Source organism: Adiantum capillus-veneris, chromosome 15 (assembly GCF_014529385.1).
Source record: "Adiantum capillus-veneris isolate H3 chromosome 15, ASM1452938v2, whole genome shotgun sequence".
Taxonomy (NCBI): domain Eukaryota; kingdom Viridiplantae; phylum Streptophyta; class Polypodiopsida; order Polypodiales; family Pteridaceae; genus Adiantum; species Adiantum capillus-veneris.
In genome coordinates, this window is record NC_140945.1 from 158076311 (window position 1) to 158148399 (window position 72089).

At 43.8% G+C, this 72089-nt stretch overlaps 1 protein-coding gene across 1 annotated transcript; it reads left to right on the top strand.

The window, feature by feature from the left end:
* The first annotated feature begins 6948 nt into the window (after positions 1 to 6948).
* Positions 6949 to 58719, top strand: MENG (S-adenosyl-L-methionine-dependent methyltransferases superfamily protein). Its single transcript, XM_086483792.1, has 9 exons — positions 6949 to 7112; positions 7222 to 7328; positions 57008 to 57072; positions 57551 to 57641; positions 57712 to 57800; positions 57897 to 58030; positions 58117 to 58178; positions 58310 to 58409; positions 58485 to 58719. The coding sequence occupies exons 1-9, from the start codon at positions 7028 to 7030 to the stop codon at positions 58583 to 58585; spliced, it is 834 nt and encodes a 277-aa protein (XP_086339918.1). The 5' UTR covers positions 6949 to 7027; the 3' UTR covers positions 58586 to 58719.
* Positions 58720 to 72089: the final 13370 nt, after the last annotated feature.

Genomic DNA, 72089 nt, shown 5'->3' on the forward strand with positions numbered 1-72089 from the left:
CAAGTCATTCAACCCCAATTAGTGCTTCTCCACAAGTCAATCTCGGACAGATGGTCAACCTACTGATGTTTTGTACCCTTCTTCACCACCACTGTGAAATTAAACTCAAGCAATATAATGAAACATCTAACAATACGTCCTGTATTATAGGGTTTGTTCACCATATATAATAGTGCTTGATGATCCAAAAAAAAGAAAAACTTGTCTGTGAGAAGGTAGTGTCTGAACTTCTTCACCACATAGACCATTCCTAGCCCTTCCTTCTTTGTGGTTGTGTAACACTATTCAATTGTCAGTTGGAGTAACTTATAGAAAAATCCATGTTCTTCTCTCTAGGCTGTGCTAAAATGCATCCTATAGCATAAGTTGATGCGTCAATGGTAGACATGGAAGATCTTCGTCTAATTAGGAGCTTTTAATCTCTGCTTCAATGATTGGAATGCTTATTCACATTTTTCCGTCCACTCAAATTTTGTGATAAGTGAGTAGAGAGGTTTGGCAATGATTGTGCACATATAGATAAATCTTCTATAGTATCTGTAATGGCCCATGAAAGCTCGTACCTCCCTACCTTTTGTGGGTCTTTGTAGAGCTACAATCACTATTCTCAAGATCCATGAAAATGCCATTCTTGGGCAGTATGTGCCTGATAATTTTTCCTTGTCTGACCATGCAGACATGTTTCTTTGGATTTAAGTAGATACGATAGGTTTTTCACTTCTCAAATATCTTTTCCAAGCTTGCTCAAGCACTTGGCTATGGATGCAAATCCAAGCAAGTAGATACATGAAACCTCAACTTCTTCTTCTCTATTATTCTAACTATTCTAAAAGCTTGCTCATAGAGTAAGCATACTAGAAAAGATTACTTCTTCGCAAAAAAGATTCTTCTCTTCACCCTCATCTACCTTCATCCATGTAGTTCTTTGTCCTTGGTGGGGTGTTTAGGGATTGGGAATGAGGATTACACCATGTGTGGTTAATTGAATCATAAATCTTACGATCTTTATTGGTTCAAGGAAGTTTCGCAAGAGCACAAGCTTGAACTTTAATCAGAGCTCTCATTGAGAGAATTATAATACAAAAGTCTTTTTGGAGGGGGGACTGGCTCCAAGCAAATCCGATCCTCAACAAGTTGTCGATCTTAATGTGTTTTTCTCTTCATATTTGAAGATTTGATGTTTTAATGTGTAAATGATGCTATGAAGTCAGCCTTGCACAACATATGGTTCTCCTCTAAAGAATCCTCTTAATGGAAAACTCTCTTTTCATTAACTAATTCCACTATGATTGCATAAAAGTAGTAGATCCTCTGGCACCAATTGAAAACCTCTTCAACTCGAGCATGCCATGCGCAGAGAGTCCTGCACCATGAAGTTTCTAATTGAGGTTCCACTCTCCTTTTTCTGACATGGGATCTTCCCAAGGATGATTCAGATACTTTGGGATGAAATCAAGCATGGTCCTTTGTTGTGGCTCTTGCAACTCTCTCCTATGTAGCTCTCTAAATTGAATCATCTAGATTTCTTATGATTTTTCATAAAAGAAACATTGATCTTCCCTCTTAAGAAGGCTCGTTCATTCTCATTGAGCTCAATTTCCATTTCTTCATCAACACCTTTGTCTTGATAGAAAAGCCCATATCCATCAACATCATAATTGGGCTAATCCCCCATGATGTTATTAGCTACTTAGCTTACCATCTCTAAGGTGAACTCATTCTCTTTACTGGTCTTTTAGAAGAGTCATTTTCATCTCCATCCTCACCTTTGATGATAATCCTAGAAAGGGCATTCCTAGAATCTTGTCAGGTTCTCATGCACTACTCTAACCAGCTCATTTGTTAAATTGTAAATAAGGAGACGTTGTCTTCGCTTTTGTGTTGATAGTTTTGATTGCTAGCCAAATGTGGATGCCTTACCAATTGCATCCTTCTTTCACTTTGGTATGTCAATGCAGGCTACCCTGCACCACACATGATGATTCAAATCCCTTTGGGATGGAATCAAGCACGGTCCTTTGTTGTTGGTCTCGCAACTCTCTCCTCTTTTTGGCTAAAGAAAATTGTGCCATTGTAGCCCCTAAAGTGACCCACCTATATCTTTTACGATCTCATTACTAGGGTAATCCCTCACGTTGAAAATGCCTAACACTATTAGCTACTCATCTTCTTATCTCTCAATTGAACTCATTCTCTGTAGTGGCTGCCTATAAGAGCCATTTTTATCCTGATGCTCCTCTTGATAATAATGCGAGAAAGCCCTTTCTTGGACTCTTACCTGGTCTTTGAAGTGAACCGTCTGGATTTCTACAATTTCCACATGTATGTGACACATCAATGGAGTGTTTCTCTTTATACAAAAGTTCTATAAGAAATGTAGAACAATTAAAATCTCGTTCAAAGAGAGAAGAGAGAGATGCAATGCAAAGTAGATTAGTGGAAAATCAAAAATTTAGGTTAGCATTATTACAAAGTGATGGCATCAACCATCCATGGGCTCTTAAGATAGAGCTTAAATGGTGATATAGACAACTAAAGCTAGTAGGAAAAAATGCAAGGGATTATCCTTCAACATACGATGCCATGGTTCATGGAGTTTGGCTCCTTATATAATGCTACGGGTGGGTGGTAGATAGGTGTGTTGTTGGGTTGCAAACAATGTAGCACCTCACACTAATGGAAAAACCCCCTATAGCCTAGTAGTCATGTGGAATGAGTGTGTGCCATTAATAAAGGCAAGATGTGTATGTGTGAAGCATGTGTAGAAGGCAAGGGCCATGTGACAAGTTTGTATAAAGCAACCCTTTGTATTCACAACTAAATCAAGAATGCAGTCATATTATCTCTTTTAACATGAATGGTTCTCTTGTCTATCCACCATAACCTTTTAACTATTACCAGAGCCATAATGGTAATTAGCACTACCTAATCACTAGATCCCGATTCGCTCTACTTAGTCCTCTTATTAGCTTAGCCACACACTAATCTATTCCTTACCTCATGATTAGTAGGGATATGTTCGTGGTCCTCCCATCGAGCCGCTACCCCTATTTTGAGACTAATTAAGGGAAATATCATTGTGTGAATAAACTCCTCTAATAAAATTCTTTGCTTAGAGCATTTGTTTAGTGTTTTTTGCATTACTTTGTGTATGAAGCCTTTGCAATCGCATTCATGATTACTTTTTCTCTAAGCTCTTTGCTTAGAGCATTGTTTACTGCTCTTTCCATTAGTTTGTGTATGAAGCCTTTGCAATTTCATTCATAATTATGTTTGTTCGAACACATAATCTATTGCATGACAAGCTACACAGCATGCAGGCTACCTTACAACTCTTGACCTTGCCATTGAGCCCGCTGCTTCACCGCTATGCCAACCACCCATTGAAGCCCTTTAAATTTCCCACCATCCATGCATGTTGTGCTAGCCTACTTGTTATAGCTTGTCTTTGTAGTTGCCATACCTCCACTTGCTTCATTTGCAGCAAGCATCTTCACGACCCATAGCTTGGCCCATCGTAAATCATGCCATTGAGATCACTCATCTTCATTAGAGGCTACCTTCAACACTCTCAACTAGCTCCACCATCTGAATGGGGGAGCCTGCACCCCTACTCCATCGATTGCCTAGCCACTCCTGCCATTGTGCGCTGAAATAGCCTTGCTCTTGAAAGCCAAACCCACCTCTTCGGCCTCGTCTATCCATACTTCCCACGTCACATGCACTAATTGTACGTGGTGCTACCACATCTCTCCCGAGTGGAGCTCACTTGCACCTATCTCACAAAACTTGGAAGTTGTTCCCACCAAGCTCAAGCACTTGACGGGCTAGTTCCCATAGAAGAGTTGCACGGGCTCCGTCTCTTGATAAGAGTCATTGCACATCAACCACGATCATCTTTTGAACTATTAGCCAAAAGAAGACTCACAAAAGCTTCAGACATTGATAAGACACCAAAAACTAAAGAGAAGCAAATAACACAATTCACCAAGGTTGATTTATTTTTATAAAGGGAGCTACATCGTCACATTCTTGCACCATTTAAACTTTGCCAATGGAAATGGATGTCTACATCTATGACTTAGAACTTATGCCCATTTTTTGTGAGAGGACTAAACATTGCCATGTCAAACATGGTAAGATCTTCCTCAAGGGCCACAACCATGTGATATGTGGTGATCATTTGTTGCATCTTAAGGAGTCTCGACTTCTTCCATAGAGTTAGTATTAGAGTGCCACATGGCGACCGTGAGCAGAGAATGGCAACATTCAGGGCTCTGGTTTACCGCATATTGCCAAAACACTTGATGGGACAAACATCTGTCTACAAAGAAAGCTAGTCAGAGAGTTCTATCCAACACAATACATCGATAAACATGATTTTTTGAGCATCCTCCTATAGGGTGTTGTTGACTCCGATTTTTTTTTGGAGTGCAGTATGCAGGGTTGCAGGAGAGTTGTACAATTCTTCTCACTTCAAAGAATGTGACTTGTATGAGGAGAAGCACCCAATCGGCCACTATTGCACATTCAAAAGGAGACAATACTTCCTTTTTTAATTGCAAGCTTAGCCTACAAAGAGAGGACATTCTTGATAAAGCCAAATCGTTGAAGACATGGCAATTTTTACGTGAGAAGCAAGAGTTTGACAGGAAAATCTCGAGGGAAAGAATGAAAGTGGAAAATGTCTTTGATCTCTTGAAGAATATGTGGCGGATTTTACAAAATCTCAACGTAGATCTTGCTTTTCGGTCCACTATAGTAGGAGCCTGTTGTTTCCTACACAACTTTGTATAGATTTGGGGTGAGGTGGAGCCTCATGATCAACGAGATCCACATCCCAACTCCCAAGAGCCGCTTCCCAAAGATGGTTGTAATCCTCCTCATCACCAGATGGTCTTGCGGATAAGGGTAGCTCCATAGCAGCTTGAGGGTTCAAAACGCAGCAGATCCAGATGTAGCTGGCAATGAATTAATTAATTACTCTTATTTTGCTAATTGATCGTGTCTTTTGTTTTAACGAACGAAAGGCGTTTTTTCCTATGTAGCTTGTTTTATGGCTGCCACACCTCTGTTGTTTTTAGTATGGTTCTTAGACATTTTCGTTTATGGCTGTCAATGAGCAGCAATTTTGATGCTTTTGTACTATTGTCAATGTTCTATTTATATGTACTTGCAACAACTTATTTTATGGCTGCTAATGAGCGTTTTTGTGGTTGTAAGACATAAAGATCTTCTTTTATGATGTGTTTTCTTGTATCCATTCTCCTTAGTGTTATTCAATGTTTTTAGGTTGGGAAGGCCTATTTTTGTGTTGTCAATAATTAGTGTAAATCCTATTTTTATGTTGTCAATAATTAGTGGTTTGCTTATGTGCTATTGTTTTGCACGACAACTCCTTTGCAAATCGACGTGATCGAATGGCCACATGTGTGCATAGAAAGCGGTCGAATAGAACATGTTGTTTTTTAAATCAAACGGATGCATGTGCACAAAATGGTGAAAAAGATCGCATCCACTTTTATGCGAGCTAATGGCCAAAACAAATGACGTCATGTGCAATTTACATCTCTCTGTAGATAACTTGTTTGAACTGAGATCGCACTCAAGCATGGTCTGCTAGCCTTGCCACTAAGTAACACCTAGCATTTAATGAGGGGGAGTGATAAGATCTACGGTCTGGGTTCACGAGCGGGATCTCGAGACACACTAAACATGGCCAACGCAAAAAACGAAGTGGTACATGAACTCCGCCACCCCCCTGCAACCCCGGTTTGAACCCGCAACCTCGCACCCTAGGATTTGTGTCACATGGGCTAACCATCTCACCCGCACGCACATCGTGTACTCCAACTCGTTTTTATGAGGCTATATTGTGAGCTAACACACGTTGCCCAGGTTTTGAGGTTTAATTCGTATCCGGGTTTAGTTTCTAAATGACCTGTGCGACTGCGATCACCCGAGCTTTCGTGCGTGGACTTCTCACCTGTGGATCCCTTCACCCTCCTTTAATAAATACAATGTCACTAAGTGCCGAGGGTTTGCTAGCCTCATCACTAAGTAACACATAGCATTAAAGAGGGGGGGGGGGGGGGGGCTAATGGGATCAAGGGTCGTGCAGTCCACGCAAGAGATTGCATGACTATTAAAACTAAACCTGAACAAAAGTTAAACCCCTTAAACTTGGCGAGTACATTTGTGCTTCCAATAGGATTATAGAAATGGGAAGTTGTTCAACATGCGTGCTCGGGTGAGATGGATAGTCCATGTGTCTCATAACCTTAGCTACGAGGTTTTGGGTTCAAGTCTAGATGACGAGCGCCCATTTTGTGCTACCCCTCTTTAATGCCCTGTGCTACTTAGTGTCGTGGGCCTACTAGCCTCGTGACTAATTGACACCTCCTCTGTCAGATGGGATCTACGGTCCCCATTGATTGGGGACGGCGCGATCGGTTTTGCACCGTCCGATGGCGGTTTAATCTCCAAGTGATCACAATTAAAGTGAACCCCAAGTAAATTTAATGTGAACATCAAGTGATCCCCAAGCGAATCCCAATCAACATGTGATCACCTTGTGATCCCACCCATTACCAAGTGATTACAATGTGACCCGGACTATGCCAAAGTGATTGCAGCGTGACTCCGTCCATCCCAAAGTGATCTCCAAGTGAACACCATGTGATCCCCACCCTATCATTTTTGCTATATGATTCTATGTTCACACCTCCATTTCAAGTGGCGCGCGATAGCTTAATGGGAGAGTTATGGCATAGGTAGTGGGTTTGAGTCGCATGGGTTCAACCGATCGGAATTTTTTTATTTCTGAGAATAAATAAAAAACGACTGAGTCGTTTTTATTCTTGAGAATAAATAAAAAACGGTTGAAATCTTTTTATTCTTGAGAATAAATGGACGGTCCGCATTGTTCGAAGATGGTGGACCATAGATCCCACGTGACAAGGGAGGTGCCGAATAGTCATGAGGGTCTGCTAGCGTGGTCTCTCTCTCTCTCTCTCTCTCTCTCTCTATGACCGCTGTGACTCAGACGTCGCTCGACTTAATCAGTTCTGTATCTCCACCATTGATAAGGAATGGAAAGTTGCGTTCTTCAGGTCTCTCTCTCTCTCTCTCTCTCTCTCTCTCACTCACACACACACACACACACACACACACACACACACACACACTTACACTTTATTTTTTTGTTTGGACTGTTCACAGCATGTCCCAGGCGTTGGCAGCTGCCTTGCATTCTCTCAGCGGCTTCATTTAAGACAGCAGAGGAACGTCAACAGCTATTCAATCGCATTGCACCAGCTTATGATAATGTAAGTATTGCACGTGTCTCTCTCTCTCTCTCTCTCTCTCCTTCCTTCGGGGATGCTCAGTGGGTCTATCTCACAAACTGGAAGAGTACAGAGTGAGTGTCAGCTATACACCACGGTGGCATATAGGAAGAGTGTAGTTTAAACCACAAATGCCATGTAATGTGTCCTTGATCCAGACTGAAAAATACTTTTTGGTACTGAATACTGTGCCCAGAGCCGAATGAAAGAGTGTCTATGTCTATCCATTGCCCTACAGGAGCTTGGTGATGTATATCACTGCATACGAAGAGTATGCATTAACACCAACCAGATAGTAGTCAATGTAGTAGATGTTGGAGAAGGCTATGAGCCGAGGATGTGAGCACAATCTTCCATGTAATCCATAAGATAATTCATCAAATTTTAGTAAAAACGGTATCTAGCGAATGTAGATCAAATTGTGCACAATGGATGGAAGCATATCAAGAGTGTCTAATTTGTAGCCCAAAGATGCGAACATGATGATCCGATCCAAAGAGAATCCTTGAACAGAGTCTATAACCCTAGAAATGACAATAGTCATGCAACCACCCCCACATCACAGCCTCGGTCTAGGCTTTGCGAACTCAAGGGAAGAATCAAGAATCCAAGAAGAACCAAGATCCCAAGGAACTTCTTCTAGATTCTTGTTCTCTCTAATCAAAGAAGTTTCGTGCTCGTACCCCGAACTAGTACTTGTTGCCTACAGATATTAGCCACTCCCACCACTTAGTCCATCGCGCATCGCGCGCGCTCCCGGCTTCATCGCTATGTCTTTGAACGAAGATCGGCATCAGATACGCGAAGATCCATGTCAGGTGCAACGGAATTGAAATGGTGAAGATCTAGGTTTTACACTTTCACAAATCCTTTACTTCCACGAAGATCCATGTTAAGTGCAATGGAATTGAAATGGTGAAGATCTAGGTTTTACACTTCCACAAATCTTTTACATCGTCTCCTAGCGTTAGTGATTCCTTTTTGCTTGAATGATGGTTCCTTTTACTTTTCCTTGAAGAGAGGGAATGGGAGACTGGAGAGAGAGAGAGAGAGAGAGAGAGAGAGAGAGAGAGAGAGAGAGAGAGAGAGAGAGAGAGAGAGAGAATGACACCCAATGGGGTCCCAACCAACCCTCTCAAGGGTCCCCCCACACTGTTGCCGATGTGGTATTTGCTTTTGATTGCGTAAATGGAATGTACACAAATGCAATACCTCAAGTGTGGCGTGTACATCTAACCCTATCTGTACGTGGACAAGCTACTTCATCATTCATGGCATGGGTTGGGTTCGGTTCAATTCAGTTCAATTAGCTTTGGAAGTGTTCTGGCACTTTTGTTAGTATGTTTGAAGACCGTGCATGTCCAGGCACTTAGAGTAGATGCATATCCTCTGGTTGCACACAGCATGATCATCATATTTCAAGTCAGAACCCATCAGGAGCATTTTTATAGTACATATACCTATTTTCCCTATTTTAGCCAATTCACACTTATTATTTTTAAGTGACTTTTGTTGGGAACTAGGTAGGGCAATTTTAGCAAGCAAGTACTTAAGAAACCTAGCGCTAGCACTTTGTGGCAGAAGAGGCAGCTTGAACATCCTTGTTCAACAGACACCTTCTCAGCAAGACCACCTTCCCGCAACAGACCTACGTTTTCAGCCCATATAAAAGCCTAGCGTTTTTGCATGACAGATCAGCCCTGGCGTTTGCATTGCAGATCAGCCCCGGCGATAGCAAGATAGCAGATCAGCCCTAGCGTTAGCAGATTCCACAGCAACACAGCAGATCGGCCCTAGCGTCAGTAGATTTCTCTAGCAGGACAGAACCAGTCCTAGCATTTTTGGTTTGCAGATCAGCCTTGGCGTTTGCAGATTCATCACGACGGAACCTCAGTAAGCACCAGCCTTTTTAGTTTTCAGCAGTTAGACATCGCAGTTGAAGTCCGAAACCTTGCAGATCTCACCATTCCGCAGCAGATCCTCGCCGCACGATCAGATCCATCAAAGTTTGCAGTTTCAGCCCGGAAAACACAGATTTCAGCATATGCGTTTTCAGCGCGTCGTCTTAGCATCGTTGCCATCGACATCGTCACCGACGTAAAGTGTTAGGTGCAGCGGAATGAATGTTTGAACTTTGCTCAAGATGAGTGCTCCGAACTGTGCTCAAGGTTCCTTTTTGTTCTTATGGAAGGCAGAGCCTTCCATTCTTAATGAGAGAGTGCAATGATCACAAACAAGTGAATGGACACTGTGCGTGAAAGTGTATGAGACTGAGAGATAGAGAGAGAAGAGAATACGACTGTTAGGTGCAGCGGAATGAATGTTTGCGCTTTGCTCAAGATGAGTGCTCCGAACTGTGCTCAAGGTTGGTAGAGCCTTCCGTTCTTAATGAGAGAGTGCTATGATCACAAACAAAGTGAATGGACACTGTGCGTGCAAGTGAATGAGACTGAGAGATAGAGAGAGAAGAGAGATACGACACCAGAGACGTAAAACCCTCCTCCGAAGGCCCCACTCTCGTCGGCGAGAGTGGTCTACTTATGATTGCACAATCTGGTACAAACTGAATGCATGGGACTGATGCAAGTCTAGGCTATGTCGGCGATGATGACAGTGATGACGACACCCGTCTAAAGGCTGAAATCTGCAATCTGGTATCTACTGTCCAAAAACGCTATGGGCTGAAATCTGCTACAGTCAAAAAACGCTGATTTTGGGGGTTGTTTCTGTGGGTCTTTGTCGCTGAAAATCTGCAGGTTTAGGGCTGAAAACTGAGGTTTCTTTAGGCTGAAAACTGAGGCTCTTACCGGGTTGAATCTGCTACTCTTTAGGGCTGAATCTTGCTATGACCAAAAATGCTAGGCATGGGGGTTCTGGGGCGATGGCAATGGCTGAAAACGTTGATGTGTTGCAGCGGTGCTGAAATTGTTGCAAAAATGCTAGCTGAGGGAAGGTCCTTGCTTGGCGATGATGCCTTGTTGCAGAAACGCTAGGTTGGATGCTGATGAAGAAAATGCTAATGCTGAGTCTTGCTTGGAGGGGAGAACCGCCAAGGTCTTGCTTGAGAAGTTGCCCGTTGAGCTTGGCTCCTGTTGCCTCTTCTGCCATTTAGTGCTAGCTCTAGTTTGCTTATATACAAACTTAACAAAATTTTCCTACCTACTTTCCAACAAAAGTCACTTAAAAATAATAAGTGAAAAATGGGGAAAATAGGCTAAATGCATTGGAAAATTCCCCTGAAGGATTCTGATGGGAATGCTTATGATCATGCTGTGTGCAACCAGAGGATATGCATCTACACTAAGTGACCTGGCATGCACGGTCTACGAATAGACTCACAAAAGTGCCAGATAACTTCTAAATCTAGACTGACTGGACTGATTGAACCCTTGTCGTGCTGTAGCTTGTCCACGGACACATAGGGTTGGATGTGTCACGTGACATCCCCTCCTTTTCAAAGTGAGGTACTGGTACCGAACTGTATGGCGTCGAGGGAGATCGCCAATAGCATCTGGAATCCTGGAAGGGACTCTTCGTCGGTTCACTCTGATGTTTGGGTCATGCGGTACTTGAACTTCATAAAGGTCTGCAACGCTTGCTTCTTTGGGCCGCGCCGAAAGCGACACAAAGTCTTGTGTGTCTCCTTTGATGCTTCAACTTCGTCGAGTGTCATGCTTCTTTCTTCTTCAAGAATCTCCATGGCTGAAAATTCCTGAAACCATTTCCAACACAAAACCATGAACATACCCATTCCATGTAAAGCGAGTGGAAAAAATCTTGTCGTCCTAATAGACTGTGTATGCAATGTAGATGAACAAATAGACGGAGTGGTAAACTGTTCACGACACATGCAAACAATGAGATCGAATCTTTCTCTTCTGGTCTAAAGCAATCTTTCTCTTCTGATCTACAGCAATCAACTGTGGCAATTCACAATGGAAATGCGTATGCTTGGTGCTCATACTTTCATGTGGCTCTTTCTACAAATGTGTCATGCCAAGGAAGAGACATTGAATGTGACGTCCTTGAATGCATACTTTTCAGCTTTTCATGAACAATCCGCATACATTCGTGCTCATCCATGAGTGAAACGTGCTCAACGTACAATATGTCATGCCTAGTAAAAGGGATCACATAAAGACGCTGACTAAAATACGAGAAACTATCACGAATGAAACACTCGAACAATGCGTGCGTATCAATCATGCAAACACATAATACTTCCTGTGAAGGTTCTTTGGACCTAGGCTCGAGAGCCAAGATCGATTCTTCCTGAATGATCGAATCGTCCTGTGGAGGTTCTTTGGACCTCGACTCGAAAGCCAAGATCGGTTCTTCGTGATTGATCGAATCTACAACGAGTATAGCTTCGCTAGAAAAAGAATCCACTAACACATCATCCCTGTGAACAATCACATCATCTTCGTGCAACTCATCATGCTTGTGAGAAATCACATCTTGATCATGCAAATCATCATGCTCATGAGAAATCATATCTTGATCATTCAAATCATCATGCTCATGAGAAATCATATCTTGATCATGCAAATCATCATGCTTGTCTTTATCATCCAAATCATCATGCTGATCATTGTCAATCAAATCATCATCGTGCAAATCATTGTCATTCAAATCATCATGCTGCTCACAATCATGCACATCCTGTGTGTCATGCTTTGGAGAAGAAGAGACTCAGAGAGTCTATGTCTCCTGAATCTCTTGCATCTGTGCCGACACTTGAGAAAAGAGTCGCAAGAACTCTTGCATGTGTCGGTCGCTCTGTGCTTGTCTTGCCTTTCTTGCTGCTTATCTTTCTGCTTTGTCTTCTGCGTGTCTGCGTTTCATTTCTGCCATTCTTGCTGCATTTCTTGCGTCGCGTTCTAAATTCCTTTCCATAAACATCAGCTCCAAAGCCTCCATAGGAGTTAGTGCAATCCTTGATGTAGATGGGGAAGGGGGAGGGTCGGAAAAACCTCTTGGTGGGGAAAATTCTTCTTCGCCTCTCTCATGCTCATCACCTTTAAGCGAAGTATCCATTCCGCTTCGAGTGATGACCATTCTGAAGTCGTGGGTTCTTGTTGTCTTGGGTTCTTAAGTTCACGAGGAACTTGGGTTCTTGAGGGTCTTGGGTTCTTGGGGTCTTGAGGTTCTTGAGGTTTTCTTTCGCTTGCAAACCATGTTTGAGAAGGATCTTCTCTTCACCCGAGTTCTACTCCTTTCCGCGGGGGCACCCCTTGGCGGCCTTGCGCTCACACCAAGGTTGCTTTTTCCCACCTCACCTCGATTGGCCGGCCGCTAAGTGCACGGTTGTCACAAAACAGGAGCGTATACGAGCACTTAGAAATGTGAACAATATAATACTTTGCAAACATGAGAGAAGGGAGAAGATCGACACAGTATTGGGAACCAGAAGATGGGCTGGTCCCCCCCCCCGTTAAGAGTATTCTTTTATTCAGGGAGAATTCTTATACAAGCACGAGAACCCGAGGAAACCCCTCCGTTCTGTAATCTTAGACCCGAAGGTCGTGCTTTCCCGTAAAGGGCTTGGGCACAAGGTCGTTCCTTCCCGTAAGGGACTTAGGCGCGAAGCCGTACTTTCCCGTAAGGGACTTAGGCGTAAAGCCGTACTTTCCCGTAAGACGGGAGATTCCTGCAAAACAAACCACACAAAGCAACAATTCTCAATGCGTATCAACACCGCATACCTGTTGCTCCTTGCTCGGAAAAGCGACCTCTGTACTTAGTCGTCACACGAACACTTGCAATTTCCGTCGCAAACACGTGCTCCAGAATCCCAGCGCTAGCATTCTCTGCTGCTTCCGGCGTGCCAACAACTGAACGCTTGCTGCCCTTTTATAGGCCCTTGCACCCGGCGGGAATAGCAGCCGAAAAAGCAGAGCCATGGCGCCCTAGAGAGAGGAGAGAGAGAGATCGCAGATTTCAGCCCCCTGCGTAGCTTTTAGAGCTGGATTTTTTTTAATAAGAGCCTTGCTTTATTTTATTAATAATAGGGTTGGTCACTTAAAAGTGACCGGCCACTTTATAAAATAAAGTGTGAACCTGTTCAAACTTTAAAAACTCACTCAGTTAGTGAAAACAATGCTACACGAACACATTCCAGGTGTCCCCGGGTGCAGGACACGACACAGATGCAATGCAGACAGAGACTCCTCGCGAGAAAACATCTGCCCTCTCGCGACTGTTCCTGCTTTTCGTAAAAAGCTTCATTGAACCCATCTTTATTCTTGTGCTTGCGTTCTTACGCGTATTTTCTTACTCTGTTCGGATTTCCTCCTTAGCCTACGGAATGCCCCTTTATTGATGCACTCGTCACCCATCATGTGACGCATCAGGGGCACTCGTAACCCGGCCCTTTCCACCGAACTTACGGAAACTCCTTCGCGATGTTTACCGTCACCCATCAAATGACACATCAGAGTTGTCCGTTCTTGATGGCAGTTCCTGTAGTTACAATCTTTTAACAATTCTTAGTGCACATAATAAAATATCGTAAAAAAGAGATTAATCATTAAAATAAGAAAATAGTCCAATTAGCAACAACGGTCTGCTCTCAATGAGTGAAAAGAGACACAAGGGGAGTCTGGACATGCCCTTCTTTCCTGGGGTTCCTGTCACTCTTCAAAAACACGATTAGGAATCGACATGCCCAAGCAAACTTGGGTTCGTGCGACCGGAACAAGCAAAAAAAATAAATTCTTGTGATTCTTGTGGTTCTTTCCTTGAGTGATTCAGAACACTGCCAAAGCTCTGATACCAATGTTAGGTGCAGCGGAATGAATGTTTGCGCTTTGCTCAAGATGAGTGCTCCGAACTGTGCTCAAGGTTCCTTTTGTTCTTATGGAAGGTAGAGCCTTTTGTTCTTAATGAGAGAGTGCTATGATCACAAACAAAGTGAATGGACACTCTGCGTGCAAGTGAATGAGACTGAGAGATAGAGAGAGAAGAGAGATACGACACCAGAGACGTAAAACCCTCCTCCGGAGGTCCCACTCTCGTCAGCGAGAGTTGTCTACTTATGATTGCACAATTTGGTACAAACTGAATGCATGGGACTGATGTAAGTCTAGGCTATGTCGGCGATGACGACAGTGATGACGATACCGGTCTAAAGGCTGAAATCTGCAATCTGGTATCTGCTGTCCAAAAACGCTATGGGCTGAAATTTGCTACAGTAAAAAACGCTGATTTTGGGGGTTGTTTCTGTGGGTCTTTGTCGCTGAAAATCTGCAGGTTTAGGGCTGAAAACTGAGGTTCTTACCGGGTTGAATCTGCTACTCTTTAGGGCTGAATCTTGCTATGACCAAAAACGCTAGGCATGGGGGTTCTGGGGCGATGGCAATGGCTGAAAACGCTGATGTGTTGCAGCGGTGCTGAAATTGTTGCAAAAGTGCTAGCTGAGGGAAGGTCCTTGCTTGGCGATGATGCCTTGTTGTAGAAACGCTAGGTTGGATGCTGATGAAGAAAACGCTAATGCTGAGTCTTGCTTGGAGGGGAGAACCGCCAAGGTCTTGCTTGAGAAGTTGCCTGTTGAGCTTGGCTCCTGTTGCCTCTCTGCCATTTAGTGCTAGCTCTAGTTTGCTTATATACAAACTTAGCAAAATTGCCCTACCTACTTTCCAACAAAAGTCACTTAAAAATAATAAGTGAAAAATGTCAAAAATAGGGAAAATAGGCTAAATGCACTGGAAAATTCCCTGAGGGATTCTGATGGGAATGCTTATGATCATGCTGTGTGCAACCAGAGGATATGCATCTACACTAAGTGACTGGGCATGCACGGTCTACGAATAGACTCACAAAAGTGCCAGATCACCTCTAAATCTAGACTGACTGGACTGACTGAACCCTTGTCGTGCTGTAGCTTGTCCACGGACACATAGGGTTGGATGTGTCACGTGACAACGACACGAGAGACGTTGTAAAACCCTCCTCGGAAGGCCCCAATCTCGTCGGCGAGAGTGGTCTACTATTGATTGCACAAATCTCTACAATGCTTGGACTTGCCGACGATGTCGACGACGATGAGGACGACGACGAGACGGGCTGAAAACTGAAACTGCTAAGGGTTGAAATATGCAAATTCTTTATCTGTTGAATTCTGACTCTATGTTGATGATGACGATGCAATGACGACGCACTGAAAACGCAGATGCTGAAATCTGCGTTTGCCGGGCTGAAATTGTAAATCTTGCGGAAACTGACCGTGCGGCGAGGAATTGTTGCGGAAAGGTGAGATCTGCGAGGTTCGGGACTTGATCTGCGGTGTCTGAAGGCTGAAAACTGAAAACGCTAGTGGTTCTTGATATTCCGTCGCGATGATTTGCAAAAACGCTGAGGTTGTGATGCAAACCAAAAACGCTAGGGCTGCAATTGTCTTCTGCTGTCGCCGGTTGTTCTGCAAATGCAAAAGGCTAGGCTGATCTGCTGTGTCTTGACGACGCCGGGTCTCATACTCTCACGTGCTTATTTTATGAATGTGTCATGCCAAGGAAGAGACATGGAATGTGACTTCCTTACATACATACTTTTCAGCTTTTCATGAACAATCCGCATACATTCGTGCCCATTCATGAGTGAAACGTGCTCAACGTACAATATGTCATGCCTAGGTAAAGGGATCACATAGAGACACTGACTAAAATACGGAAAAGGATCATGAATGAAACACTCGAACAATGCGTGCTGACTAATCTTGTGAACACATAGTACTTCCTGTGAAGGTTCTTTGGACCGAGGCTCGAGAGCCAAGATCTGTTCTTCGTGTTTGATTGAATCTTCCTGTGGGGGTTCTGTGGACCTTGACTCAAGAGCCAAGATCGGTTCTTCGTTATTGATCGAATCTGCAATGAGGTTAGCTTCACTAGAGAAAGTATCAACTAACACATCATCCTTGTGAACAATCACATCATCTTCATGCAAATCATCATGCTTGTGAGAAATCACATCTTGATCATGTAAATCATCATGCTTGTCAGTAATCACATCTTGATCATGCAAATCATCATGCTTGTCATTGTCATCCAAAGCATCATGCTTATCATTATCATTCAAATCATCATGTAAAGCATTGTCATTTAAATCATCATGCAAATCATGTGTGTCTTGCTTTGGAGAAGTAGAGACTGAGAGAGCCTCCTTTTCCTGATTCTGTGCAAAGTGCACCTGCACTTGAGAAAAAAGTCGCCACAACTCTTTCATGTGTTGATCGCTCTTCTCTTGTCTTGCTTTGTTCTCGCGGTCACATTCTGCTTGTCTTTCATTGTTCTCGCGATCAAATTTGGCTTGTCTTTCTTTGGCTTCCGAGCGTGCTTGCTCGCTCTCACGCGCTATGGCTGCCATTCTTTCTTGGTATTTGCGCTCCATGGCTGCTATTCTTTCTTCGCTTTCTAACTTCCTGTCCATCCTCCTCTTGGCGAAAGCCTCCATAGGAGTTAGTGCAATCCTTGGCGTAGACGGGGAAGGGTCGGAAAAACCTCCTGGTGGGGAAAATTCTTCTTCGTCTCTCTCATGCTCATCACCTCCAAGCGAAGTATCCATTCCGCTTCGAGTGATGACCATTATGAAATCATGGGTTCTTGTGGTCTTTGGTTCTTAAGTTCACGAGGAACTTGGGTTGTCATGTGACACATCCAACCCTATGTGTCCGTGGACAAGCTACAGCATGATCAGGATTCAATCAATCCAGTCAGTCTAGATTAGAAGTGATCTGACACTTTTGCGAGTCTATTCGTAGACCGTGCATGCCCAGTCACTTAGTGTAGATGCATATCCTCTGGTTGCACATAGCATGATCATAAGCATTCCCATCAGAATCCATCAGAATCCTTCAAGGGAATTTTTCAGTGCATTTAGCTTATCTTACCTATTTTTAACATTTTTCACATATTATTTTTAAGTGACTTTTGTTGGAAAGTAGGTAGGGAAAATTGAGTAAGTTTGTATACAAGCAAACCTAGACTAGCACTAAATGGAAGAAGAGGCAGCAGGAGCACCCTCAACAGGCAACTTCTCAGCAGAACCCATCAGAAGGCCTAGTGTTTTGCAGATTGCAGGACCTAGCGTTTTAACTTTTTCCCCATCAAGATCAGCCAGCGATTTGCTTTGCAGATTCCGGCGACAGCAAGACCACAAGCCTAGCTTTTGGATCCCAGATCTTCACCGCAAGTATACCCCAACACCTAGCGTTTTTGGAGATCCTGAACCAGCGTTTTCAGCCATCTATAGCAGCGATTTTCAGTCCTTAAGAACCCCAATTTTCAGCCCTAAAACCTGCAGATTTTCAGCGACAAGATCATCAAAAAGCAGCCCCAAAACCAGCGTTTTTGGATTGTAGTAGATTTCAGCCCATAGCGTTTTTGGACAGCAGATAAAAGATTGCAGATTTCAGCCCTTAGGTCGGTCTTGCCATCACCGTCGTCATCGCCGACATAGCCTAGACTTGCATCAGTCACATGCATTCAGTTTGTACCAGTTTGTGCAATCATAAGTAGACCACTCTCGCCGACGAGAGTTGGGCCTTCGGAGGAGGGTTTTACAACGTCTCTGGTGTCGTATCTCTCTTCTCTCTCTATCTCTCAGTCTCATACACTTGCACTCACAGTGTCCATTCACTTTGTTTGTGATCATAGCTCTCTCTCATTAAGAACGGAAGGCTCTTCCTGCCACAAGAACAAAAAGGAACCTTGAGCACAGTTCGGAGCACTCATCTTGAGCAAAGCGCAAACAATCATTCCGCTGCACATAACATGGGTTCTTGAGGTTCTTGAGGTTCTTGGGTTCTTGAGGTTCTTCTTTCGCTTGCAATCTGTGTTAGAGAAGGATCTTCTCTTCACCCGAGTTCTTCTCTCTCCTGCGGGCGCACCCCTTAGCGGCCTTGCGCTCACACCAAGGTTGGTTTTTCCCACCTCACGTTGATTGGCCGGCCGCTAAGTGCACGGTCCGCTCTCAATGATTGAAAAGAGGCACAAGGGGAGGCTGGACAAGCCCTTCTTTCCTGGGATTCCTGTCACTCTTCAAAAACACGATTAGCAATCGACACGCCCAAGCGAACTTGGATTCGGCGACCGCAACAAGCAAAAGAAAAATCTTGTGATTCTTGTGGTTCTTTCCTTGAGTGATACAGAACACTGCCAAAGCTCTGATACCAATGTAAGGTGCAGCGGAATGAATGTTTGAACTTTGCTCAAGATGAGTGCTCCGAACTGTGCTCAAGGTTCCTTTTTGTTCTTATGGAAGGGAGAGCCTTCCGTTCTTAATGAGAGAGTGCAATGATCACAAACAAGTGAATGGACACTGTGCGTGAAAGTGTATGAGACTGAGAGATAGAGACAGAAGAGAATACAACATCAGAGACGACGTAAAAACCTCTTCCGAAGGCCCCACTCATCGGTGAGAGTGGTCTACTATTGATTGCACAAATCTCTACAATGTTTGGACTTGCCGACGATGTCGACGATGAGACGGGCTGAAAACCGAAACTGCTAAGGGCTGAAATCTGCAAATTCTTTATCTGTTGAATTCTTACTCTATGTCAATGACGATGGCGATGACGACGATGCAACCAAGGTTGTAAGGTACGTAGTATTCGGTACGTGTTCGATATGTACTGTACGTTGTACCGTTTGGATTGGGCCATAAGGTACGTAAAATTCGTAGTATATTTTTTAAAAGCTAAAAATACAAAGAATTTCAAATTTATATACAACCTATCTATTTTAAAAACACTGCACAATACTTAAACATAGCCACAACTTTCAAAAAACACTTAAAATCACCCCAAAAGTTAAGTAACCGCTAGAATCGAGTCCAGACCACATGGCATAGTGTAAGTCAAGACTCAAAAGTACATAACTGAATGTTGAATCCTGATACAAAAATAACATAGTCACTCAATAAAGAGTCTGGGTGGCTCAAGCAACAAAATAAAAAGCATAAATGAGTCATGACAAATGTCCAAGTCCCAACTTCCAAGACCCAAAGCACTAGGCAATCACTACTACTCAAAATCATCATCAGAGGCTGATGAAGATTCGGAGAGCATGTCTCTATCTGTCAAGACATTGCCCTCATCATCATAATTGGGCTCTCTCTCCTCTGGCACAGATGCTAGGGGTGCATCACCCTCATCTCGATCATCAGCCTCTGAACTCTGGGTGTGGATGAGTTGAACAGCCTCATTGGCTCGTCTACGAGCAGGCCGAACGGGTAACTTTCCTCTGCGAATGCTCTCTTTGTGTGCAACCTCTGGATCTGCAGCAGCAATTCGGTAGATGAATATTGTAAGCTCGAGAGCGAGATCTAGTGACCCGGCGATCCACGCTCTCTAGATCCCTGTGCAACTCTTGAAGGATCTCCTCCTGCTTATCTCTAATCCGTGCATCGACCTCCTCCGCAGTAGGATCTGCCACCATCTTCAACTCTGTGGGATCCACCTACAATGACAAGACAAAAGTTAAAACAGAGTCCATGATTCAACACTGTCTTCTGATCATTGACTTGTTTTTATAAATGTGCATGTAAATCTCACTTGCTTGGGTGTCCCCAAGGCATGAAAGCTGCGCACAAGCCGCATGCTAGCACGGCAATGAACTAGTCTCTCTAACTGCTAAACTAGTCTCTCTAATTGCTTGGTGCTAAGACGATTGCGGATCTTCGTGTGAATAAGAGAGTATGCACTCCAGTTGCGCTCGCATGCCCCAACTGAGCAATCCTTTAGCAATTCAAATAGCGAACACTCATGGGTCACAAGTGTCACGGGTGACAATATAGATTCATTATTCAATAAGTATAAATTATAATTCAGACTTCAGTATTCACCTGAGAAAGGATGCGCAATGCAAGGTGGCACAACTTGGGAAGGCCCTGGTGTCCATAGTTCTGCCACCATGTTAAAGGAAGCTTGGTAGCTTCCTTTCTCAATGCTACGGACCGCACAAAGGTGGGTCCTAAACTGTTCATGTAGCTACTCATCTCTGAATCCAGAATCAATTGCTCATCCTCATCATATATAATGTTCAGATATTCAGAGCGTAGTGTGAGCAATGAAGCCTCCTCAAACAATTCTTGGCTCTTGTAGAGAGGATGGAGAATTGCAGCCATCCCATGGATGGGATGACGCATGAATTGCCATCGAGTCTCTACAATAGCCAAAATATCATCACGACTGCAAACAAAATAGTCACAGTAAGTATGTGTTTTGAAAAATTATAAATAGACATTACACCAACCCAAGTGTAGAGCCCTCCATGTCTGTGACCTGTAGTAGTACATACAATGGCTGTAGAGCCACTGCCAAGGACTGCACCTGTGTCCAGAAGGTCTCATCAAGAACCTTTCTTTGAATGTACTTGGTCGCCTCTGACTGAGCGTGGTGCATCAATCTCCACTTTGGATCCACAACTGTCTGCAACAGTGGATCTCTCAATCTGAACAGCCTTTGAAGCACCAGATACATGTATGCAAATCTGGTCTTCGAGGGACGCACCATGTCTACCGTGCTGTGGCTCCTGAAGATTGCCAAGGCCTGGTGTTTTTTGCGGAAAAAGGTGGTAAGCTTGGACGCATCAGACACTGTAGGATGCACCCAGGGAAGTTTGCCTATGTCCTCCATGAGAAGGTCTAGGCAATGTGCAGCGCATGGTGTCCACACAATGTGCTTGAACTCAGCCTCCACCATATCCCCCATGGCCTTGCAATTGGAGGCATTATCAGTGACCACCTACAATGAGTCATGACAAGATATTAAATGAAGTGTGGACATTATTACGTTGGACAATGTATGCAAAATTCATGTGCATGCCACATGGTCAGGAATCAGTATCTACCTGCACGACGTTCTTCTCCCCAACCTCCTTGATGGCCTGGCGAATATGTTTGAAGATGAACGCTGCAGAAATGCGTTCTCCAGCTTTCCCTACATCCACGGCTCGTAAGAAGTATGTGCCCAAGCAGGAGGAAACAAGGATATTGATAATGTGGCGCCTCCGCGTGTCACTCCACCCATCAGAAAGAATAGTGCATCCAAATTGTTGCCACCCAACCTTCACCGGAGTCAATGCTCGGTCTATGATCTCTTTTTGGTCGTCAAGCATGGTAGTGCGCATCTTTTGGTAGTCAAGATTATTCCAAGAATCTGTAGCACCAACTTGTGAAATAGCTCTCACCATCCTCTTCCATTGATTAGTCCTCAACACATTGAATGCAATGTTGCACTCTACGAGAGTCCGCGCAATCTCCATCTCTGCAACTTTCTGTCGCTCTTTTACCCATGAGTGTACACGTGATGGCAATGTGGTTTGCCTTGGGCCACGTACACCCTCAACCCCACCTGCACTTGCTGCTGAAGCACTAGCACCCTCATCCTCAGCCTGTGAAACACGAGCTCTCTTTCTACTAGTGCCTGCAAATGATGGCGCTGCAGACGTAGAGCCGCCAATATCTCCAAGTAATGCATCCTGCAAGGCATCCTCTGCTGCTGCTGTCACAAAGTGATGACGTGGCGGACAACAGAAACTCTAATTTTTGGCTGAAACCCTAAAATTCCTGCAAACCCTAAAATCTGCCAGAAACCCTAATTTGCAGCAAACCCTAATTTCAGGCTGAAACCCTAATTCAGAAGCCCTAAAAACTGCCGGGGGTGCCACGTGGCAGGGCCGTACAGATTTCCGGATTTTGCGCCGCAAAACGCGCTGACAGCTTTTGGGCGTTGCTTTTTGCATGAAAGAGAGAGAACTTGCTTTTTTTTTTATAAAAGAAAGAGACTCTCTTTAAGAGAGAGAACTGATGCTTTTGATTTTGAAAGCTTTTGGGGCTCTGCTTTTGGGCATCCCTTGTACCTTTAAATATGTGGAGAGGGCTTCACTTCTCAGAGCATCTAGACGCAGAGTCTGAGAGTGAAACCCTAGCCACACTCTTGTACTTTGATTTGATTAATATAAAAAGAAATACCGAAAGGGGCGCCAGTCTTTGGGGCCAATATCTCTAGGCATGGAACTCCGCCGGGCCAGTGTAAATCTATTGTGATCTATGACTTGTTTTGAAGTGGTTATTTGGTGCTGTCGCGGTTGATTCTTGACTTGGAGAGTCCAAGTTTGTTGCAGTGGTATCAGAGCACGGCCGATTTCTCTTATCCGATCCCCGAATTTTTTTTTCCCGCGGCACCTATGGCTTCACGCAATGATCAGTCGACTCCCTCTACATTTGGAGATGCGGGCAGGGATCACAACGAAGATTCTGGCAGAGTATGGCCCGCCTTGGCCTACTTAGGCGGAGCGGCGAGAGATGGAGCGTCGCCAGTTGATCGGCGATGCAACAAAGATGATGCTCAATTTTGCCAAGGACCCGAAGATGGCAAAATATATGAACCAGACCTCTTTGGAAGAGGTACAGATGGAGTGGCAGAGAACCACAACACCACTCCCGAAACCCGCTCTCAAGAAACCTTCTGCCTCTAAGAAAATATAGGGAGAAGGAACTGGAGAACGTGGTTGATGCACGGATTGCTCAGCTTTTTGACGCGCAAAAGAAAGCCAAAAAGCATGGCAAAAAGCAGAAGAAAAGCACTGACTTTCCAGGTTATTTGGGTCGTCAGTCGACTTTTGACAAGGCAAAGAAACAGAAGAAGCGTGTTCGATTTGAAGGAGTACCCACTTCTTCTTCTTCTTCTTCTTCTTCTGATAGTTCTTCTAGCTCCTTGGATTCGAGCGAAGAAGACAGAAAAGGTAAAAAGCAAAGCAAGAAACAAAGCTTCGGAAAGGGCAAGAAATAGGCAAAGAAGGCTACATCTCGCCCAGAGACTGACAGTTCTACTCAGGACTCGTCTACAGACAAGCTCAGATTCTGATGACGGAAAGTTTTATGCGAACAAGAAGAATTTTTACAAAGCCAACCAGTATGACTTTCTCGAAGATAAAAGCAAGAAAGTCCGAGAGTTTAAGGAAGGTGGCACGATCAAGTTTGATACTTTTCAGGATACTCAGATGCTTCGAAGGCTTTGTCTTTTTACAGCAGTTTGACATTGCTTTCGCGGGAGGAAGCTATTCAGAGCACTCCAAGATTCGGAGAGCTGCCTCTTACTTTAGGAGGAATTCTCGTACTTGGTGGTCCACGCTTCTTTTAAACAAGACTGCGTCGGTTAAATGGCTGAAATTTTAAAAAGCTTTTTATTTCTTCTTGGTTGACGCAAGAATATGAACGAGATGTACGAGCTGCTTGGAACCATCTTCGGAAGACTAAGAAAGATACAATCAATGCTTATTGTGAAAGATTCTGGAGCTCTTTTCTACCCGCCTCTTCATTCAAGAAGATCTCGTTCAGAGAACAGAATGATTAAGACGACGACAGGTCTGAGAGTTCGAGAGCAGCTGAGGAATGTGGCAGAAAAGGCAGACAGAAAAGCAGAACTGGTACCACATGGCGTGGGACCTGCACCGAATCTAATGAATGAAAGTACAAACTTTGCCGCTTTTGGGGCAAAGTGAAGGATCAGGAAGCTCTTTTGAAGGAGCCAAGGCCAACTTCTTTTCACTTGGAATTGGCGGCTCGATTTGGAATTACGCCCGACAGACTGACGCCATAGGTGGAGGTAGTTCGACTGGCACCCGGATGGGATGTTGCCATTACACCGAGCATTGGCAAACTTTGTTTGCAATGACGGGGGTGTTTAGGGCACGCGAGTGATGTTCTACTCAGGATCCCTTGGTACCACAAGAACTACGCCATGGTCAACTACCGGGCCGAGAAAGCGAGATAAATGAAGGGCTTAGACATTGTACTTGATGAACTTCAGTTTCTTACTCATTCTTTTGGAAGAGAAGTGAACGATGGATAAAGGTTGAATATGTTTTGACCTGATCAAAAGAGCGCCAAGATTTTTCTCCACACTCATGCCGATTGCTTTTAAGAGGGCCTGAAGATCAAACCATTGATCTGATACCTGGAAGCACGCCACCGAATCGGCCACCTTACCGTGTGAGCGGAGTACAGAATGAAAAGATTTTGAACCCAGTGAAAGACCTCTTGGAAAAGGGTCTTGTCCAGCCTAGTACTTCACCGTATTGCTCTCCAGTGTTGTTGGTTTTGAAGAAAGACGGATCTTGGAGAATGTTCATCGATTATAGCACTCAACGAAATCACCATCAAGAATAGATTTCCGATTCCTAGGATCGATGATATACTCGACAGGTTACAGGGATCCTCGTGCTTTAGTAGGATTGACTTGAAGAGTGGATATCATCAGATCAGGATAGCGCAAGGAGATGTCTACAAGACAACTATTCGGACGACTTTTGGGTTGTTTGAGTTTTTGGTGATGCCTTTTGGCTTAACCAATGCTCTTGCGACATTTAACCGGATGATGGACAGGATTTTTCGAGAGTACAGGCTATTTGTTGGCACTTTCTTTGACGACATCATTGTTTTCTCCAAGAATGAGGCAGAACACAGAGATCATCTACTTCAAGTCTTTCAAGCATTACGAGATCACACGTTAGTGATTAATGCAAAGAAAAGTGAATTTTTCCTACCAGAGACACTTTTTGGGACACATTGTGTCAGCAGCAGGAGTGCATGTTGCTAATTGGACTATTTTCTTATTTTTAATGATTAAATCTCTTTTTTTAGGATATTTTATTATGTGCACTAAGAACTGTTAAAAAGATTGTAGCTACAAGACCTGCCATCAGGAACGGACAACTATGATGTGTCATTTGATGGGTGACGGTAAACATCGCGAAGGAGTTTCCGTAAGTTCGGTGGAAAGGGCCGGGTAACTAGTGCCTCTGATGCGTCACATGATGGGTGACGGGTGCATTAGTAAGGGGGCATCCCGTAGGCTAAGGAGGAAATCCGAACTGAGTAAGAAAATACGCGTAAGAACGCAAGCACAAGAATAAAGATGGGTTCAATGAAGCTTTTTACGAAAAGCAGGAACAGTCGCGGGAGGACAGATGTTTTCCTGCGAGGAGTCTGTGTCTGCATTGCATCTGTGTCGTGTCCTGTACCCGGGGACGCCTGGAATGTGTTCATATAGCATTGTTTTCACTAACTAAGTGAGTTTTTAAAGTTTGAACAGGTTCACACTTTATTTTATTAAAGTGGCCGGTCACTTTTAAGTGACCAGGCTTTTATTAATAAAATAAGGCAAGCAAGGCCCTTAAAAAAAAAGCCAGCGCTAAAACCTACGCAGGGAGGTGAATTGCGATCTCTCTCTCTCCTCTCTCTAAAAAAACACGATTTTCTCTCTTCTCTCTCTAGAAAACGCGATTTTCTCTCTCCTCTCTCTAGGAGCGTCAAGCTCTGCTTTTGGACCCCTATTCCTGCCAGGTGTCAGACCCTATAAAAAGGGTAGCCTTTGGAAGAGCCGGAAGCAGCAGGAAGTGCAAGCGCTGGGATTCTGGAGCAGAGACTGGTGACGGAATTTGCAAGTGCTTGCGTGACGACTGAGTACGGAGGTTGATTCTCCGAGCAAGGAGCGACAGGTATAAGGTGTTGATACGCATTGAGAATTGCTGCTTTGTGTGGTTTGTTTTGCAGGAATCTCCCGTCTCATGGGAAGGCCCTTCACGGGAAGTACGGCTTCACGCCTAAGTCCCTTACGGGAAAGTACGGCTTCGCGCCTAAGTCCCTCATGGGAAGGAACGGCCTTGTGCCCAAGCCCTTTACGGGAAAGCACGACCTTCGGGTCTAAGACTACATAACGGAGGGGTTTCCTCGGGTTCTCGTGCTTGTATAAGAATTCTCCCTGAATAAAAGAATACTCTTAACGGGGGGGGGGACCAGCCCATCTTCTGGTCCCCAATACTGTGTCGATCTTCTCCCTTCTCTCATGTTTTCAAAGAATTATAATTTTCAGATTTTCTAAGTGCTCGTGTACGCTCCCGTTTTGTGACAGTGGTATCAGAGCTCGGACTCCTCTCTTTCTCTACAAAGAAGGACGATTCCGGGAAGAACGGGAAGAACCATGTCGAGCCAAGGGAGAAGCATTGAAGAGGAGCTTCAACAAGTGCAAGCTCAGCTTGCGGAGTTGCAACAAATCTTACTGTTGCCAGACGTCCAAAAGCTTTTGGGCGGAATGAAGAAAACGAATGGAACTGATGCAGCCAAGCATCTAGACAACACTGCTGGCGTGAGACCACAGGAGGCAAGAGAAGAAGAACGTGCCGAGGTGCACAAAGGATCTACGGATCAGAATGAACGGCCTACTTCAAGGAAAGGCCAGAAACAAGCGCTCTCTTTGCTAGACGAGAGCAAGGACATCTCTATCTCATCTCCATCATACTCTCCTGATCATACTTCTACTTCTCGATCATCTCGTCAGAAGAAGGAAGCCGCTACTACTGCCACTACCCTACATCAACCTAAAGATAAAGCTCGATTCAAGAAGCATGGTCGCAAGTCTCAACATCGCATGAGAGTCTTCAAATCGGGCGACAAGGACATCAAGTTCGAAACCTACAACGGACGGAGAGACATCTCCAAAGCACTGTCCTTCATCTGACAGTTTGAAGTCGCCTTTACCGATGGGCACTTCACAGAAAAATCCAAATTACGCCATGTGGGGATGCACCTCAAGGAAACGGCAAGTAATTGGTGGTTAGCCAAGTTTCTGGAAGGTTCTCAGGCCAGAACTTGGGAGAGCTTCAAATCTGAATTTTATGAACAATTTCTTCGGCCTGACTTCGAGTAGGACATACGGAAGGAATGTGACTGGCTTGCCCAGAAGGAACATGAAAGAGTAACGACCTATGTGGACAAGTATTGGTCGGTTCTTGTGAAGGTCACTCCCTTCATGATGATTGCCGACGAGGAAAAGAAACGAAAGTTGGAAGCGGGTCTCCAACCGCAGCTTCGAAAGAGTATGAAGGTGTATCCGCATGATACTCTTCAGAGGATGATGGAGTCAGCAATCATTGCTGAGGATTTGCACTCAACTGGGACGCCCAGAAAGATGGAGTATAGCACTTACCGTGCAAGACAAAGAGGGGTCTACGATGACCAAGGGGGCCAAGGAAGAAAACGTCCTCCATCTAGGGACGATGATCATTCTAAGAAGCCAAAGGGCACTGGCAAGCGAACTAAGTATCTTTCTCCTACTCAACTTCAAACTTTTAGAGAGGAAGGAAGATGCTTCTATCGTGGTGAGAAAGGACATATGAAACCGGATTGCCCGCTAAAGCAGCAACGGCAAGAACAAGCCTCTACGAGGCAAGAGAAAGCAAGGAAGGAACCCGCACCGCCAAGCTTGAACTCAATTCCAGATGTTCAAGGAAACACAGAAACGGAGAAAGGGAAGCGTCAACTTCTGAAGGGCTGGGGATCTTTGAACAACCAGCGAGTACTAATTCTTTATGATCCAGGATCCACGGATAACTTCATCTCCTTGGATACTGCGGAACGTTTGTGCCTCACACCGGCTCAGCTTGGCACACCGGTTACATCCGGATCGGCATTCGAGGGGTTGACAACCAATGCAACTCCCGTGCAAGGACAACTCAATCTTCGGATTGGCGAGTACAAGGACCGTGAATCATTTTTGATGGCACCTATCGAGGGATGTGATATCATCTTGGGTATGCCATGGCACTTCCACATGACACCTATTCCCGATTATGTGGAAAAGACCCTCACTTTTGATCATGGGGGTAAGAAAATAAAGATTCAAGCTGATGCAGGAGATTGGCAGTTCCCAATTGTAAGCCATATCCCCATTAAGAAAGAAATGAAGAAGTGTGTTTCTGCTTACTTGATTTTTGCAAAGGATAACACTAGTAGGGACTCTCTCTCTAGTCTGGAAATTAAGCGTCTTCAATTTATTGAAAAGTACAAGGATTGTTTCACGGAAACACTTCCTGATGAACTCCCTCCGGTACGTCCGGAAGATCACCGCATAGATCTCATACCGGGTAGCTCACCTCCCAATCAACCCCCTTATCGGGTAAGTCTTGTTCAGCAAGAGGAAATTTTGAAGCAAGTCAACGAGCTTCTAGAGAAAGGGTTAGTACGGCCAGGGTTACCCATGCCTGTTTGCATTGTCCCGAACACATTCCCTGGCATATAACCTGTGGAAGGTCCAGCCATAGCTTGAAACACTGAACCACCTCCAAAATAACCAGGATAAGTATTACGTAATGGAAGGGTCTGACGCATAGCCTGTTCATTGCTCCCTTGACCATTCACAAACGGTTCCTGTCCAGCTAAAGCAAGTTGCTTTGGATCATTGGACACCGCTAGTTGTCAACCACATGGGCTTTCCCTCGAGCATCATGAGTCCTCTGCGCATTGGAAATCTCCTTTTCCTGCAACGGCTCAGTCATGCCCTGTGTAGGAGGCTGAAAACCCTGTGTCGGAGCCTGTAAGAATTCCTGCATCCTTGGGTTGTTAGCCAACTGCTGAAACATGTCCATGCAACAACGCAGTTGAGTTCTAAACAACCTGTCCTCTTCTTGAAGAGTTGAAGGAATTTTCTCTGTGCCATGTGAGGAAGATCCCTCTTCAGGTACTTGGTCTCTCTTCTCTGCCATATCGACAAGCTCTGTGTTGCTTTCACCCACAACAATCCACGTTGCACTTTTTGAAGAAGAAGTGACTATCCCGTCGATGGAACCATATAACCGGCCTATACAACGTAGAGGGCGGTACTATTTCAATTACCTGTTAACCTTACACAGAGCACTGAGAAGGGAAGAGAACACAGTTGCGTCCAACGACTAGAATGTCACTGCGCACACGAGACCGACACCCTGTAGGCCCCATAGACTGGCGCCCCTTTCGGTATTTCTTTATTCAAATTAAGGTAGACGATCCGACCACTTAGCACAAGCTTTCACAAAGCTGTCCAAACTTGGCGAGGGCTGAAAACGCAGGTTTTTGACTGGATTTCGACAGCATAACGGCGCAAAAACCCCTGTAGGTCAAAAACACCTGTTTAGGACGGATTCCCTCGATATTTGGAAGCTTTCTGGTGAGCTGTCACAGAAATTCAGCGGGCTGTAATTCTCTGTTTTTCACTGTCGGGAGCCCAAAAGCCTGTACACGCATCCCAAGGCTCTCATGAGGCTCCCCCGATGTTCCCTTGCAGTTTAGGTGCGAAACCCTAAACCTGCAGAAAAACACAGCAGGCTGTAATTCCCTGTTTCGGATCGTTTTTAGCGGAGCGAACACGCCTACGCGTGTCCCAAGGGCTCCCGCACGCAATGGGACAGTTCCCATGTGAATTGGATGAGTTTTCATGCGAGAAAACTCTCCAAACTCGCAATCTTTCGTGATGGAACTGTGCGTACCTGTGGGGGATTAGCAATTAGCTAATCCGGTTCCTATTCAGAAGGCTCTTGCCTTGGCAAACGCGCATAAACCCCCAGAACTGTACATAGGTCAAATGAGAAGCCCACTAGTGGGGCATAACATACTGTACGTAGGGGAGAAAGAGAGCAGTATGTAGCGTGCGGGGCATCACTCCCGTCACCATACTGTGCATAGAGGGAAAGATAAGCATTCCATAGCTTCTGTACCTGCTACAATCCACCTGAGGCTGAAAATGGCACCCCCTTTGTTGATATGCAGCTCGTTTTTGCCTCCCAGAGTGGCAGAATCGCTCACAGGCTGACATGTCGCCCAGTTTCCGAGTTTGGGCTTTCCCTGCTAAAAATATCTCAACTGGTGCGTCAGTTGACTTGACAGCAGAGCAATAAATGTTCCCCTTGTCATTCCAGAGCTAATGACGCGAACACATTTTCCGGTCAAAAATAGCAGTTCCCTAAATTTTAGGAGATGCTTCCATGGCGTCCCTATCGGTCTCCTGACCATCATTGAAGACTACCATTTGACCAACATCTACAATGTGGGTTAATTTATTGGCCCCTTTCAACTTATAAAGTTGCAGTGACTTGACGAGTGGCCCAAATTCCAGTTTGGCGCACACGAGCTTCCATACTCATCAGAATTCAGTGCTAACTGGCCTGGGCAGTCCCTGTCTGACCGACCTAGATCCCCGATGTAAGAAACCCATTTGGTTGCACCCGTTTCACACTGGCCATGCAATGTCCACTTGCACCTTTTCAAGGGTTTTGGGACAAACAAGTAAAAATAAAATAAATATATCTAATACTTATTTACGGAAGGCAACAGGAAAAAATACACCTCCTGGTGACAAGCTCACTTGTCTTATTAACCCCAAAATGCCCTGCTGATGGAAGATCATGCCGTAGCTGAAGTACCTCCAAGCGTGTTGGTCCTGGCGGAATATAGAGAAGACCCTTATAGTAAGTTAGTCCATCAATTTCTTGAAAGTCCTCATTAACCTCTTGTCCTTGTAGTTGTTGTCTAATATTCTGAGCAAGTGGGTCTTTGGCCATTTGCGTCTTCACCTTAGAAAGAAAAGTGGAATCTTTAGGAGCTTGGCTCATGGTGGCGTTTAGCTTAAGCTGCTCAGGTTTCAAAATCACTGACTCTTGTTGATCAAATGCTGCGTCGCCTTCTCTAGGTGCAAGGTAGGATCTTCTTGATAAGGCATCTGGCTTAGCTTGTTGACGGCCAGGTCTATAAGAGATAAGAAAATCAAACCTTGATAGGATACCACTCCACCTGGCTTGGCGACGATTCAGGACGCGTGATGTCATGAAGTATTCCAAATTCTTGTGGTCTGTATAGACAGTGATCTTATGAGGAACTCCTTCAAGTAGGTGACGCCAAGTGTCGAAGGAGTCGACGATTGCTAAGAGCTCTTTGTCATGGATTTCATAATTGATTTCTGCAGCTGAGAACTTGCGGGAATGAAAAGCCACTGGATGTACTCGACCATCCTCTCCTACTTGGGATAGAATAGCGCCAAGGGCCAAATCTGAAGCGTCTATTTCTAGGATGAAAGGCTTTGTAGGATCTACGTGAATTAGAATGAGTGCGGTCGTGAAAGCTTGCTTGAGAGTCTGAAATACTTTCGCGGCCTCTGAGTCCCAGACAAACTTATTATGGCCTGTCAACCTTGTGAGTGCTGTAACCACCTTGGAGTATCCCTGTATAAAGATACGATAAGAATTTGCAAATCCGAGGAAACATTGAACATCTCTTACCAAGGTGGGTGTCTCCCAATCAAGGATGGTTTGAACCTTCTTTGGATCCATGGAGATTCCCTTTTCAGAAATTACATAACCAAGAAATTCCACCTTAGATTGATGAAAAGAGCACTTCTCCAACTTTGCGTATAACTCTGATGCACGAAGCTTTTCAAGCACTAATCGTACATGGTGCTCATGCTCTTCTTGATCCTTGGAAAATATCAAGATATCATCCAAATATATTACCACAAAATAATCAAAATACTCCCGAAAGATATCGTTTATTAAATGTTGAAAAACAGCTAGGGCATTTGTGAGTCCAAATGGCATGACGGTACATTCAAAGTGGCCATACCTTGTCCGAAAGGCTGTTTTCCATTCATCACCTTCTTTGATTTTGACTAGGTTGTAAGCACCACGAAGATCTATTTTTGTAAATATTCTTGCTTTGCCAAGGCGCTCAAGAAGCTCTGGGATCAAGGGAAGGGGATAGCGATTCTTGACGGTGATCTTGTTTAGGCCCCTATAATCCACGCACATCCGGAGAGTTCCGTTCTTCTTCTTTACAAAGAGTATTGGAGCTCCTGCTGGGGACTTTGAATGCCGTATGAACCCCTTAGCAAGATTCTCATCAATATTTTTTCGTAATTCTACCAATTCATCTTGAGATAGCTTGTATATTGGGCCAAAAGGGGGTTGGCTTCCCCTTGAAGCTCTATAGCACAATCATAGGGTTGATGCTCCGGTAAGAGGTCTGCATTCTTCTTCTCAAAAACATCATTGTAATCTTGATATTGACGTGGCAATGCCTCCATGATTTTTGTTGTCGACGTGTCGGTTGGTGTTGCAAATATCAGGAAAGTTGGATACTTTTTGGCTGCACGCATGAAGACCTTGGGTCCAAGATATATAGGCCTATTATGTCTTCCCTTCTTCTTTTGGACTTTTCGTGGTTCAATTCTCCGAACCCTCCAATTGATGTCAGGATTATGTAATTCAAGCCATGGTAGCCCAATAACAATTGGACTGCTTGGGCTTGTATAATATTGAACGCTATTCTTGAAACATGCTCTTGCAATGTTACTTCTATGGGGCGAGTTTCATACCTGACATCCCCTAAAGCGAGGGACGACCATCAATGACTTCTACAGTTGCTGGATTAGACTTCTCCACAAGTGGTATGCCTTGTTCTTTTGCAAATTCTTTGTCTATGAAGCATACCGTTGGGCCTGAATCTAGTAATGCTTCACAATCCATGTGCCTACCCGGCATATGGATCCTGATTGGTAGCATAAAACTTGAAGTGGAATCAGCGGGAAGAAAGATACCTTTTTTTGCTTGTCTTTTGTCCAACCGGTCGGTCTCTATTGGGTTGGACGTCCATGTTTTCCGAACACGTTGAGGCCATTGCACCATGAACCTTCATCCTTCTCTTCCTTGGACACTGTTGAGCCATGTGTCCCTGCTCTCCACAATACATACATAAGCCATTACTACGTCGCCTTTGCTTCTCCTCGGTTGAGAGAGGTTGAAACCGTGCTGAATCAATTTGCATGGGCTCAATGCTTGATTCATGGCCCTGTTGAGGTGTGTAGCCATTATGAGTCACTTCTGTTTGGGGTCGCAATGGTGCCCCAAGACGCCTCTCTTGTCTCCTCTCAAATAGTGGGTTATCATATTCTATTGCTTGAGAGATGAACTCGCTTGTGTGTGAACCTTTGGCATAGTCAATAAAAGATCTTTTACGTCATCCTTTAATCCCCACCGAAATTGGCTAATGAAATATTCCTCATGCCAAGTCAGATCACAAGTGAGCTGTTGAAATTCGGATGCATAGACGGATGCAGGTCTCGATCCTTGGCGGAGATTTCTAAGTTTGGTTTCAGCAACCCTTCCTCTATCAGTATCCCCAAAGGTTGCAGAGAACTCCCGCACAAAAGCTTCAAAGTCATGAAGAAGAGGAGATTCTTTTTCAAGTAAGGGAGCAAACCAAGAGAGAGCCGTACCCGAGAGGAGGGTCCCAATAAGCCCTACTTGAGAGGCATTTTCACCATGAGGTGTATTTTTCCTGTTGCCTTCCGTAAATAAGTATTAGATATATTTATTTTATTTTTACTTGTTTGTTCCGGAACCCTTGAAAAGGTGCAAGTGGACATTGCATGGCCAGTGTGAAACTGCTGCAGCCAAATGGGTTTCTCACATCAGGGATCTAGGTCGGTCAGACAGGGACTGCCCGGTCCAGTTAGCACTGAATTCTGATGAGTATGGAAGCTCGTGTGCGCCAAACTGGAATTTGGGCCACTCGTCAAGTCACTGCAACTTTATAAGTTGAGAGGGGCCAGTAAATTAACCCACATTGTAGATGGTGGTCAAATGGTAGTCTTCAATGATGGTCAGGAGACCGATAGGGACGCCATGGAAGCATCTCCTAAAATTTAGGGAACTGCTATTTTTGACCGGAAAATGTGTTCGCGTCATTAGCTCTGGAATGACAAGGGGAACATTTTATTGCTCTGCTGCCAAGTCAACTGACGCACTAGTTGAGATATTTTTAGCAGGGAAAGCCCAAACTCGGAAACTGGGCGACGTGTCAACCTGTGAGCGATTCTGCCACTCTGGGAGGCAAAAACGAGCTGCATATCAACAAAGGGGGCGCCATTTTCAGCCTCAGGTGGATTGTAGCAGGTATAGAAGCTATGGAATGCTAACCTTTCCCTCTATGCACAGTATGGTGACGGGAGTGATGCCCCGCATGCTACATACTGCTCTCTTTCTCCCCTACGTACAGTATGTTATGCCCCACTAGTGGGCTTTTCATTTGACCTATGTACAGTTCTGGGGGTTTATGCGCGTTTGCCAAATCAAGAGCCTTCTGAACAGGAACCGGATTAGCTAATTGCTAATCCCCCACAGGTACGCACAGTTCCATCACGAAAGATTGCGAGTTTGGAGAGTTTTCTCGCGTGAAAACTCGTCCAATTCACAGGGGAACTGTCCCATTGCGTGCGGGAGCCCTTGGGACACGCGTAGGCGTGTTCGCTCCGCTAAAAACGATCCGAAACAGGGAATTACAGCCTGCTGTGTTTTTCTGCAGGTTTAGGGTTTTGCACCTAAACTGCAAGGGAACATCGGGGGAGCCTCGTGAGAGCCTTGGGATGCGTGTACAGGCTTTTGGGCTCCCGGCAGTGAAAAACAGAGAATTACAGCCCGCTGAATTTCTGTGACAGCTCACCAGAAAGCTTCCAGATATCGAGGGAATCCGTCCTAGACAGGTGTTTTTGCGCCGTTATGCTGTCGAAATCCGGTCAAAAACCTGCGTCTTCAGCCCTCGCCAAGTTTGGACAGCTTTGTGAAAGCTTGTGCGAAGTGGTCGGATTGTCTACTTTAATTTGAATAAAGAAATACCGAAAGGGGCGCCAGTCTATGGGGCCTACAGGGTGTCGGTCTCGTGTGCGCAGTGACATTCTAGTCGCTGGACGCAACTGTGTTCTCTTCCCTTCTCAGTGCTCTGTGTAAAGTTAACAGGTAATTGAAATAGTACCGCCCTCTACGTTGTATAGGCCGGTTACAGGCATCATCTGGATAACGCTCTCGTTGCATTCAAATGAAGAGGCGCACTTGTTGGAGAAAACCTCTAATCTTTGATCTAGTCCCATCAAATTTTTCAGGCATGCCGACCTTTGGCTCCTTCTTATGTTGTTGAGAGTAGCTAGATCTTCCAGCTTGTGCTTGATGTGTGCTTGTCTCTTGAAGCTCTTGAATTTGACGTTGAAGATTTTGCAACGCCGGTCCCAAGATTAGGGGTTGCCCTGCTTGAAGTTGAGCGTTACTCTCGCGAAGTTCTTGTAACTGAGCTTGGATGCTTTGCAATGCGTTGATGACCCCTTCCATCGTCGGCTCCATGATGGCTTGAGAATATTAAGAGATGGTAGTCTTGCCAAACTGTTATGAGCGCGTATAGAGCTAGAAGAGAGCAAGAGGAGGCGCTCACAATGTACAAGAACTTGGATTTGATGATAAGCTTAATATTGATTACAAGACAATACTTTATTAAGAGAGCTAGATACAAGACTTGGATTACATGACTTGAGTACAAGACAAGGCTTGATTGCAAGGACAAGACTTGAATATAAGACAAGAACTAGAAGAGGGATTTCCTCATAGGAGGCTCACGACTGGTGTTGGCAAGACTGATGGTCTTCTGTCCCAAGACCCCTATTTATACTAATGCTTGAGGAGGTTAGGACTTTCTAGGTTCTTCTTGAGGAGGTTAGAATCTTCTAGAACCTTCTTGATCCTTCTAGTTCTTCTAGAACCTTCTGGATCCTTCTTCAACTTTCTAGAGCTTTCCAGAAACTTCTAGATTCTTCCGGAATCTTCTCCAAGCTTCTAGAAACTTCATGATCCTTCTAGTTCTGCTAGATCCTTCTTCAACTTTCTAAAGCTTTCTAGAAACTTCTAGATTCTTCCGGAATCTTCTCCATGTTTCTAGAATCTTCTAGATCCTTCTAGAGCCTTCTAGTGATGATGTAGGCGATGACATAGGTGATGATGCAGGCAACGAGTGACTCTCAAGCATCCATGACATTTGGAGTAGACTATGCTAAACCAGAAGCTTGGAGGTAAAGTTTCACAATCTGAGGAGCATCTTCTAGGTCCTCCTCCTCCATCCACTTCGCATCCAATGCAGAGTAGTTCTTGATTCTAACCAAGAACCGCCTTCTTACTTTACCCTTATTCTCTGTGTCCTTATGTGCCAAAATCTGTTCAGGAACAAGGATCTCCTCTTTTTCCTCCACTTTGGGTTGCTCATCGGGCTCCCCATCGTTAGGCACATCACCTTTAAAAGGTTCAAGAGACTCACATGAAATGCATTGTGAATCCTCCAAGTGTCAGGCAGTTTCAGTCGGAAGGAGACATCATTGATCTTTTCAGAGATCTGGAAAGGTCCGTAGTATCGCATACTACGCTTTGGAAAAAGCCTCTCCTTTCCCTTTCTCTTTCTCAGGCGTGCTTCTCAAAATGTAAGAGCACCCAATCATCCTCCTTCAATTTCAAATCGCGACGATGGCGATCCGCTGCCTTTTTCTGTCGTTCTTGAGATTTCTGCAAAACCTCGCGGACTTTGGCAAAAGCCGTATCTAAGTCGCCCGTGTATTCATCCGCTTCAAAAATCTTAGCATCATCTTCAACAATCTCAAATGGCGCCTTCCCCGTCGAAGAGTGTATCGTGTTATTGTAGGCAAATTCCACCAAAGGTAGATACTTTTCCCATTGAGTCTTCTAATCTGAGATGTAAGACTTCAATAAATCTAAAACCACTGAATTGGCAATCTCAGATTGCCTGTCAGTTTGCGGGTGAAAAGATGACGAGAACTGCAACCGCGTGCCACTCCCAAATTGCCTTCCAAAAAAACTCGTAAATCTGGGCTCCCTGTCGGAGACAATCGTCCCAGGCATGCCATGTAATCTGAAAATCTGGGCCACAAACAGTCTCGCCAAGTGATCCGTCTTGACTATTTTCTTCATTGGAATGAAATGAGCCTGCTTGCTAAATCTGTCAATAGCAGTCCAGATACTCGTGATCACTCTGTGTTCTCGGGAGATCAAAAATGAAATCCATTGCAGTACTTTCCCAGGGGCGGGTGGGTATAGGCAAAGACTGTAACAATCCCTGTGCTTTATACCTGTCAAACTTGACCTACTGGCATACCAAGCACCTGCGCACAACATCTTTCTTGAGTCTCGGCCAAAAGAAGTCTCTCTCTACCCCTTTCATGGTGGTAACAATGCCGCGGTGACTCGTAAAAGGTGGACAGTAGCATTCAATCATAACCTTTCCCTCAACGGCTGTGTAACGTACAACATGGTTGTAAGGTGCAGCGGAAGTGAATGTTGAACTTTGCTCAAGATGAGTGCTCCAAATTGTGCTCAAGGGTTCCTTTTACTTATGGAAGGGAGAGCCTTCTGTTCCTTTAGTGAGAGAGTGCAAGTGGTCACAAACGAAGTGGATAAACACTGTGAATGAAGGTGCATGAGACTGAGAGATAGATAGAGAAGAGAATACGACACCGGAATGTTGTCAAACCCTCCTCCAAGGGCCCCACTCTCTATGACGAGAGCGGTCTACTCATGATTGCACAAATCTCTACAATGCTTGGACTTGCCGACGATGTCGACGACGACGAGACGGGCTGAAATTAGAAAATGCTAAGGGCTGAAATTGCAAATCTTTATCTGCTGAATTCTGACTCTATGTCGATGACGATGCCGATGACGACGACGCGACGACGACGCACTGAAAATGCAGATGCTGAAATCTGCGTTTTCCGGGCTGAAACTGCAAACTTCCCGGGATCTGACCGTGCGGCGAGGATCTGCTGCGGGAAGGTGAGATCTGCGAGGTTTGGGGGTTCTATTGCGGGTACTGACTGCTGAAAACTGAAAACGTTGATGCTATCTGAGGTCTTGTCGTGAAGATCTGCAAAAACATTGGACTGCCAAGCTGATGCAAAAACGCTAGGGCTGAAAATGATCTTGCGGGGAAATTTGCTATCTGCTGTGGGATTCCGCTAACGCTAGGGCTGATCTGCTGTGTCTTGTGGTCGTCGGGCTGCTCTGCAATGCAAAAACACCAAGGCTGATCTTGAATCCAAAACGCTAGGTTCTGCTGTCTCTTGCAAAAATGCTAGGCCTCTGTGATGGTCTTGCTGAGAAGTTGTCTGTTGAGCAAGGTGCTCCTGCTGCCTCTTCTGCTAGAAAGTGCCTCTTCTGCTAGAAAGTGCTAGCGCTAGGTTTCTTATATACAAACTTAGTAAATTTGCCCTACCTAGTTCCCAACAAAAGTCACTTAAAAATAGTAAGTGAAAAATGTCAAAAATAGGGAAAATAGGTCTATGCACTATAAAAATGCTACTGATGGGATCTGACTGGAATGTGATGGTCATGCTGTCTGCAGCTAGAGGATATTCATCTAATCTAAGTGTCTAGACATGCACGGTCTGCGAACAGACTCACAAAAGTGCCAGATCACTTCTTATTCTAGATTGACTTGATTGAACTGAACCCTGGTCATGCTGTAGCTTGTCCACTGACACATAGGGTTAGATGTGTCACGTGACAATGGTTTTCCTCATTAAGTAGCCATCCCGAATGGAATATCCCGCTACTGTCTCCCCATCCCGTATCTGTGTGAAAATGTATGCAAAATCCGGATCTGTGGCATATTGGTCGACCATATGGCATATTGGTCGACCATATCCTCGAAGCTCCTATTATGTATCGCGGAAATAGCTAGAACCAACGGCTTCCGAGACAAAGCATCTGCCACCAAATTCTTCTATCCCTGAACATGGACAATCTGGAAGGGAAACTGTGACAAGATGTTCCTCCATCGCATCTGCTTTTCCGATAGCTGCTTCTGTGACAAGAAGTAGCGCAAACTCTGAAGGTCTGTAAAGACAGTAAAATCCGCTCCGAGTAGGTAGTGCTGCCACTGAGTAAGAGCATGGATAACCGCCAAAAGCTCTTTCTCATAAATCTGTGCTGTCAATTCCGGCCTTGAGAACAATCGGCTCTCGTAAGCAATGACATGGCCTTCTTGCATTAAGACCGTGCCCAGACTATGACCACAAGCATCACAATATACTTCAAATGACTTCTGCAAGTTCGGCAAAGTCAAAACTGGTCCCGTAGTCAATTTCTCTTTCAAAGTCTGAAAGGCAGTCACCTCCGTGGATCCCCACGAGAAAGGAACTCCTTTCTGTGTCAAAACATGCAAAGGGGAAGCAACCTCTGCAAACTTTGGAATGAACTGCCTATAGTACGAACACATTCCCAAGAAGCTTCTAACTTCATGGACATTCTTCAAATCGGGCCACTTATGGAAGGTCTTTATCTTGGCCGGATCCATCTGCACTCTTGCTGCTGAGACAATGTGTCCCAAAAAGTGTATCTCTGGTAGGAAAAATTCACTTTTCTTTGCATTAATCACTGACTTGTGATCTCGTAATGCCTGAAAGACCTGTAGCACATGATCTCTATGTTCTGCCTCATTCTTGGAGAAAACAATAATATCGTCAAAGAAAGTGCCAATAAATAGCCTGTACTCTCGAAAAATCCTTTCCATCATCTGGTTAAATGTCGCAGGAGCATTGGTTAAGCCAAAAGGCATCACCAAAAACTCAAATAACCCAAAAGTCGTCCGAAAGGCTGTCTTGTAGATGTCTCCCGGCGCGATTTGGATCTGATGATATCCACTCTTCATATGAATTTGCTAAAACACGAGGATCCCTGTAATCTGTCTAGTATATCATCGATTCTGAGAATCGGAAATCTGTTCTTGATGGTGATTTTGTTGAGAGCTCTATAATAGCTGCGCATTCTCTAAGATCCTTCTTTCTTTAAAACCAACAACACTGGAGAGCAATACGGTGAAGTACTAGGCTGGACAAGACCCTTTTCCAAAAGGTCTTTCATTTGGTTCATAATCTCTTCGTGCTGTGCTCGGCTCACACGGTAAGGTGGCCGGTTCGGTGGTGTGCTTCCAGGAATCAGATCAATGGTATGATCTTCAGGACGAGCGGGTGGTAACTCGCCTGACAGGCCCTTTGAGAAGCAATCGGCATGAGAGTGGAGAAAATCTTGGCGTTCTTTATCAAGTCTAGACATATTTGTCCTATCCTCATCACTCAACTTTGTCCAGTTTCCCCGCATCCAAAGCACTTCCCTTCCCTGATGTAGCGAGCCCGCTCCTGAGGAGTAAGCTTGTGTTGTGCATCTTTCTTTTCTGAGTTTCTCTTTCTCTCTCTACTTTCATTTGTCGAAGTCTGTTCAGCTTTTTGTGTCATGATCTCATCGGTGGGGTAAGTCAGACTGCCAGAGTGAATGGCAAAACCCCGTTTCGCATGACTCACCAACTCCTGAATGGAAGCTTACTTCTGTTCCAAGCAGTGATCTCGGATCTCTGTAGGAAGACCCAAGGTAAACCGCTCAATCTGTTCCTTGAACGAGATCTTCTTAAATGAAGAGGCGGGTAGAAAAGAGCTCCAAAATCTCTCGCAATAAGCATCCACTGTGTCTTTCATTGGTCATCCGAAGATGGTTCCAAGCAGTTCGGATATCACGTTCATACTCTCGAGTCAACCAAGAAGAAATAAAAAGCCTCTTTAATTTCAGCCATTTAACTGGCATAGTCTTGCTTAATAGAAGCGTGGACCACCAAGTTCGAGCATTCCCCTTAAAGTAAGTAGCAGCTCTCCGAATCTTAGAGTGCTCTGAGTAACGTCCTCCCGCGAAAGCGATGTCAAACTACTGTAGACAAGACAAAGGCTTCGAAGCATTTCTATATCCTGAAAACGTGTCAAATTTAATTGACTATCCACCTTCTTTAAACTCTCGGACTTTCTTGCTTTTGTCTTCTAAAAAGTCATGCTGGTTGGCTTTATAAAATTTTTTCTTCTTTGCATAAAAGTTGCTGTCATCAGAGTCTGAACTATCTGTAGACGAGTCCTCTGTAAAACTGTCACTCACGGGGTGAGATTTAGACTTCTTTTCCTTTTTCTTGTCCTTTCTGAAGCGTTGCTTTTTGCTTCTCTTTTTGCCTTTTTCTGTCTTCTTCGCTCGAGTCAGATGAGCTAGAAGAACTGTCAGAAGAAGAAGAAGAAGAACTGGGTATTTCCTCAAATCGAACACACTTCTTCTGGTTCTCTGCCTTTTTAAAAGTCGACTGACGACCCAAATAACCCGAGAAGTCAGTGCCTTTCTTTTTCTTTTTTCCGTGCTTTTAAGCTTTGTTTTGCACGTCAAAAAGCTGAGCAATTTGTGCGTCAACCACCTCTTCTAATTCCTTCTCTGAATACTTCTTGGGAGCAGGAGGTTTCTTGAGAACGGGTTTTGGGGGTGGTGGTGTGGTTTTCTGCCACTGCGCGTACACTTCCTCCAAAGAGGTCTTGCTCATATATTTGTCCATTTTCGGGTTCTTGGCAAAATTAAGCATCATCTTTGTTGCGTCGCCGATCAATCGTTGACGCTCCATCTCTCGACGCTCCGCCTGAGTAGGCCGAGGCGGGCCATACTCCTTGCCGGAATCTTCATTGTGATCTCTTCCCGCATCTCCGGATGTAGAGGGAGTCGACTGATCTTTGCCTGAAGCCATAGGTGCCGCGGGAAAAAATTTGGGATCAGATTTCCTGTAGAAGAGAAATCGGCTGTGCTCTTATACCACTGTAACAGACTTGGACTCTCCAAGTCAAGAATCTACCGCCACAGCACCAAATAACCACTTAAAAACAGTTAACAGTTCACAATTGATTCAACACTGGCCCGGCGTAGTTCCGTGCCTAGAGATATTGGCCCCAAAGACTGGCGCCCTTCGGTATTTCTTTTTGTATTATTCTGAGTTCAAAGTACAAGAGTGCGGGTAGGCGCTCACACTCAGACTCTGCGTCCAGATGCTCTGAGTTGTGAGAGGCTAGCCCGTTTATTTTAAGGTTACATGGGATGCCAAAAGCAGAGCCCCAAAAGCTGAAAATCAAAAGCTTTCTAAAAATAAAGCAGAAGATTTCTCTCTCTCTCTCTCTCTCTCTCTCTCTCTCTCTCTCTCTCTCTCTCTCTCTCTCTCTCTCTCTCGCTTAATAAAATAAAGCAAAGAGGCTTTCTCTCCCTCCCAATTGCGTGGAAAAAGCAATGCCGAAAAGCTATGCCCAAAAACTGCCGCAAAACTGCTTTTCGAAAAATCCGCCGCAAATCATGGAGGTGTCCGTACAGCTGCCACGTGTCAGCCCTGCCACGTCAACAATTAGGGTTAGGTTTTTCCTGCAGTTAGGGTTAGGGTTTCCTGCAGAGGGTGTGTGTGTATAGCGGGCAGCCACGTCATCACTTTGTGATAGTAGCAAAAACGCTAGGTCTTTGTTGATGGGGTCCTACTGAGAAGTTACCTGTTGAACGCGGAGTTCTTGCTGCCTCTTTTGCCAGAAAGTGCTAGCACTAGTTTTCTATATATATTTGCTTAGTGAATTTACTGAACCCAGTTCGCAACAAAAGTCATTTAAAACTAATAAGCGAAAAATGTCAAAAATAGGGTAAATAGGTGTATGCACTGTAAAAATGCTCCTAATGGGTTCTGATGGGAATCTGATGATCATGCTGTGTGCAACCAGAGGATATGCATCTACTCTAAGTGTCTGGACATGCATGGTCTGCGAACAGACTCACAAAAGTGCCAGATTACTTCCTAATCTAACTGAACTGAACCCATGTCATGAAGTAGCTTGTCCACGTACACATAGGGTTAGATGTGCACGTGACAATGGGCTTCTCAGATGCTTGGATCAGAGGTGTGTCAGCTCTGTACAGATGGGCACACAGTCAGGTACTTTTTTCAGGAGGTAGAGGTGATTGTTTCATGCTCACACGTTCGTTCAGATAGGGCTGCCCTCTTGCTCCCTTCCTCTTTCTGCTCTATGCTGAGGCGATGAGCAGGTTTTTGGTTTCACAGCAGGTTGGTTTACGTGGCTTAGTGCTCCCTATTTGGGGAGATGAGCTACTGGATGGTGAGTTTGCACACGACTTAGCCTTGTCCTTGGATGGCCAGGAAAGTCAATCTTCACAGGTGTGAGCAAGCTCTTGAGGCCTTTTGTTGTGCATCAGGCGCACTAATCAATTGGAGAAAGACTGTGGCTTTGTTGGTTGGTAGTGTTCCTACGCCTGATTGGATGCTAGGTGAGGGTTTCAGATGGATTCCCCGAGGGACTGCAGTTTGATACTTGGGCTGTCATGTTGGCTTGGACTTGTCTCCCGAGCAGCGGTTTGCTCCCCTCCTCCTGTCCATCAGGAGGAAGTTGTTACATTGGAGCTCCGCACGACTTTCTCTGGCAGGCAGAGTTGTAGTGGCCAACCAGGTGTTGTTGGCTACTATGTGGTACATCACTTCTTGTTGGATCTTTTTGAGTTCTTGTATCAGCCAGGTAGAGAGGCTGATCAGGATTTTCCTTGGTCAGGACGCGACACTCAGATAGCCCGGGTCAAAGTGGCCTGACAGGTCATCACTCTACCTTGTTCTCAAGGGGGGTTGGGGTTCATAGACCCAGCACAAGAGAGCAGAGCCCTTCTTGGTAAGCATGATGTTTTGGATCATAATGACAAGCATGATGATTTGCATGATCAAGATGTGATTTCTCACAAGCATGATGAGTTGCATGAAGATGACGTGATTGTTCACAAGGATGATGTGTTAGTTGATGCTTTTTCTAGCGAAGCTAACCTCGTTGCAGATTCAATCAATCACGAAGAACCGATCTTGGCTCTCGAGCCTAGGTCCAAAGAACCCCCTCAGGAAGAAGCGATCTTGGCTCTCGCGCCTAGGTTCAAAGAACCCTTACAGGAAGTATTATGTGTTCGCATGATTGATACGCACGCATTGTTCGAGTGTTTCGTTCGTGATCGTTTCTTGTATTTTAGTCAGCGTCTTTATGTGATCCCTTTTACTAGGCATGACATATTGTACGTTAAGCACGTTTCACTCATGAATGAGCACGAATGTATGCGGATTGTTCATGAAAAGCTGAAAAGTAAGCATTCAAGGAAGTCACATTCCATGTCGCTTCCTTGGCACGACACAGTTGTAGAAAGAGCACAAGACAGTATGAGCACCAAGCATGGGCATTTCCATTGTGAATCGCCAAAGTTGATTGCTCTAGATCAAAAGAGAAAGATTCGATCTCATTGTTTGCATGTGTGTGGTGAATGGTTTGGCACTCCGTCTCTTTGTTCATCTACATGGCATGCACAGTCTTTGAGGAAGACAAGATTTTTTTCATTCACTTTACCTGGAATGGGTATGTTCATGTTTTTGTGTTGGAAATTAGTTCAGGAATTTTCAGCCATGGAGATTCTTGAAGAAGAAAGAAGCAGGACTCTAGGCGAAGTTGAAGCATCGAAGGAGCCACATAAGACTTTGTGTCGTTTTCGGCGTGGCTCAAAGAAACAAGCGTTGCAGACCTTTATGAAGTTCAAGTACCGCACGACCTACATATCAGCGTGGGCCGGCGAAGAGTCCCTTCCAGGATTCCGGATGCTATTGGCAATCTCCCTCGACGCCATACAGTTCGGTACCAGTACCTCACTTTGAAAAGGAGGGGATGTCACGTGACACATCCAACCCTATGTGTCCGTGGACAAGCTACAGCATGATCAGGGTTCAGTCAGTCCAGTCAGTCTAGATTAGAAGTGATCTGGCACTTTTGTGAGTCTATTCGTAGACCGTGCATGCCCAGTCACTTAGTATAGATCATAGTTACCCGGAACGTGAAATCGGAACGGGAACGGGGAACGGCAACATGCATGAAATGCCATTCCCTGTTTCGGATACTCACGTCTGAAACACGGAACGGGAATCCGGAACGGGAAATTGGGATGGGAACGGGGAACGGAGACCTAAAAATGGCCATTTCCTGTTACTATGGTACTATAGATGCATATCCTCTGGTTGCACACAGCATGATCATCCATATCTCCATCAGAATCCATTAGAATCAGTTAGGGGATTTTTCCAGTGCATTTAGTCTATTTTTCCTGTTTTTGGTATTTTTCACTTATTAATTTAAGTGACTTTCCAACAAAAGTAGGTAGGGCAATTTGGGTAAGAAAATATATAAGCAAACCAAAGTTAGCACTAAATGGTAGATGAGCAAGGAGAACAGCAGGCCATTGGTGACAGGTTCCGTCTCTCTCAGCAAGACTCCCCAAGCACCCCTTGGCGTTTCCCTCTCACAGTCCCTAGCGTTTTTCCTCATCGCCAGCCATCCTTTCCCCTTGGCGTTTTTCAGCAGACACCCATCGCTTTGCACTCTTGCATCTAGCGTTTTACAGAGCCCTGATCGCCCACTATATCCCTGGCGTTTTCAGCACTGACCCGCAGCAGATAAAGCAGCGTTTTCAGCACCAAAACGCAGCCTACACAGCATTGTTTTCTTCAGGCAAACCTGCGTTTTTCAGCAGCATAAAAACAGCCTTGAAATCAGTGTTTCAACTCGCAGACAGCAGGTTTCAGCCTTGAGCGTTTTTGGACAGCAGTCAGAAGCTTCGAGTTTCAGCCCCGTTGCCGGTCTCGCCATTCCCGTCACCACCGTCGACATAGCCTAGATTTGCATCAGCCACATGCATCAACATTGTACCACTTGGTGCAATCAATCGTAGAGCACTCTCGCCAACGAGAGTGGGGCCTTCGGAGGAGGGTTTTACAACGTCTCTGGTGTCGTATCTCTCTTCTCTCTCTATCTCTCAGTCTCATACACTTGCAGGCACAGTGTCCATTCACTTTGTTTGTGATCATAGCATTCTCTCATTAAGGCTCTACCTTCCATAAGAACAAAAGGAACCTTGAGCACAGTTCGGAGCACTCATCTTGAGCAAAGCACAAACATTCATTGCTCTGCACCTAACATTGGTATCAGAGCTTTGGCAGTGTTCTGTATAACTCAAGGAAAGAACCACAAGAATCATAAGAATTTTTTTTGCTTGTTGCTTGTTGCGGTCGCAATTAAGTTAGTTATAACACGATCTCTTTTCGAGAATACAAACTAGACGGCATGGGAGGCCATCTAGCAGCTTAGGGGAGGAGAGCTCGTCCTCTTCTGATAGTGAACAAATGTCACGTGACACATCCAACTCTATGTGTCCGTGGACAAGCTACAGTACGACAAGGGTTCAGTCAGTCTAGTCAGTCTAGATTCAGAAGTGATCTGGCACTTTTGAGAGTCTATTCGCAGACCGTGCATGCCCAATCACTTAGGTAGATGCATATCCTCTGGTTGCACACATCATGATCATAAGCATTCCCATCAGATTCCTTCAGAGGAATTTTCCAATAATTTTATCCTATTTTACCTATTTTTGACATTTTTCACTTATTATTTTTAAATGACTTTTGTTGGGAAGTAGGTAGGGCAAATTGAGTAAGTTTGTATATAAGCAAACCTAAACTAGCAGTAATTGGCAAAAGGTGTAGCATGAGCTCCATCGCTCAACAGGCAACTTCTCAGCACAAGAACCCTTGGTGGCATTTTTCCTCCAAGCAAAGAAAACCTAGCCTAGCGTTTTCATCAGCCCTTGGCATTTTTCATCAAGGCATCATCGCTTGAAGACATCTGTCAGTAGCGTTTTCAGCAAGAGATTATCGCCATAGCTTCACCCTCTTGCTAGCGTTTTCCAAGCAAGACGACCTCAGCCCTAGCGTTTCCAGAACCCAGATCGCCCTCCCATTGCATGGAGATTTTCAGCAGATAAAGACCAACAGATTTCAGCAATGAAGACTAGTCATATCAGCATTGTTAGGAGCAGATTTCAGCAATGAAGAACCAACCATATCAGTGTTTTTAGGAGCAGATTTCAACCAGCAGAATTCAGCCTATCAGCGTTTTTGGACAGCAGATAGAAAGCGTCAGTTTTCAGCCCTTAGATCGGTCTCCCCATTCCCGTCATCGTCATCGATCTAGCCTAGACTTGCATCAGTCACATGCATCCGCTTTGTACCAGTTTGTGCAATCAATCGTAGACCACTCTCGCCAACGAGAGTGGGGCCTTCGGAGGAGGGTTTTACATCGTCTTTGGTGTCGTATTCTCTTCTCTCTCTATATCTGAGTCTCATACACTTTCTCGCACAGTGTCCATTCACTTTGTTTGTGATCATTGCACTCTCTCATTAAGAACGGAAGGCTCTCCTTTCCAGAAGAACAAAAGGAACCTTGAGCATAGTTCGGAGCACTCATCTTGATCATAGTCCCTTGTGCCTCTTTTCACTCATTGAGAGCGGACCATGCACTTAGCGGCCGGCCAATTGACGTGAGGTGGGAAAAAGCAACCTTGGTGTGAGCGCAAGGCGGCCAAGGGGTGCGCTCGCAGAAAAGAGCAGAACTCGGGTGAAGAGAAGATCCTTCTCTAACACGGATTGCAAGCGAAAGAAGAACCTCAAGAACCCCAAGAACCAAGATCCCCAAGAACCCAAGTTCCTCAAGAACTTAAGAACCCAAGACCACAAGAACCCAAGACATCAGTGGATGGTAGTGGATGGTCATCGCTCGAAGCGGAATGGATACTTCGCTTAGAGGTGATGAGCATGAGAGAGGCGAAGAAGAATTTTCCCCACTAGGAGGTTTTTGCGACCCTCCCCCTTCCCCATCTACGCCAAGGATTGCACTAACTCCTATGGAGGAGTTGACGCAGTTGTTTATGGACAACAAGTTGGAACGCGAAGCAAGAGAAGCAGAAAGAAAGGCCTACGAAGAAGAAATGGCAGACATAGATCGTGAATACGAAGAAAGCATGGCAGCCATAGAGCGTAAGTACGACTTGGAAGACAAGCCAAATTGGATTGCGAGAACAAAGAAAGTCAAGCCAAATTTAATCGCGAGAACAAAGCAAGACAAGCAGAATTTGATCGCGAGAACAAAGCCGTAAAAGAAAAGAGCGACCAACACATGAAAGAGTTCTTGTGATTCTTTTCTCAAGTGCAAGCATAGATGCAAGAGATTCAGGAGATGGAGACTCTCTCAGTCTCTACTTCTCCCAAGCATGGCACACAAGATTTGCCTGATTATGAGAAGCATGATGAATTGAATGATAATGATGAGCATGATGAATTGAATGATAATGATGAGCATGATGATTTGGATGATAATGATGAGCGTGATGATTTGCATGATCAAGATGTGATTTCTCACAAGCATGATGAGTTGCATGAAGAAGATGTGATTGTTCACAAGAAGGATTATGTGTTAGTTGATACTTTTTCTAGTGAAGCTAACCTTATTGCAGACCCGATCAATCACGAAGAACCGATGTTGGCTCTCGAGTCGAGGTCCAAAGAACCCCCACAAGAAGATTCGATCAAACACGACGAACCGATCTTGGCTCTCGAGCCTAGTTCCAAAGAACCCTCACAGGAAGTATTATGTGTTTAAATGATTCGTCAGCACGCATTGTTCGAGTGTTTCATCACCAAGCATGGGCATTTCCGTTGTGAATTGCCACAGTTGATTGATTTAGATCAGCAAGACAAGATTAGATCTCATTGTTTGCGTGTGTGTGGTGAACGGTTTGGCACTCCGTCTATTTGTTCATCTACATTGCATGTACAGTCTTTGAGGAAGACAAGATTTTTTCCACTCACTTTACATGGAATAGGTATGTTCATGGTTTTGTGTTGGAAATGGGTTCAGGAATTTTCAGCCATGGAGATTCTTGAAGAAGAAAGAAGCAGGACTCTAGACGAAGTTGAAGCATCGAAGGAACCACAGAAGGCTTTGTCGCTTTCGGCGCGGCCCAGAGATGCAAGCGTTGCAGACTTTTATGAACTTCAAGTACCGCATGACCCACATATCAGAGTGGGCCGGCGAAGAGTCCCTTCCACGATTCCGGATGCTATTGGCGATCTCCCTTGACGCCATATAGTTCGTTACTAGTACCTCACTTTGAAAAGGAGGGGATGTCGCGTGACACATCCAACCCTATGTGTTCGTGGACAAGCTACAACACGACAAGGGTTCAGTCTATCCAGCGAGTCTAGATTAGAAGTGATCTGGCACTTTTGTGAGTCTATTCGTAGACCGTGTATGCCTAGTCACTTAGTGTAGATGCATATCCTCCGGTTGCACACAGCATGATCATAAGCATTGCCATCAGAATCCTTCAGGGGAATTTTCTAGTGCATTTAGTCTATTTTACCTATTTTTGACATTTTCACTTATTATTTTTAAGTGACTTTTGTTGGAAAGTAGGTAGGGCAAATTGAGTAAGTTTGTATATAAGAAAACCTAGACTAGCAGTAATTGGCAGAAGAGGCAGCAGGAGCTCCACCGCTCAACAGGCAACTTCTCAAGCAAGACTTCCCACCCTAGGCGATTCCACCCTAAGCAGAGCTTCCTAGCGTTTTCTTCATCATCGCCATAACTCAAAGTACTTGGCGTTTTTCAGCAAGTCTCCACCACAAGCAGATCAACATCTCTAGTGTTTTTCCTTCAAGCAAAGATCGCCAGCAGAATTGCAGCTCTAGCGTTTTCTAAGCCAGATCGCCCTCCCTTGGGCATGGCGATTTTCAGCCCTAAGACCTGCAGATTTTCAGCAGATAAGAACCATCAGTTTTCAGCCACAGTACCCGCAGGTTTTCAGCCATAAAGACTAGCAAGGGCACAATGTTTTCAGCCGCAGCAGAATTCAGTCATTGGCGTCCTTGGACAGCAGATAAAGACCAACAGATTTCAGCCATAGCGTCGGTCTCGCTTTCCCCGTCGTCGACACCGACTTACCCTAGACTTGCATCAGTCACATGCATTCCCATTGTACCAGTTTGTGCAATCAATAGTAGACCACTCGCGCCGACGAGAGTGGGGCCTTCGGAGGAGGGTTTTACAACGTCTCTGGTGTCGTATTCTCTTCTCTCTCTATCTCTCAGTCTCATACACTTGCACGCACAATGTCCATTCACTTTGTTTGTGATCATTGCACTCTCTCATTAAGAACGGAAGGCTCTACCTTCCATAAGAACAAAAGGAACCTTGAGCACAGTTCGGAGCACTCATCTTGAGCAAAGTTCAAACATTCATTCGGCTGCACCTAACATTGGTATCATTCGTGATCGTTTCGTGTATTTTAGTCAACGTCTTTATGTGATCCCTTTTCCTAACCATGCTATATTATACGTTCAGCACATTTCACTCATGAATGAACACGAATGTGCGAATTGTTCATGAAAAGCTGAAAAGTATGCATTCAAGGACGTCACATTCCATGTCTCTTCCTTGGCATGACACATTTGTAGAAAGAGCACATGAAAGTATAAGCACCACGCATGGGCATTTCCATTGTGAATTGCCACAATTGATTGCTTTAGGTCAAAAGAAAAAGATTCGATCTCATTGTTTGCGTGTGTCTGGTGAACGATTTGGCACTCCGTCTCTTTGTTCATCTACATTGCATGCACAGCCTTTAGAAAAGACAAGAGTTGTTCCAGTCACTTTACATGGAATAGGTATGTTCATGTTTTTGTGTTGGAAATGGTTTCAGGAATTTTCAGCTATGGAGATTCTTGAAGAAGAAAGAAGCATGCCTCTCGACGAAGTTGAAGCATCGAAGGAGCCACATAAGTCTTTGTGTCACTTTCGGCGCTGCCCAAAGAAGGAAGCGTTGCAGACCTTCATGAAGTTCAAGTACCGCACGACCCACACATCTGAGTGGGCCAACGAAGAGTCCCTTTTAGGATTCCGGATGCTATTGGCGATCTCCATCGACGCCATATAGTTCGGTACCAGTACCTCACTTTGAAAAGGAGGGGATGTCACATGACACATCCAACCCTGTCCGTGGACAAGCTACAGCACGACAAGGGTTCAGTCAGTCCAGTCAATCTAGATTTAGAAGTGATCTGATACTTTTGAGAGTCTATTCGCAGACCGTGCATGCCCAATCACTTAGGTAGATGCATATCCTCTGGTTGCACACATCATGATCATAAGCATTCCCATCAGAATCCTTCAGCGGAATTTTCCAATAATTTTAGCCTATTTTACCTATTTTTGACATTTTTCACTTATTATTTTTAAATGACTTTTGTTGGGAAGTAGGTAGGGCAAATTGAGTAAGTTTGTATATAAGCAAACCTAAACTAGCACTAATTGGCAAAAGGGGTAGCATGAGCTTCATCGCTCAACAGGCAACTTCTCAGCACAAGAACCCTTGGTGGCATTTTTCCTCCAAGCAAAGAAACCCTAGCCTAGCGTTTTCATCAGCCCTTGCGTTTTTCATCAAGGCATCATCGCTTGAAGACATCAGCTAGTAGCGTTTTCAGCAAGAGATTATCGCCATAGCTTCACCCTCTTGCTAGCGTTTTCCAAGCAAGACGACCTCAGCCCTAGCGTTTCCAGAACCCAGATCGCCCTCCCATTGCATGGAGATTTTCAGCAGATAAAGACCAACAGATTTCAGCAATGAAGACTAGTCATATCAGCATTTTTAGGAGCAGATTTCAGCAATGAAGAACCAACCATATCAGCATTTTTAGGAGCAGATTTCAGCCAGCAGAATTCAGCCTATCAGTGTTTTTGGACAGCAGATAGAAAGCGTCAGTTTTCAGCCCTTAGATTGGTCTCCCCATTCCCGTCATTGTCATCGTCATCGATCTAGCCTAGACTTGCATCAGTCACATGCATCCACTTTGTACCAGTTTGTGCAAACAATCGTAGACCACTCTCGTCAACGAGAGTGGGGCCTTCGGAGGAGGGTTTTACATCGTCTTTGGTGTCGTATTCTCTTCTCTCTCTATATCTCAGTCTCATACACTTTCTCGCACAGTGTCCATTCACTTTGTTTGTGATCATTGCACTCTCTCATTAAGAACGGAAGGCTCTCCTTTCCAGAAGAACAAAAGGAACCTTGAGCATAGTTCGGAGCACTCATCTTGATCAAAGTTCAAACATTCATTCCGCTGCACCTAACAACAAATGAGCAAGAAGACCAAGGAGTTCAAGGAAGGGGGTTAGGGTCAGGTTTGAGACGCTCTCAGGCTGTCAGGACACCCATCGAGCCCTTGAGTATACACAACAGTTTGATGTCGCCTTCTCGGGAGGTCGGTTCATGGAACGCTCCAAGGTGCAAAGGGTAGCATCCTTCTTGAAAGGAACTGCACAGACATGGTGATCTACTACGCAGAGAAGCACCTGCAACATGGGTAAAATTAAAGAAAATATTTACGTCAACTTGGATATCAGACGAATATGAAAGAGCTGTCATCACGGCTTGGATTGGATGACTATTGCCAGAGGTTTTGGGATACTTATTTGCCAGTGTCTTCGTTGCAGAAGATTACTTCGAGGGACCAGATTGAGCGGTTTTGCTGTGGTTTGCCAAAAGAGATTCGAGAGTATTGTCTAGAATAGAAGTCTGGCTCTATTTTGAGACTTATGGGACATGCCGAGCAAGGATTTGGAATGCATGCTGGCTCATTGACTTATCCTACAGACATGATAGTATCCACCTCAACAGGGAAAGAGTCTTCCAGTGAAGAGAACGAATCAGAGGAGCCGGATGAGGGCTCATCACAGGATTCTGGAGCAGTAAGAGAATCAGATGGTAGTGCATATGAGGGTTCCGACGAACTAAGGGAACCAGATGCAAGTTCATCAGAGGATTCTAGAAGAACAGGATCGGATGATAGTGCGTCTCAGGATTCCACAATTGAGATTGACGTGCCAATGGACAGGGGAGACTAACGCCGCTATCCACAGGTCCCAGAGCACAAGGAAAGAAAGGAAAGGGAATCACCCGGTAGATCAGAGAATTCCACAGACCGAGATTGAGGTGGCAAGGACAATGTCACTAACTACTGACGTGTCAAGCCACTGAAGAATGGAGCCAACTTGCAGATCCTGGTTGAGGGGCCTAAACCCTAAGAAGAACAAGCAGCAGAAGAAGTTTTACCAACTTGCAAAGTCTTGCCGAGTGGCCTAACTTTAAAGTCGAGTTCCCACCAACTTACGGGGACTTGTCTGATGGGGCCCAGGGGAGCTAAAGCCATCAAAATAAAGCGGGACCCACCCACCCACACACACAAAAACTTGCGTGGAGCTTGACGACATGGTAGGCAGTACGGAATTCCGCATTTTGCGCTGACTTGCTGACGTGGCAGCCGATACAGATTTCTTCATTTCATGTTGGTTGTGTTGATGTGGTAGCATGTACAGATTTCTGTGATTTTTGTTGGTTGATTTTCAGCGCCAGCTTTTGGGCTAGATGCTTTTGAGTTTCAAGCTTTTCATGTAACTGCTTTTCATAGGCCAAGGGCATGTAGAGGGCTCAGTCTCTGGCATTCTTCCGGGTGAAGGTGCAGAGCGCGAGTACCGGCATTGTACTGAGTTCAAGCAATATAAATATATACCGAAAGGGGCGCCAAGGTTTGGGGCAGTGCTCTCTTGGGGTGGAACTCCGGCACTCCCCGTATCGTGTCGTGCATCTCGTTCAATTCAATTGTTATTGAAGTGCTAAAAGTCTGTTCAGTCTGTTCTTTTCTGTTGGCACGTGGTACCGTCTCGTGACGAAGAGGGAGGCAAGTAGGGCTACCAATAGGTCCCAGGGCATGAGAAAAGAACTGAAATGTGAGCTAGGTACATCGGATAATTTGGTCAAGGGTACTTTTTGGCCATCGACGCAAAGTGGATGGAGGAAGAGAATCTCAAAATTCTCTTCAGAGAGAGCTGTACCTTGAAGATTTTGGGCCATTAGTAGTGTCTATGCCAAAAGTTATCGATGAATTTGGAGGTTGAATCTGTTGCTGTGCGGATCAGTGAAAAGATCAGCTTTGTATGGATGCGATTGCTAAATGGTTATAATGATCAAGTTTTGTATTCTGAGACCCTCGACAGAAATGTGATTGATCAGTTACTGATGTCTTCGTAGAAGTGCTGGATTGGTGGAGTCTGATGCATAAGTACATAGAGTCAATGTCTACCGAAGAATTTTTTTGTCCTTCAGCTGTTTTTGCAGGCGTAATTGAGGGCGACTACAATTCTTTCAAGAGGGGGTAGTGTCACAAAGTGATGACGTTGCATGACCAACTGAAAGAGAATGGCCGCCTGGACTAGAGAAATTGAAGAACCGAACCTAAAGAACGTCTGACCAGCAGCCGTGGGGCTAAAACCCTAAAAACCCAAAGCTTGAGGTCCGAGGCTGATTTTCGTAAAATGCACTGTCACGTGGCAAGCGGATGATGACATGGTAGTATCGTACGGGTTTTTGCGTTTTGCGTTGTTGGTGCCACGTGGCAGGCTATACTGATTTTCGCAATTTACGCTGGCTGCTTTTGGAGAGCCCAGCGCTAGCTTTTGAGAGCAGACGCTTTTGGGTTAATGTGCTTTTGGAATTGAAGCTTTTCGGGGCTCTGCTTTTGGGCATCCCTTGTAAGTTTAAAAGAGCCCTTAGGCCTCTCACTCTGCAGAGCATTTGGACGCAGAGTCTGAGAGCAGAGGAACCTTGGGAGTTGGACTTTGTTGTGAGCAATATTAAAGAAATATCGAAAGGGGCGTCGTGCCATGTCAACTCTCTCTCTCTCTCTCTCTCTCACACACACACACACACACGTAAAAGTTCAGTGATTTTGCAGTTTCTGTTCGTGTGTTGCTATTGATTTCTCACTTGGAGTGTCCAAGCGTCCCTTGTAAGTTTAAAAGAGCCCTTGGGTCTCTCACTCTGCAGAGCATCTGGACGCAAAGTCTGAGAGCAGAGGACCCTCGAGGGTTGTACTTTGTTGTGAGCAATAATAAAGAAATACCGAAAGGGGTGCTAGTCTTTGGGGCCAGTGCATCTGGGCATGGAACTCCGCCGTGCCGTGTCTCCTCTCCTCTCACAGGAGATGGGTTTGTGATTCGACCCAGCTACATGGACACACATATGTCTCATGGTTTGCGTTGTGCCATTGGTCAGATACGCACATCCTCACATCAGCTCGAGATTGAGACTGGTAGATTCAGAGGGATACCAGCAAACAGCAGGATATGCCGATTATGCCAGAGAGAGCCAGAGACAGAGTTGCACTACATATGTCATTGCACAGTGTTCTATGAGATACGGGGGCGTTTCCACTGCTTATTCAGAGAGGGTTTTAGTCCTCTATCTAGGGTCATGAGTTATGAGGATCACAGATGTCTTGGACTATATCTACTTGAGTTACACAGGTATAGAGACACTTTACTGGGGAGAGCTAGAGAGAGGCAGTCCCAGAGACACATTACAGATTTCTTTTCACTAGATATGGGACAGCCAGAGGAGCAGCCACCACTGCAGAGCTCGTCCCACACTCATTCGACCACTACTGGCACTCTCATCGACCGAGCATTGGAGCTACAGAGATACAGACGACTGCGACTGAGGAGAGGAGCTACACAGCATCGACGGAGACTACAACAGAAGATTCGAGCCATACTCTCTCGACATCCAGAGTGCAGATGAGGATGGATCCTCACCATTTCTTCCATCTTTGTTTCACACACTGTTACATCCAGTTTACCGGGTACCTTTTGTATCAGCTGCTACACCCACGTAGTTTTAGATTGTAGTAGTAGTAGTAGTATTTTGTTCTACTTCTAGTTCTTTTCTAGTTCTTTTGTACCCAGACATGGTATTAGATTCACTATTTTGTAACTGATTGGTCTCATAGGTCATTTTGGCCTTTTGAAGACGTTAATATAACATTTCATTTCTCTCTCTCTCTCTCTCTCTCAAAGTTCAGTGATTTGCAATTTCTATTCGTGTGTTGCTATTGATTTCTCGCTTGTAGTGTCCAAGCGTCCCTTGTAAGTTTAAAAGAGCCCTTGGGTCTCTCACTCTGCAGAGCATCTGGACGCAGAGTTTGAGAGCAGAGGGCCCTGGGGAGTTGTACTTTGTTGTGAGCAATAAATAAATACCGAAAGGGCACCAGTCTTTGGGGCGAGTGCATCTAGGCGCGGAACTCCGCCGTGCCGTGCCTCTCTCTCTCTCTCTCTCTCTCTCTCTCTCTCTCTCAAGAGTCATGGGATACGAAGATCAGAGATGTCTGGGTTTGTTCTTGCTCGAGCTGCGCAGACACAGAGATAGCCTGATGAATGGCGAGGCTAGCCAGTCTCAAAGACAGATCACAAACTTCTTCAGAGCAGACAGGGGATAGCCGCAAGAGCCACTCCCACAGCAGAGCTCCCCCTCGTCTCATACCAGAGGCACACTGATTGACCGAGCGATTGAACTGGGGAAATCCAGGCGCCCGCGACTGCGAAGAACTACACAACATCGACGGAGGCTACGACAGAAAATTCGGAGCACGCTGGCCAGGCATGCACGACTCCCGGTCAGACTACTAACCATGGAGGAAATTGATGAGATTCGCCAACGACCGATGCTAGATCTCTTGTGATTCAGCTATCCCAACAAGCCGCCCATTTTCTGCTTGGTCTTTTGCTTGGTTCACATCGATCAACTTAGGACCCCATAGTATATATCTTTGTTTTGTACTGTTGTTAGGTTATTTTGTTACTCTGACTTTGTATCAGATCCACCACTTTGTAACTTTCGGGTCTCATAGGTCATTATGGCCTTTTGAAGACGTTAATATAACATTTCATTTCTCTCTCTGTTTTTTCCTTTTCTGTTCGTGTGTTGCTATTGATTTCTCGCTTGGAGTGTCCAAGCTTGTAACAACCTCTATCTCTCTCTTGCCCTGCTTCTCTATTTTTATCTTCTCTTTTAGGGTTAAGGAACATTCACTAAGTAAGAAAAGAGCCGGGTAGCTAAGTATTTCAGCAAGAGATTAGTGTGATAATTCATTCTTTTGTCACATTCAACATCTGCTGCGCCTATTAAGTAAGAAAGGGTGGCCTTTTAAAAATGCTAACGAGTCATCCCCCTCTAATGTATACATAAAATATACATTCTTGAAGCCATATATAATATAAATCCTCTGTGGTTAACCCGCGTTAATATCCATTTTTTTTAACAAGCAATTCGCTTGCTTCTGTGGAATTTTGAAAAATGATTACAAATTAAAGTAATTCCTCTTTTGTATTGAATACCTCCTGTCAGCTCAATGACTGGCTCAGCCTGGGTCAGCACAGAGTTTGGAAGCGAATGGCAGTTTCTTGGACCAGGTAATCATTTGTCCCTAGCCAATATTTGTGTTGCAATTTGGTCATCGAACATGCTTATAATTAGCATTCTGTCTTGGGGTTTGCATTTCTGTCCTGTTATCAGTTTAGGACCCCTGTTGTCTGTTGGGTGTTTATGACATGTTGACAAAAATTTAAAATGAGGTCCAAAAAGGAAAAATTATAATGTATCTCCCAGATTATGTGAAAGAAGAATGAATTAATTCCATTCAGAGTTCTGATTAGAGCACAAGCTGGAGTACCACTTATGGACTGCTAGTGCCCTCAAACGAGGGGCCTTTGCTGCAAAAGCTCTGACTCAGATTTAGAGCACAGAAAAAACATGCAAGAGGTGCTAAATTAATGAAGGCTATGGAAAAGGATAGCATGAGTGAAAATGACAATTTGGAGTCATCAACAGATGAATCATGGAGCAAGAGGCATGATGCCTCCAACTGTTTGTTATTATCTGATTTAACAGAGCAAAGCCAGGAGATCATGTGCTAGACATCTGTTGTGGCAGTGGAGATCTCTCATTTCTTCTTGCAGAAAAGGTTGGCCCCACAGGGAAGGTTAGTATGGTTCCAAGGCTTTATTTGGTTTTTGTGCCGTAGGATTTTCTTGACTACAATTTCATTCCAGGTTACAGGGCTAGATTTTGCTAAGGAGCAACTGGTTGTAGCATCTGAACGTCAGAAGGCTAAGTTGGGTGATTGCTACAAAGATATGAGGCAAGTTCTATGTGGGTGGCTCACTGGGCAGAATGAGTTTGGACTCTGGAGAAAGGGTTGTTCTCTTTGTACTCACATAGGAATAAAAAACTGCAGGTGGCTTCAAGGAGATGCACTCGGCCTCCCGTTTGCAGATGAAGTATTTGATGCTGTGACAGTTGGGTATGGTTTACGCAATGTTGCCGACATTCCAAAAGCCCTTCATGAGATATATCGCGTTTTAAAGCTAGGTTTGCATTCTTTTAGCCAATGATGAGGAGACTCTACTTGTTCAGTAGACAGTTTGTCATGTCAAGTAGTTTTTTCTCAAACGCAGGCTCAAGTGCCTCAGTTCTTGACTTCAATAGGCCAAGCAGCCTGTTTGTTTCTCAGCTTCAGGTAGCTTATGATTTGTAAGATTGTTTGTGTTTGAAGCTCATGTGCATGGGCAATGCGTATAAAGTGCTTTCTTTTCCAATTGTATTGTCCATGACTCCTGAATTATTACCTTTTGCCATGCTTGTAAATAGGATTGGATGCTTGACAATGTCGTGGTCCCAGCTGCTACTCAATTTGGCATGAGAGAGGAGTATGCATACCTCAAGAACTCGATAGCACAATTTCCAACCGGTCAGTTCATGTTTACTCAAAAGTATTTCTGTGTTGAGTTGAGTTCCCATACTCAAATGATTGCTTGCTGTGTAGGACCGGAGCAAGAGATGCTAGCTATAGAAGCTGGGTTCTCGCATGCTGTGCACTACGAACTGGCAAGTGGTCTTATGGGGGCTCTCGTTTTGAGACGATAGCTGACAGTGGCCAAACTTACACAGGAGTCAAGAATGCGGGCCTGGAAGAGTGTCCTGGAAGAGAGTCAAAATTTGCACTGACCTGCTAGCATCTGGCTTTGTTTGCTGAAGAGCTGCAAATATACTCAGTGCATAACACTTGCTCCTTATGCATGACCTAGAGTTTCAAATCAGAAATAGGAATCAAAAGGATGTTGGAAGAAACACTTTTGTGCTTGTGATGTTGGTATACTTACGAGTTATAGTAAACACTAAAGAGACTGCATGCTACACCCTATGCTAATCAAAATGAAGGATTTTTAGCTCCTTGTTTCTTGATGGCCTTTGTAATGTATTAGAGTACAAAAAAAATCAATTCATTATCAAATAAAGGTTGTGGAGCAGGCATTGGAACTGTGATGTTTTTTGTTTTGACGAGAATGAACATTAACATGTTCCCCTTGCATCGAGGTCAATGTAGCGATTGTCTTTTTTTCTATTTTGAGTGTCTCCCTTGCTTCAAAGTTATCCTCAAGGACTTTGTCAAGGCATGGTGCAAGGAAGAGACAAGAGGCTGCAACTTCTTTAATGGGTATGTGTTCTCTCCCTACCATGGTAAGCTTTCTCATGTTGTTTGCTGTGATAACTGTCTCATGATTCCACAATATAACACCAATAAGCAATGCAGTGTTATAAGTTGGAGGAGAACCCTTGAAGCTTGAAGGAATTAACTAATTTAGAGATACAGATTACATAGTTATTTTTACATTTTTCGACTTCCTAATACTAATACAGGTGTTCTATCAGTAGCTTGATAAATTGTGTGCCATCACAAGAACCTTGAAAGTAATTAGCTTTCATCCTCAATATTCACCTCTTTATTTATCTAGGCATGCACCTGTTTTAATAACCATCTTTGTATTCTTTTGCAATGTACATTAAGACCAATCTCTTAGCGTGTTCATCTTTGCATTGCATATACATTGATAGCTATCTTATTATCCAATATAAAAGAATTTGTTTATCTACATGGTCTCTATTTTTCAGCCTTTTTAATTTGATTATGTATGCGTGTACTCACATCCATTTCGTCGGTGTCATGGTACTTACATTGTGTGTATGTGTATGTGTGTGTGTGTGTGTGTGTGTGTGAGAGAGAGAGAGAGAGAGAGAGAGAGAGAGAGAGAGAGAGTGAGTGTTATATTAAACGGGCCAAAATGACCTGAGACAAACATGATACAATCTTGGTGGATCTAATACTGAGTCTGCGTACAAAAGAAAAATGAAGCAAAGTGAAAAACTAAAATATAATCATTATTATCATCATCAATGCCGGAGGATGCCTGGCGTTGGGCGTTGTTTGAGAAAGTATTGCATTGGTCTTTGAAGAGCTTCGTCAATGTCCGCCTCTGCAAATAGTCGAACTAGACGTCTCCCATGTCATGCTAGAATAGTCATGATCCCTTGATGGAGCCTCCCTCGATGTCGTGGTCACCCTCGAAGATGTGGGCATCTAGCTCCCTCGAGCTCAATGGCTCTATCAACTAACATACCTCTAGTATAGGTGGGCTCTGAAGTTTGTTGTGAAGCTTGCTCATGTGACTGTTGAGTCCTTGCTCTAAAGAAGTCAGTGATCTCCCTCTGTGAATGTCTCCCATTGGTTGATCCCCTCAAGGGACTCTCCTTGTGTCTGCGCAGCTCTAGAAAAAACAACCCGAGGCATCTCTCATCTTGATATCTCATGACTAGCGAACGGTCCAAAGCCCTCTTTGAATAGACAAGGAAAGCGGCCTCATATCTTATAGTATATCAGACAATGACAAATGTGATGTAACTATGTCTGTAACTCTATATAACACAACTGGCAAATCCTGGCCTATGCTGGTAACCTCCAGGATCTGCCTGATAGGGTCGCACCCACTGAGAAAGAAAAACAATCTTGATTATAGGAGAACATTGGCTCAACATTTTACTTTTTCATCGGTCAATCTTTTCTAGAAACAAGAAGAGCTTTTCCTCACCCTCTCTTTTTCAAAGCGGTACTTTCCCGCTTTATAACGATGGCTTGTTTTTCTCGTTTTCTGAAAATGGTCAATATTCTATTTCAACTCCCCCCCACTACACCTAGGTGCAACCCTCCTCTTAGTGATTTTTAATAGGAATCTCTAAGAATCGCCTGTTTTCTCTTATTTAATTGGGAGGGGAGGTGTCACTTGCTATTTAGAATATTTTCTAAATAGCAAGGTTTAAAAATTCTTTGCTATTTTTCAAAATAGCAAGAAGTTAAATTCTGGAACTAGCGGCTCGGCTCAGCTGTCTCGCCTACGACTTGTGCGCTTAGAGGTCAAGGACTCTCTCTCTCTCTCGCTCTCTCTCTCTCTCTCTCTCTCTCTTTGTCATGTGTGCATGCGCGCGCTGTGCTGGCTTGTCGTCTCCTCCGATTGTCCTTGTAGGATGTTGACGGACGTCACCTAGAAGATCGCCTGTGCCTTTATACCCTTGACACTACCCACATGAAAAGAAATTCCGCATCTATACTCTATATAATGGAGTTCAAAATTTTAAAGGAAAGCATTTTGACAATGAAAAAACAAAAGACTTACTTTTTATTTTTGGCAAGAGACTTTTTACTTTGCATAGGGGATGTATCACTTGAAAGAAAAAAGGTAAATTTAAGGGGAATTTTTCTCTTTAATGCAAATTCAACTTTCAAAGATATATTTGGATTTTTTTTTCAAAGCCAATATTGATATTGTTTTAATAGATTGTTCAATTTTGTATTTTAAATTTCTAAAAATTACTCTAAAGAGACACTCTTATACTTTAAAGAGACTTCCATGTGTCATGAGCAAACATGCTGTCCCCCTCTCCTCCCCCACTAAGTCGTTAATTGTTGTGATGAGTGTGTACGAATGCATGCACGAGAAAGACACCAAGGAAAACTTAAAGGTTGAGTATGTTGCTATGAATAAAGGGGGCTTGCTTGCTTATGGCAAAGCTAGACCATCCACATGTCATCTCCAAATGCAGTTCAAGGTTGTACAGCGAGAGAGAGAGAGAGAGAGAGAGAGAGAGAGAGAGAGAGAGAGAGAGAGAGAGATTTTATTATCGTCCTCGGAGGTGAAATATGACCTATGGGACCAAAGTTACATGTGATGTAGTATGTGTATGGCTGATGAGTGACTCTCGATGCTCCAAAATTGTAGTGATGAGAGTCGCAATGGAGAGCCCACTGTGTGGTACTCAGACTCTCAAACTTGCAGTGAGCATAATGTGCACAATCGATTCGACTCTTCTCCATTGCCCCAACGCCCTACCTCGCATCGAAGGAAATGGGAGCTAAGCCGAATTGCTGCGATAGTGCGTATCGCGGACAAGGGAATAGGCTCAAGCATGTAAGTGTGAGTACGGTTTTCTCTCTCAGCGAAGAACATGGTTTTGTAGTTGGGGGCAATATAGGTGGTGTAATGTATGAAGCGTGACCCACCGGATTTCTCCCAAGCCGTAATACATTGGCGTTGTAGAAAAGCTTCATTCACTTGAGAGTCAATTGAAGCATCATGTAGTAAGTGTAATGCATCCCATTTTCCAAACCACTTCTTTATGTCTTGCATCCATCCCGTGCTCAAGATCTTGCTTTTATGCGTCTTTTGAACTTTTTTGCTTGCTTCCCATGCAATTGTAAGAAGTCGATGTGAGGGGTTTTGACGCATCTTTATCATGTACTCCACAACTCTTTCCATGCCCATAACCTCAATTGGAAGAGATCCCGACTCAAGAAGTAGGAGCATATATGGTGTTTGTGTCTTAACTTGGAAAAAGTTTGTAAGAAAACGCTTTTGGACATTCTCAAACTCTTTCCAAGTAGACTTTGAGATGCTCTCATCCCACACTTCAACTCCATAAAGAAGAACCGGTGTCACCAATGCATCAAAAAGATACTTCTTGAGAACCCAACACTTGATGTTTCCCGCATTACACATGTTCTCAAATGCATAATATGCTCTCTTTCCCGCTTCCAAACGACGCATAGCACATTCATGCCACTTGTGATTGGATGGAACCTCAAGGCCAAGGTACTTAAAGCTCTCAACAACTTCAAGTGTCTCGTTGTTGTACACAATGCATGGCTTCTCCTTATGGTTGGTTTTCACAAGCATAACCTTTGTTTTGGATTCATTTACAATCAGCCCACTATGCAAGCAAAAGTTCTCAAGGACAACCATAAGCTTTTGTGCATCTTCTAAAGTGTGTGCTAGAAGCACTACATCATTTGCATACAACAAAAGCATGATTACCGCATTGCAAATAGTGACCTCTTCAATGCCTTCTTCTTGCATAAAGTCAAGTAACATTTGTTCCAATTGATCGATGCATAGACCAAAGAGAGTTGGTGACAATGGACATCCTTGTTTAACCCCAATAGTGCTTACAAATTTTTTTGAAATTTCTCTTCCCATGCACAATTGACAAATCACCTTCTCATAGATTCGAGAAACCGCAAGCATAAACTCACTTGGCACTTGGAGTTCTTCCATCCTTCTCCACAAATTGTTACGTGGAATCATATCAAAGGCTTTCTTAAAGTCCACAAAACAACAATACAATCGCTTGCCTTTCAACCGACTTTCCTCCATGAGAACACGAAGAGTGACAAGATGATCAATGGTGCTATGGCATCGACGAAAACCCGCTTGTCCCTTTGCACGCTTGTCATTCTCTTCAGCCCAATCATTCAATTTCATCTCCATTATGCACCCAAACAACTTTGCCATAAGAGACCCAATCATTATAGTCCGGTAGTTGCTTACATTCTTTACATCCCCTCCTTTATGCAAAGGCTTAACCCAATTAGTACTCCAATCATAAGGCATACCATGTTGAAGTGCAAGGTTGAACATATCACACATCCACTCATGGGTAAAATCTCCTGTCCATTTGATCATCTCCGGCTTGATACCTTGAAGATCTCCCGCTTTGCGAGTGGCCAACTTTTCAAGCCCACCGCATACATCCTCAATAGTAAAAAAAGACGGCATACATGGGAGTGAACCATAAAATGGCATTTTTTCAGTATTTGCTTGCTCATATAATTGCCTACAATGTGTACATATCCACTAGATTCAAGTTACCAAAATTCTCAACCCGCTTGCCTCTCAAGTTTCTCCAAAATCTTCCACATGCATGTGCCTTTTCTTGGACTTGAAATTATTGTTGCTTTACTTCCCATCTTCTTCTCTTCTTTTGAATCAATGCCTTGTATGTATGCAAATGACTTTGATAGTTGTCTTTGTCCATAGTTGCATCAAGCTTTATCAAGGACTTTCGAGCATCTTGACATTCTTTATCAAACCACCTTTTGCGTGATCTATCTTTGTTGATACCATGGAGATGCTTTATGGCAAAGCATTTTTTTGCACAAGAACAAATAGCTTTCTTGAAAGCTTCCCATTTAGTTTCCAATGGTGCATCACATTGAAGCTTTGTCATCCATAATTTTTGCTCAACCATTTCAATGTACATTGGTGCCCGTTTGAAATCCATACATAGTGATAACTTCTCTTTCCTTTGGCTGAGATTATCATGCTTAGTTGCTTCTCCACATGAAAGGTCAATACATAAGGTGCGATGGTCGAATTCCGGGGTCCATTGACCAAACATAAAACTCTTTATGCGATACATGATGGCTTCAGAGAGTAGCATATAGTTAATCACACTATCCCCATTATGTCTCCTACATGTAAATCCATTGGTTTCACTCCACAAAGATACACCATTGGCAATGAGCATACCCGTGCTATTACACATGTGTAAAAGTAACTTTCCATAGTGATCCGGCTCTTTCTCATCCATTGAAGTACGATCATACAAGTGAACTTCCTCCAACTCCCTTGAAATGTATGGCATATCAAATTGTTGAGTATCATGTTGCAATGTTTTTGTGCGAGCATTCATATCCCCAAATACAATAACATCACCTTCACCTTTGAAATAAGCAATGTCCTCTTCCAAATCAGAAAATGGTTGATTTCTATCCATGCAAGCATAAAAGGGAGAATCATGATGAGGAATGTAGCAACCGGCTACAAAAATGGGTGCTCTTTTTGGTGTCATAATTTTCAGCCATACATAACGTTTGTACTTGTCATCTTTCACAATTGATACAAAATCTTCCAATCCTTTCTTAACCATACATGCTAACCCTCCTTGTCCTCTTCGTTGCTTGAGATTCTTTGACCACATCAATGAATGTACATTGTAATCCTCCAAGCCGTTAATCCTTTGTGTATCATGCTCCCAAGTTTCAACAAGAAGTACAACATCGGCTTTGCTTGTTAGTTCATCAATGCCAACCCCCGCATTCCATGGGTATCCATTACAATTCTAAAAGCATATTTTCAATTGTAACTCGGTCTCATAGGTCACGCATCCCTATTTGCTTGAGAGACTTGCCTCCTCCTTGGGCACATTTTCTTCATGAGAGATCTCCTTGTTTTTATTATTCTTTTCCTCATATGCCTTGCGACGTATATTTTGTTGCTTAATAGTGAGATCTTCACATACAAAACATTTTGTATCCCTCAAATAGATCCAACTATTATCAAGGATAATCTTTCGCTTGGTCTCATCCGGCATGGTGCATACAATTGGCCGTTCTCCCGAGCGAGGAGCTCCTTGCTTCCCCACTCTATGTGCTCCATAGACCATAACTCCGGACATGCCAAAGTGGGTTTTGAAGAAATCGTCAATAACAATGGCAAGAGAAGGAGGTGTCTCTAACTTCTCTTCGGGAATTCCACGAATAACAATGTTCTTGGAACGTCGCTCCCGTTCCTTCAACTCCTCCACATCCACATTCTCAACATTCTTTGTTTGGTAAGAGAGAGATAGATAGATTAGAGAGAGAGAGAGAGAGAGAGAGAGAGAGAGAGAGAGAGAGAGAGAGAGAGTTGGTAAAGAGATGAGATTCATGGAAAGCCCGTCGTCGAATTTGACAAGATTGCATTTGCTTGTGTGAATCCTCTCCTAAGATCATGGATAGGCCATTGCCAATGCATGGACATGCGTATGTGTGTGTATGTGTAAGAGAGAGATAGATAGATTAGATAGATTTTATTATCGTTCTTGGAGGTCAAATATGACCTATGGGACCAACGTTACATGTGATGTAACAATATGTGTATGGTTGATGAGTGACTCTCGATGCTCCAAAATTGTGGTAATGAGAGTCGCAATGGAGAGCACACACTATGGCTAAGAGAGGAAAGTGTGTAGGTCTAAGTCATGGCTAAAAATGTGAGAGAAGCAAGTTCGGATGTGACCAAAAGCTGAGCACGTTAGTAGTGGGTGATACTTAAAGACTCTTGAACTTGCAGTGAGCATAATGTGCACAATCGATTCGACTCTTCTCCATTTCCCCAACGGTCTATCTCACATCAAAGAGAATGGGAGCTAAGTCGAATAGTTGTGATAGTGCGTATCGTCGACAAGGCGATAGGTTCAAGTATGTAAGTGTGAGTACGGTTTCCTCTTTTAGCGAAGAACAAGGTTTTGTAGTTGGGGGCAATTTGGGTGGTATAATGTATGAAGCGTGACCTACCGGATTTCTCCCAATCCGTAATACATTGGCGTTGTAGAAAAGCTTCATTCACTTGGGAGACAATTGAAGCATCATGTAGCAAGTGTAATGCCTCCCATCTCCCAAACCACTTCTTTATGTTTTGTATCCATCCCGTGCTCAAGATCTTGCTTTTATGCGTCTTTTGAACTTTTTTTCTTGCTTCCCATGCAATTGTAGGAAGTCGATATGAGGGATTTTGATGCATCTTTATCATGTACTTCACAACCCTTTCCATACCCATAACCTCAATCGGAAGAGATCCCGACTCAAGAAGTGGTGTTTTGTGTCTTAACTTGGAGAAAGTTTGTAAAGAGACGCTTTTGGATATTCTCAAACTCTTTCCAAGTAGACTTTGCTCCCGTCCCACACTTCAACTCTATAAAGAAGAACATGTGTCACCAATGAATCAAAAATGTACTTTTTGAGAACCCAACACATGATGTTTCCCGCATTACACATGTTCTCAAATGCATAATGTGCTCTCTTTCCCGCTTCCAAATGACTCATAGCATGTTCATGCCATTTGTGATTAGATAGAACCTCAAGGCCAAGGTACTTAAAGCTCTCAACAACTTCAAGTGTCTCATTGTTGTACACAATGCATGGCTTCTCCTTATGGTTGGTTTTCACAAGCATAACCTTTGTTTTGGATTCATTCAGTCACAATTATCCCACTAAGCAAGCAAAAGTTCTCAAGGACAACCACAAGCTTTTGTACATCTTCTAAAGTGTGTGGTAGAAGCACTACATCATCCGCATACAACAAAAGCATGATTACCACATTGCAAATAGTGACCTCTTCAATGCCTTCTTCTTGCATAAAGTCAAGTACCATTTGTTCCAACAATTGATCAATGCATAGAACAAAAAGATTTGGTGATAACGAACATCCTTGTTTAACCCCACAGTGCTTAACTTTTTTGCTGAAATTCCTCTTTTTATGCGCAATTGACACATCACCTTCTCATAGATTCGAGAAACCGCAAGCATAAACTCGGGGTTCTTCCATCCTTCTCCACAAATTGTTACATGGAATCATATCTAAGGATTTCTTAAAGTCCACAAAACAACAATACAATTGCTTGCTTTTCAACCAACTTTCCTCCATGAGAACACGAAGAGTGACAAGATGATCAATGGTGCTATGGCGTCGACGAAAACCCGCTTGTCCTTTTGCACGCTTTTCCTTCTCTTTAACCCAATTACTTAATTTCATCTCCATTATGCATCCAAACAACTTTTCCATAAGAGACACAATCATTATAGTCTGGTAGTTGTTTACATTCTTTACATCCCCTTCTTTATGCAAAGGCTTGACCCAATTAGTACTCCAATCATAAGGCATACCATGTTGAAGTGCAAGGTTGAACATGTCACGCATCCACTCATGGGTAAAATCTCCCGTCCATTTGATCACTCCGGCTTGATACTTTGAAGATCTCCCGCTTTGCGAGTGGCCAACTTTTCAAGCCCACCGCGTATATCCTCAACATTAAAAAAAGAGGACATACATCGGAGTGAACCATAAAATGGTAATTTTTCAACGTTTGATTGCTCATATAATTGCCTACAATGTGTGTACATATCCACAAGACTCAAGTTACCAAAATTCTCAACCTACTTACCCCTCAAGTTTCCAAAATCTTCCACATGCACGTGCTTTTTGTTGGACTTTAAAAAGTTGTTGCTGTACTTCTCATATTTCTCTCTTCTTTTGAATCAATGCCTTGTATGTATGAAATTGACTTTGATAGTTGTCTTTGTCCATAGTTGCATCAAGCTTTATCAAGGACTTTCGAGCATCTTGAAATTCTTTATCAAACCACCTTTTGTGTGATCTATCTTTGTTGATACCATAGAGATGCTTTATGGCAAAGCATACTTTAGCACAAGAACAAATAACTATTTTGAAAGCTTTCCATTTAGTTTCCAATGGTGCGTCATATTGAAACTTTGTTATCCATAGCTTTTGCTCAACCATTTCAATGTATATTGATATCCGTTTGAAGTCCATACATAGTGATAACTTCTCTTTCCTTTGGCTGAGATTATCATACTTAGTTTCTTGGCACATGCAAGTTCAATACATAAGGTCCGATGGTATGATTTCGGGGACCATTGGACAAACATAAAACTCTTTATGCGAAACATGATGGCTTTGGAGAGTAGCATATAATCAATTACACTATCCCCATTATGTTTTCTGCATGTAAATCCATTGGTTCCACTTCACAAAGATACACCATTGACAATGAGAATACCCGTGCTATTACACATGTGTAAAAGTAACTTTCCATAGTGATTCGGCTCTTTCTCATCCATTGAAATACGATCATACAAGTGAAATTCCTCCAACTCCCTTGAAATGTATGGCATATCAAATTGTTGAGTATCATGCTGCAATGTTTTTGTGCGAGCATGCATATCACCAAATACAATAACATCACCTTTGCCTTTGAAATAAAAATGTCCTCTTCTAAATCAGAAAATGGTTGATCTCTATCCATGAAAGCATAAAAGGGGGAATCATGATGAGGAATGTAGCAACTGGCTACCAAAATAGGTGCTCTTTTTGGTGTCATAATTTTCAGCTATACATAACATTTGTACTTGTCATATTTTACAATTGATATAAAATCTCTTAACCATACATGCAACCCCTCCTTGCCGTCTTCGTTGCTTGAGATTCTTTGACCACATCAATGAATGTACATTGTAATCCTTCAAGCCATTAATCCTTTGTGTATCATGCTCCCAAGTTTCAACAAGAAGTACAACATCGATTTTGCTTATTAGTTCATCAATGCCAACCTCCACATTCCATGGATATCCATTGCAATTCCAAAAGCATATTTTCAATTGTAACTCAGTCTCATAGGTTATGCATCCCTATTTGTTTGAGGGACTTGCCTCCTCCTTGGACACATTTTCTTCACGAGAGATCTCCTTGATTTTCTTATTCTTTTCATCATATGCCTTGCGACACATATTTTGTTTCTTAATAGTGTGATCTTCGCATACAAATTTTTTTTTATCCCTCAAATAGATCCAACTATTATCAAGGATAATCTTTCGTTTGGTCTCATCCGGCATGGTGCATACAATTTGCCGTTCTCCTGAGCGAGGAGCTCCTTGCTTATCTGCTCTATGTGCTCCATAGACCATAACTCCGGACATGCCAAAGTGGATTTTGAAGAAATCTTCGATAACAATGGCAAGAGAAGGAGGCGTCTCTAACTTCTCTTCAAAAATTCCATGAATAAAAATGTTCTTGGAACGTCGTTCCCGTTCCTTCAACTCCTTCATATCCACATTGTCAACATTCTTTGTTTGAGCCATAGCTTGCATAAGGAAGGAATTAAGAACCACATTGCTACCACATACATCAACCCTAGACTTGTTTGTGCATACATTTTTAATGTCGCATACATCCTAGCTCATGGTGTCCAATTTCTCCTCTTTCAATACATGGTCATGCTCTACTTTGCTTATGCGCTCCTTCAAAGCATTCAAATCCACAAGAGAGCGTTTACATTCCTTGACTTCCTCTTTAAGTTGCATCGAATGTGTTGTTTGCATCTTAAGTGTCCTCTTGAGATTAGCATTCTCAACCACAAGAATCCTTAGCGTGCCATTCTCCATTGGAAGTGCCCGTAATTCTTCACCTTGTTTGTTTATGGCCTCTTGCAATGATACCAAGTATGCCATGATCATGGTTTTGGATCTCATTGGTTGAGTGGTTGTGTTGCTATCTCCACATTTAGGATATTTTGGATCATTTTCTACAATGGTTGTGGACCTTGTTGAAGAAGAAGAACCCTTGCGAGTTCCAGAAGACATTGTATGTAAAATAAGAGATGAGAGTCAACTTTTTTGAACCTGTTCACTTTGAAAATGTTGCTACAGAAACGCCTCTCTCTCTCTCTCTCTCTCTCTCTCTCACACACACACACACACACACACACACACACACACACACACACACACACACACACACACACACACACACACACACACAACCTCTCTTTGCTCTCATATTCTCGTTGATTGGCTCGCTCTTTGAGCACATAGAACCTCTCTCTCCTCTCTTCTTCTCGTTGCGTGGTGCTTTTTAATCCTCTCTCTCTCTCTCTCTTCATGAAAAAGAGTCTTATTCGTGTTACTTGAAAAATCTCTAAGAATGCCCAAATGGTGACCAATTTGAGGGCACTAAAGCAACAAATTGGAACTATGAGGACTGAGTACAACTAGCCACATGCGTAAATTGAAAAATGAAAAACTAGAAGAAAAGCCTCTCCGAAAGATGGTAAAATTAGCTTTGGTAAGCTAGATGGAGAGAGGATGACAATAGCCTTTGAAAGATAGACCCTTCCTCCGAAACCACACTCTAAAAACTCTCTCTCTCTCTCTCTCTCTCTATATATATATATATATATATATATATATGGATATATATATATATATATATATATATATTATATATATATATATATATATATATATCCATATATATATGTATATATGTATACATATGTGTGTGTGTATGTATGTACACACACACACACACACACACACCTCCCCCTAAGTGCTTATACAAGCTAGTATTAAAAAAAACCCGCCTCACTGTCAGGTTGGGTTTAGGATTTCTTACACAGCCTAACCCCACCCCTCCCCCCCTTTGGTAGTGGCCCCTTAAATCATCACTTTGTTAAGCCTCTCAAAGGTGCATATGGTATGGGACATTACCCCATAATAATGGTTACTGGCGGCTAGTACTAGGTATTAAGTTAAATAACCGTGTGCATTTTGAGTAGTTCACGCCTATCAACTTACAATATTTACCTCATGACCTTATGAACTCTGCGCACCCGCACGCTGCATGATGATTGTCTTTTTCTCTTATCTCCCACTCAATCCCCCCTATGGGCCAAGGTGGATGCCTCTTATAGCCAAATACTTTGGGAACTGAGCAGGTTTCAAAAACGCAGGTCTGCATCATCGCCAAACAGTATATAAAGGCGAGGTTGGCCTTGAGTCCCTCACTTAGTCTTTTTTTGCGTAGTGTTAGTGTTGGTATAAAGAGAGATTTGAGAGCTTTTTGCTGGAGGCTTGCCTACTGTCTAAACAATGGAGCTTGTGGAAAAACATGGTGCTTCTTAAGTCCGCACTCTGTACAAATATATTTTTTGGTTTTTTTGCACAAGAGGTTTTGGTTTTATGGTATGCAATGTATTTTTTTAAAACTAAAGTATGAAAGATGGTATGGCTTGCGATTTAGCAGCCATGAGCATCAAAAGAAAGCTAGTCTTTTAAACTTTCGTTCTGTCTCTGGTCTTTTTTAATACATAGGTTTTTTAAAAGTACAGAGATCAACAAAATCTCTTTTTGATTTATGTTAAAATTGGGGCATAAAAGGCACTTGGCCTGAGAAAATTAATAAGGTTTGTATAGATTAATGATGGGCCGTTTTCACATGCTGTGTATATTTTATGACTGCACAGGTATAGGTTTCCCTACACCAATGCTTAGACTGGCAGTCACTGGAAAATAACTGGATTTTTGCCATCTCTTTGATGTTGAGGGGTGATTGGCATTAGGTAGTACCTATGTACTTCATGTACAGGCATGGAAATATGCCGAAGGCCTTGGTTTTGTGCTCGTTATTCTACGTATTGACTCAATCTGATTGGGATATTGCTGCGGGGTTTGGCGGCTAATGCCAATCTAAGCCTTGGTGTAGGGAAACCTATACACCTGGGGTTTAGCCACATACTAGCTAGGAATGTTGTGATAAATGTAAAAAAGAGGGGTTGAGTCCAATGAGCCTTTGATTGCATTTGATAACTGGTTTTTTTGAGGGCTTGCTAAGATAATCGTGGTGTCACATTGGATGACATAGTGCGC

What these genes read in the sequence shown, in the direction of transcription:
- MENG (XM_086483792.1), top strand. Translation starts at nt 7,028, where the DNA reads ATGACCGCTGTGACTCAGACGTCGCTCGACTTAATCAGTTCTGTATCT. An exon ending in TTGCACCAGCTTATGATAAT is followed by an intron (nt 7,329 to 57,007) that starts GTAAGTATTGCA and finishes ACCTCCTGTCAG; the next exon opens with CTCAATGACTGGCTCAGCCT. An exon ending in ATATCGCGTTTTAAAGCTAG is followed by an intron (nt 58,031 to 58,116) that starts GTTTGCATTCTT and finishes TCTCAAACGCAG; the next exon opens with GCTCAAGTGCCTCAGTTCTT.